At 40.5% G+C, this 53685-nt stretch overlaps 3 protein-coding genes across 7 annotated transcripts; all 3 read right to left on the reverse strand.

Annotated features, from left to right (window-relative positions):
* Positions 1-5817: 5817 nt before the first annotated feature.
* Positions 5818-6869, reverse strand: LOC133545370 (gastrula zinc finger protein XlCGF71.1-like). The gene has a single exon (XM_061890874.1). It carries the CDS (start codon positions 6668-6670, stop codon positions 5936-5938), a length of 735 nt encoding a protein of 244 aa, XP_061746858.1. The 5' UTR covers positions 6671-6869; the 3' UTR covers positions 5818-5935.
* An 11920-nt stretch (positions 6870-18789) lies between these two features.
* On the reverse strand, positions 18790-28390 carry LOC133545345 (oocyte zinc finger protein XlCOF6.1-like). 3 transcript variants are annotated; one of them, XM_061890836.1, is made up of 2 exons: positions 28202-28390; positions 18790-21126 (listed from the first exon to the last, which is right to left on the reverse strand). In XM_061890836.1, exon 2 carries the CDS (start codon positions 21074-21076, stop codon positions 19877-19879), a length of 1200 nt encoding a protein of 399 aa, XP_061746820.1. In that variant the 5' UTR covers positions 21077-21126; positions 28202-28390; the 3' UTR covers positions 18790-19876. The 3 variants fall into 3 exon arrangements, with proteins under 3 accessions (XP_061746820.1, XP_061746821.1, XP_061746819.1); XM_061890837.1 differs by having other exon boundaries at positions 28197-28390; XM_061890835.1 differs by lacking the exon at positions 28202-28390 and adding an exon at positions 26111-26529.
* A 183-nt stretch (positions 28391-28573) lies between these two features.
* LOC133545323 (gastrula zinc finger protein XlCGF57.1-like) lies at positions 28574-51767 on the reverse strand. Of its 3 annotated transcripts, XM_061890788.1 has the most exons (4): positions 46512-46926; positions 45974-46078; positions 38996-39214; positions 28574-29980 (listed from the first exon to the last, which is right to left on the reverse strand). In XM_061890788.1, exons 1-4 carry the CDS (start codon positions 46618-46620, stop codon positions 28827-28829), a joined length of 1587 nt encoding a protein of 528 aa, XP_061746772.1. In that variant the 5' UTR covers positions 46621-46926; the 3' UTR covers positions 28574-28826. The 3 variants fall into 3 exon arrangements, with proteins under 3 accessions (XP_061746772.1, XP_061746775.1, XP_061746774.1); XM_061890791.1 differs by lacking the exons at positions 45974-46078; positions 46512-46926 and adding an exon at positions 51740-51767; XM_061890790.1 differs by lacking the exon at positions 45974-46078 and having other exon boundaries at positions 46512-46923.
* Between the last annotated feature and the right edge of the window lie 1918 nt (positions 51768-53685).

Here is a 53685-nt window from a genome sequence, read left to right on the forward strand (position 1 = left end):
GTACATTTGAGTTGTTTATAATCCGGGGAGATGATATGTGAATGGAGGAGGGTATTAGTAAAGTGTTGAAGTTGCCTGGAGGTGTTGTTTTAGAGCGGTTTTGAAGGAATATAGAGATGCACTTACTTTTATTGGGAGTGCATTCCACATTGATGTGACATAGAAAGAGAATGAGTTAAGACCTTTGTTGGATCGGAATCTGGGTTTAACGTGGTTTGTGGAGCTCCCCCTGGTGTTGTGGTTATGGCGGTCATTTACGTTAAGGAAGTAATTTGACATGTACTTCGGTATAAAGGAGGTGTAGCGGATTTTATAGACTAGGCTCAGTGCAAGTTGTTTTACTCTGTCCTCCACCCTGAGCCAGCCCACTTTGGAGAAGTGGGTTGGATTGAGGTGTGATCTGGGGTGGAGGTCTAAAAGTAACCGGATTAGTTTATTCTGGGATGTTTGGAGTCTAGATTTGAGGGTTTTGGAGGTGCTGGGGTACCAGGAGGTGCAAGCGTAATCGAAGAAGGGTTGAATGAGAGTTCCCGCTAGAATCCTCAAGGTGCTTTTGTTGACCAGAGAGGAGATTCTGTAGAGGAATCTCGTTCTTTGGTTGACCTTTTTGATCACCTTGGTTGCCATTTTATCACAGGAAAGATTAGCCTCTAGAATGGAACCTAGGTAGGTGATCTCATCCTTCCTGGTGATAACAATGTCATCCACTTTTATAGTGAAGTCACTGACCATGGGACAGGACGAAGAAGTCCCGTTAAGAAGCTGTGGAGGACTGAGATGCTCTACTAGTTGTCATGTACTGTTTTGTCATGTCCGAACTACCGTAGCCTGTGTTCGGTTTGTGACGTCACGAGAGCAAGGAAGAGTTTGACTCTCGAGTTTGTTAATAAACCGGAGTGGTCCGAGGCATTGATTTGAAATGTGTTGCCTGATTATTATTAAATTAAGACACCTAAATAAGTATATAGGTGAAACCGAGGACATAACAATGGCGACGAGTGATGCACAGAGCCTGCAAGCCAAGTGAGATAACGCCAGCATACCAAAGTTTAATCTGAAGTGTAACAGAAAGTTGCTGCTAGCGTTAGCCTAGCATTAGCATAGCATTGGCATGGAGAAGACGAGCCTGTCTGTGTTTGATTGCTACTCCGACCCGGCGACGTTGGGACCGCGGTGGACAAGATGGCTAAAGTCATTTGAACTGTTTGCTGATGGAAAAGGTCTGATCATCACAGAAGACACAGATGATTTCGTGAAACAGCGGCAGAGAGCACTTCTTTTGCATCATGCAGGAGCGGACACACTGGACATCTTCTCCATGCTGGATAACACTGGAGGTGCAGCAGACTATAATGACGCTGTTGCTGCTTTGAATGGATACTTTGTGCCACAAGTAAACACCACTTTCGCCCGCCAGACATTTCACAAAATTACACAAAATCCAAGTGAGACTGTACAACAATTTTCCACATATTTAAGACGTGCCGCAAAGGACAGTAGTTTTGGTGCAGGTGCAGACGATCAGATTAGAGATGCTATCATTAGCAAATGCACATCGAGCTATATTCGCCGTAAACTGCTGGAAGAAGGAGATGGGTTGGTGCTCGCTTGCAAATTTGAATTGGCAGCACAATGTGAGCTAATTGAGGGACAAATGGCGTAAATGTCTGGAAAAGGGGAGAGAGCAGAGGCGTCTGTGAACCGCGTCACACAGAAAGGAGGGAAATATCAGAAGAAAGGACAAGGAAAATTTGGCATGGACAGAGAGAAAACAGACAAAACTGGCTACCGGTGCGGACATGCTGATCACTTTAGGGAAGGATCCTGAATGTCCCGCACGCGGTCAAACATGCCCCAAGTGTAACGGTAAAGACCATTTTGCCAAACAATGCAAAACAAAAGGTGCAACGGGAAAAGAAAACGTGCATAACATAGAGATAGAGCAATATGATTATGCTTTTTTGCTAAATGACACTAACAGGTCAGAGAGGCTTAACATGAATGTGGGAGGAGTTAGCTTGAAGATGCTTATTGACTCTGGGGCTACATGTAATGTGATGGATGAAAAGACATGGGAGGGATTAAAAGCAGAGAAAATAAAATGTCTCTCTTATATTCCAAAATCAGAGAGAAAACTATTTTCTTACCCATTTAACCAACCTTTATCTATTAAAGAGGCGTTCACATGCCAAGTAAAAATAGGAGAGCGCAGTGAACAAGCAGAGTTCATAGTAATCAGAGGTCATGGAGAACCTCTACTTGGAAAAGAGTTAGCATGCCTGCACGACATCAAAGCCTGGCTTTCAGCTAACTTCCTTAGTCTAAAGGAAGACAAAACAGAAGTTATGTTGTTCGGTCCAAGTCGCTCTTCCTCCCCTAAAGTTGACCCCCACTCTGACCCTGCATCTCAGCGACTGTGTCACAAACCTGGGGGTAAAGTTCGACTCGGATTTTAAATTCGAAAAACAAATCAGCAAAGTCATTCAAAAAAGCTTTTATTAATTACGCCAAATTGCGAAAGTGAAACCGCTTCTATCAGGACATGATCTCAAGAAATGAATCCACACCTCTATCTGGAATGGTTTAGACTACTGCAATGCCCGGTATGTCCGCATTAGCCAGGCCTGCAGCTCGTGCAGAAGTCTGCTGCTCGTCTGCTAACACAGACCCGCAGATGTGAGCACATCACCCCTACATCAGCGTCCCTTCACTGGCTCCCTGTGCGTTACCGAATCAATTTTAAACTCCTTCTATTTGTTTTTAAATGTCTAAACAACCTCGTGCTAACATATCTCTCCGACCTCCTTCAGCCTTACTGCCCCACCCGATCCCTAAGATCAGCCGATCAGCTGCTACTGACAGCCCCTGACACAAGGCTGAAGCTTAGAGGTGACAGAGCTTTCACCGCTGCTGCTCCCTAGCTCTGGAACGACCTACCTCTGATTGTTAGACAAGCCTCCTCTCTTCCTGTTTTTAAATCCCTCTTAAAAACATCCTTTTATTCCCTGGCTTTTAACACTGATTCTGATCCATCCTGCAACGGCGCCCCATAATACACCTGCTGTGAACCTGTTTTTATGTTTTATTTATTTTTTATCGTGTTCTGTTTGTGTTGTGTTGTGTTTGCTCGGTTCTCGTATGATCTTTTAACCTGCCCATTGTACAGCACTTTGGCTACCCCTGTGGTAAATTTAAATGTGCTTTATAAATAAAGTTGATTTGATTTGATCTTCTGTATTTTCTCCATAAAGTTTAATTTGGAGCTTGTTTTGAACTTTCCTCTTTGTATAGTTCATGACTTTAGTCTTCCCAACAGAGAATCTTAAACCCTAAGCTGTTCCCCATTCTTGAACTTTATTTACTCCTTTTAGAATCTTCTTTTCTATATGATGTAAATTTTTACCTCTCCTCCACATCACTCCATCATCACAAACAGTGCATCCTCCACTAACCCTTCCACTTCACTAAACACTTCACTTATCATTATGGAAAACAGTAGTGGACTTATTATACTGACTTTTAAGGACGAGAAGGAGACTTTTGAAGGACAATGTCGGACTCTATTGTTGGTCAGCAGAACAGGGACTTGAATCCCGGAAACTCAGAATAAAAGTCTGATGTTGTTACGACACAGCAGTTCAGGGTTTCTTCACAACACGTAAAAATACATACAAATGAAGCAAAATGCTTCCGTCAAACAATATTTGACCCCGTTCTTGGAAATACCGGTAGATTTGATTGAAATGTGTTGCTTTCTTGGCACAGAGCCAGTTCAAAGCAGTGTTCTCTAATGTTTAGCAGGGTTAAGGTCGAGTCTCTGGAACAGACATTCTAGAAACCTGCCTGAAACCCTTTGAAAGCAGTTTTTTTTATGTGTGTTTAATATTGTTGTCTTGTTGGAAAACCTGTTTGTGTACAAATATCAGACTTTTCACTGTTGATTGGAGGTGAAGCAAAGTCTCATCTGACCAGTAAACTTTTGTCCCCAAAACTGCTTGAATGTGTGGGTGTCATAATTAAAAGTAAATCCTTCTTAGAGTTGGCAACTTGTGGACAGGGGCGTATTTCTTGGACTGCACCCTCTCAGTCTATGACCGTGTAAAACTGGTTCGGGTACAAGCACCTGGTGGGCTTGAGGTATGACAGTTTCCAGCCTATCACTAAACATCCGTCCATCTGTTTTCTACTGCTTATCCCTTAAAACTGGGAAATTCAAGGCATGAGCCGGCTATAGCAGTGATGAACAAACACTATGAAAGAAGGTTTGAGGTTCTTGGTCACAAGACTAAATCTACTGACCATTTGAAATGTTCTTTATGAGCCAATGAAAAGTACTTTATTGATGGTCCCTTTAACTAAGCGCTTGTCAGCACAGACTGACAGACGTGGCATAATTTTTCAGTGCTGGGGACAAACAGACAGCCTGGCTGGATGTTGAATATCCAATTCGGAACGAATTTGACCTCTTTTCGACATTTGTTGATCACTCCAGCAGCACTGAGAGCAGACTCCGTCAAACTACCTTTAGGTAAATGTTGCAATTGTCAATGCTAACAAAGAAATGTACTTAAAAAATGCTTCAAAGTAGGTAAAGTAAGGCTCCACTTTTCGGAAATGTGTGCGAGCTTGATGCTAATATACTTTGGCTTCGCTATTGACATGTTAATGATTAGCATGAGCAATTTTTCATGACGTTGACACTAAATTACTTAATAAAAACTATAACTAAAACTTGTGAGTTATAATTACAAAATGTACAGTGTTAACACTTTTTTTGAGCGCAACAACACTATGAATTCACACTACCACCATCTAGCGTATTGGAATTGCAATTGTAAATAAACGTACTTGTAAATGATAATATGATAATAAAACAAGATGTAACAAAAGGACACCATTTATCATAACAAGCTCATTTTTAAATATTGCAATAAAAGTGTAGATTAAAAAAATAATTAATATTATTAACACACACAAGAGTACCAGGGAGTGGTATCGTTGAGGATTGGTATCGATTTCAAGGTACCGGAATTTGTGCCGCATCGGGTGAAAGGTGAACAGTACCCATCCCGACAAGCAAGTGTTGTTGTACTGGATACTCATTTACAAACACAACTTCATCACACACAATACTCCACTATGGAATCGTTGTTATATTAAAATAAGAAACAAATCCATCTTTGTACATCAATGGTTTGAAAAAGGCATTTGGTCGCTGAAGCACTTATTGACTGATAAAAGTATTTTATTATTTGAAGATTTCATTAAGTACAACCTGTAAATAAAGATAATTACAATCACAACACAATCATCATATTACAAAAGAGAGTAATAAAGATAGTTAATAAAATGGATTAGAGACCCAACAAATGATTCATAAAGTCTCACATTCAAAAATTGTATAAAAGACAACTGTTCCAATGATGTATAAAGTAAATAATAATATGCTTCCTGAAGTGGTCCAGAAGATGTTTCAGATGTAAACCAGTAAATATGTATATTGTATAAAGGTGCTAATTTATGGGGTTATTAAAAATTTGAAATATAAATGTCACACTTCAATATTTCAAACACCTATAAAAAGCACTGTTAGGAATAAGTCTAGAATTGTATTATGAATATATATACACATTAAATGTTTATTGCATGTAAAATATGTCTTGTCTGTTTACTCTCACCTTTTCAGTCAAGTTGTTCTGTTCAATTTTTAATTAAAGTACACAATGTTGCATATTAATGCATGTACTTGACTGAGAAAAGCAATGATATAAGATATGTATTGTATAAATGTAGAAGAAAATCACTGGTACTTATAAGAGAATCTTTCACCACACACACTGTAACTCAACACTTTCTCTACTTTGTGTCTTCTCATATGTGCTACAAAGTTTGATCGGTTTTGCTTTTGTTGCAGATTGAAAAAGAATGTGATTTTTCAAAAATGTGTGGTCTTGTGTCTTTTCAAATTCTGACTTTGTGTAAAACCTTTACCACAGATTGAACAAGAAAAGGGTTTTTCACCAGTGTGTGTTTTCATGTGTACTTTCAAATATTGACTTTCTGTAAAACCTTTACCACAGATTGAACAGGAAAACGTTTTTTCACCAGTGTGTGTTCTCATGTGTACTTTCAATTTGTTACTTAAAACAAAACCTTTACTACAGATTAAACAGATAAAAGATTTTTCTCCAGTGTGTATTGTTCTGTGTTTTTCCAAACATGAGCTTTGTGCAAAACCTTTACCACAGATTGAACAGATAAAAGGTTTTTCACCAGTGTGTGTTCTCATGTGTACTTTCAAATTACAGCTTTCTACAAAACCTTTACCACAGATTGAACATATAAAAGATTTTTCTCCAGTGTGTAATAATGTGTGTTTTTTTAAACTGGGACTTTGTGTAAAACCTTTACCACATATTGAACGGATAAAAGGTTTTTCTCCAGTGTGTATTCTAATGTGTCTTTTCAGATAACAAGGTAATTTAAAGGTTTTGTCACAGTGAGAACATTTCAAGTGAGTGTTGTCAGTGTGACATGTCTTATCATCTTTAGAGTCTTCATCATCAGTGTCAGGAGAGTGTGACGTTGTGTCCTCACTATCTGATAGTGGAGCTAAGAGCTTGTCTGCTTGTGATCCTCCACAGTGGTCTCCATCAGCTTCTATTGTCATGTGTTGTGTTGAGCTGCTGCTTGGAGGCTCCCCCCCTCCCCTCTCCTCACTTTCACCTTTGACCTCATCATCTTCACTCTTCACATGGACACCAGTCACTGGGAACTCCACCAATCCTTCAATATGCTCTCCCTCCTGACTGATGCTGTGTTCCTCCTCTTCCTCTTTAATGTGGGGGGTCAGAGAGTCTTCCTCTTTTTTTTCAAAGGGAAAGGGTCTGTGTCAAAGAGGAATAGGAGACGCCAGACGGTCTGTGGCACCTCATCTTCCTTTTTGAAGGATCCTCCTTCACCATCCTGAAGCTACACTCCTGTTTTTCAGGCAGAAGTTGTTCTTCAAAGACGTCCGCAGGACACAAAATGACAAATGGTCATGCTGGACATTCAGAAGGTCTTTGACACTGTTAACCACGCTATACTGTTGGATAAGCTCAGAGCAATCGGATTCGATGAAACCTCATGGAGCTGGATGCAATCTTACTTGGAGGGGAGGAAACTGGTGGTAGAGGTGAACGGCACCGTGTCCTCTCCCCTCTCAGTAAGCTGTGGAGTCCCCCAAGGCAGTAAACTAGGACCTTTACTGTTCCTAATAAACATAAATGACATGCCATCAGCATGCCACTGTGAATTGTTCCTGTTTGCGGATGACTCGGCCCTACTGGTATCCGGCAAGGACAAGTCACAGGTGGAACAAATCCTCAGTGCTGAACTCCTTAGAATTTGCACCTGGCTCGCTGACAACAAGCTATCCATACACTTAGGTAAAACAGAATCCATCCTATTTGGGTCCCACATCAACCTTAAGAAAGTCAGTGACTTCACTATAAAAGTGGGTGACATTGTTATCACCAGGAAAGATGAGATCACCTACCTAGGTTTATTTCTAGAGGCCAATCTTTCCTGTGATAAAATGGCAACTAAGGTAATCAAAAAGGTCAACCAAAGAACGAGATTCCTCTCCAGAATCTCTTCTCTGGTCAACAAAAGCACCTTGAAGATTTTAGCGGAAAACTCTCATTCAACACTTTTTCGATTACGCTTGCACTTCCTGATACCCCAGCACCTCCAAAATCCTCAAATCTAGACTCCAAACATCCCAGAACAAGCTAATTCGGTTACTTTTAGACCTCCACCCCAGATCACACCTCACTCCAACCCACTTCTCCAAAGTGGGCTGGCTCAGAGTGGAGGATAGAGTCAAACAACTTGCACTGAGCCTAGTCTATAAAATCCGCTACACCTCCCTGATACCGAAGTACATGTCAAACTACTTCCGTAAAGTAAATGACCGCCATAACCACAACACCAGGGGGAGAGCTCCACAAACCACGTTAAACCCAGATTCCGATCTAACAAAGGTCTTAACTCATTCTCTTTCTATGCCACGTCAATGTGGAATGCACTCCCAACAGGTGTAAAAGTAAGTGCATCTCTATATTCCTTCAAAACCGCTCTAAAACAACACCTCCTCCATTCACATCCCATCTCCCCAGATTGTAAATAACCAAATGTAAATAATCAAATGTATTTCTAATGTATGTACTTGTTCTTATGCTATCTGAACTTTCTATGTTCTCTGCTCGCTGTTCATATCTTACCAAGTCAGACCTACACTGTTTCAATGTCCACATTTCTCTGCAATTGTTGATGACTGAAGTGCTGATACCAACCAAAGCTCCTCACCCGAATTGTAAATAATGTAAATAATTCAATGTATATACTATGATGATTAACTTGTATGGTGACTGTATTATGCTGATAGTATATATTTGTACCATGAATCAATTAACGTGGACCCCGACTTAAACAAGTTGAAAAACTTATTCGGGTGTTACCTTTTAATGGTCAATTGTACGGAATATGTACTGTACTGTGCAATCTACTAATAAAAGTTTCAATCAATCAGTCAATCAATCAAAAACATGCTTGAGAAATCTCCAGATTTGCTCAGTCACATGAGGCAGTCAGTATGTTTACATGAACTTAAAATAACAAGTTATTATATGAATTGGCCTGAATACAAACACACTGCTCTTTACATTATTCACAGGAAAATAAGATACATTTTTACGAGGGGTGGGCAATATGGCCTAAAATCTATATTGCAATAAATACCCTTCACCTGATAGCAGCTGAGATAGACTCCAGCGCCCCCTGTGATTTTAATGTCAGCTACTGATGTATAAACTTGGAGAAAAGATTAGGTTGTTTACAGTGTAAATCTGTATTCTGTATTGTTGTCTCTGCTTTGACGCCATCTTGTGGTTGACTAAGCTCACTGTGAGTGCTGTGGGTTGAAAGTGTATTTCCTTTTGCTTTGTGCCTTCAACTCGAAGTATGGTTTCTTCGTTTATCTCTCCAACCAACGTTTGTAAGTGTAACCGGGGATTTCCCACTGGATGTGGAACGGCAGCCCCACAGTGACAGAATCATTCTGTTTTATTGTTTTCAAGTCAATGTGTCAGTTTCCACCGCCTAGCTTCTATATTTAGTGGTCGACACAACAAGGCGGTTCAATTGAGCTAAAATCTGCTCGTGTGGGACAGGAAGTCATGCATAAACACAAAATAAATGATATAGTTTACTTTCAAAGTAGAATATTCGATTTAAGGCGGATGGCATTCTACACTTTGAAAAGTCCTAATGGACATGAAGTCCACTTGTCAAAAGGTTTTCAGACCTAATTTTACCTCCTTCACACAAATGGACGAAGACATGCTTATTTTAAAAGGCCCAAAATTAAAGAATCATAAAACAGGCATATCCCGGGCAGCTATATGGAGGCCTGTACTTCACTGTTGTATTAAAATGACAAGTTCCATCTCCAACATGAAAGCGAGTGTCGCTTACACTACTGCACACAGAAAAATGTGTTGAGGAGAATTGCAAGTAGCCGAAACAAAGATTGTGAATGACTGACAAGAGTCTCACTTTTTTCATGTAAGTCTAATGTCAAATAAACATGCTCAGGTGCTGAGAGCAATGCACAGAGTGAGACCTTAGTCCAATTTAAAATCCAGAGACCAAGAAGGAAACACATGGACATAGCAAAATATTGATGACGGCAAGAATTAAGTTATTAGGTTCATTTTCATTTACCGTATTTTTCGGATTATAAGGCACACTTAAAATCTTTTCATTTTCTCAAAAATCGACAGTGCGCTTTATAACCCGGTGCGCCTAATGTACGGAATAATTCTGGTTGTGTTTACCGACCTTGAAACAATGTTATTTGGTACAAGGTGTAAAGATAAGTGACCAGTAGACGGCAGTCAAGCGATACCTGTAGGCTGCAATATGACGCAAGTAAACAAAACCAACACTTTAATTGTTTCAGTGAAAATAAAAAACATTGAACATGGCACTTTAAAATCTGTAAAAATGTTTTAGTACGACTTTTAAGCCGCGCCGCTTAACGGATTGTCGGCCCATTACGGCTACCGTAGTCAAACATACAAGTATTACTTTGGTGTGTGTATAAGGACTGCAAAATGGCACCCATTAGCAGACCAGCGCCCCCCGCAGCCCCAAAAGGGAATAAGCGGTAGAAACTGGATCGATGGATGGATGGATTATCTGGTGTTTTGTTTCACAATATTATGCAAAACCAACTTTTCTTTCCTTCTGGTACCTGCTGATGTGTATTTGGGATCTGCATAAGTCCTGAACATTTTTAAACGTCCTACAGTCCGTGCCGTTACCATAGTCTAAGTTTCTTCTTTTTCTCTATATTTTTGTTATGGGACAATCATCCTCTGCTGTTGCCATTTCTAATATAGAGTAGTATAAAGTGCTAACTCTATTGAAGTGCTAAAAACTACCAGTGTAGTGAGTTTACATAATTTAACCAAGGAACTCTAGTTATTAGAGAGTTCCTGTCGGACGGTTTGACTCACCTTCCACTCCCATCCTTGCACGCTACACCACTAAAACAAAGATGATGGGAAGAAGACGCTGTCGAAGGTGAGCCACGAAAATAAGACCGCCCAGAAAACGGCGCTTCCTGAAGCAACTGTCAGAAAGTATTTTATATTTAGGGAAAAAAAAAACAATGGGACATCACGGTGGTACAAGGGTTACTGAATGAGCCTCACAGTACGAAGGTCCTGAGCAATCCTGGGTTTCAATCCTGCGCTCGGGATCTTTCTGTATGGAGTTTGCATGTTCTCCCCGTGACTGCATGGGTTCCCTCCGGGTACTCCGGCTTCCTCCCACCTCCAAAAACATGCACCTGGGGATAGGTTGATTGGCAACACTAAATGGTCCCTAGTGTGTGAATGTGAGTGTGAATGTTCTCTGTCTATCTGTGTTGGCCCTGCGATGAGGTGGCGACTTGTCCAGGGTGTACCCTGCCTTCCGTCCAATTGTAGCTGAGATAGGCACCAGCGCCCCCCGCTACCCCAAAAGAGACAAGCGGTAGAAATTGGATGGATGGATGGATGGATAAATAAGATGACGCCTTTAATGCACCTTATAATCCAGTCAGCGCTATGGTCCAGAAAATATGGTAGATTAAAATTCAGCATTGTATTTTAATGACTAGTTCCATCTCCAACATGAAAGCCAGTGTTGCCAACACTACTGCACACAGCAAAACGTGTTGAGGGGAATTGCAAGTAGCCAGCAAAGATTGTGAATGAGTGACCAGAGGCTCACTTAGTTCATGTCGGTCTACTGTGGAATAAACATGCTCAGGTGCTGAGAGCGATGCACAGAGTGAGACCTCTTAGTCCGGTTCGAAATCCACAGACCAAGAAGGAAACACACAGACATAGCAATTTATTGATGACGGCAATAATTAAGTTATTAGGTTTATTTTCATTTACATCGGTCCTGGCCTACAATTGCATGAATATTTTAATGCCTCTGGATATCGTACTTAATTCTTTTTAATACCCTTTAAGGCCTTAATTCAGGCAAAGTCCATTTAATGACTTTTAATGCTTTTTAATGACCCACAGAAACCCTGTTAAATCTCTTAGAGGTCACCAGACCTATGTAAGCGTCAATACATAACTTGATGTTGCAGAAAAAAGACCATATGTTTTTTTAACCGATTTAAGAACTCTAAAAGGGTGAATTTGGCGATTTAAACGCCTTTCAATTGTTCGCTGTCGGAGCGATGACCTTTCACCTGTGATGTCACAACATGAAGCAATCCGCCATTTTCTCAATCTTATTACACGCACCAAGTCAAATCAGCTCTGTTATTTTCCGTTTTTTCGACTGTTTTCTGTACCTTGGAGACATCATGCCTCGTCGGTATGTTGTCAGAGGGTGTAACAACACGAACATAGACGGATTCAAGTTGCAACAGTGGCCAAAAGATGCGAAAGTCCCTCCTTTGTTCTGCACATTTTCCCGACGACAGCTGTGCTACGACAGAGATGGCAAGAATGTGTGGATATCCTGCGACACTCAAAGCAGATGCATTTCCAACGATTAAGTCAACGAAATCACAAAGGTGAGTTTTGTTGATGTTATTGACTTATGTGGAGTGTGCTAATCAGACACATTTGGTCACGGCATGACTGCAAGCTAATCGATGCTAACGTGCTATTTAGACTAGCTGTATGTACATATTGCATCATTATGCCTCATTTGTAGCTGTATTTGCATCCAGCCTTTCCCTCCACCCACATTTAATGCCAAACAAACACATACCAATCGTTGGTTAGAAGGCGATCGCCGAATTCATACGCGCTTCCTCCCGTGCCGCTGTCTGTCGTGATATGGCTCAATAGCTTCAGTTTCCTCTTCAATTTCGTTTCCGCTATCTGCCTTCACACTCCAACCATCCGTTTCAATACATGCGTAATGTGTCGAATCGCTTTTGCCGCTGAAATCCGAGTCTGAATCCGAGTTACTATGCTATACCTTTCTGTGCTATCCGCCATGTTTGTTTCTGGTGGCTTCACGCAGTGACATCACAGGACAATAGACGGGTGGATATAACGATGGTTAAAATCAGGCACTTTGAAGCCATTTTTCGGGGTGATGCATGATGGGTAAAATTTTGAGAAAAACTTCAAAAAATAAAGTAAGCCACTGGAAACTGATTTTTATTGGTTTTAACCCTTCAGAAATTGTGATAATGTTCCCCTTTAAATTCAAACAAATGTGGACCGATCAATACAAAAATCGACAGTAACAATACAAAGTATAATATCAGTATAAGGTCCATACTGTGGTTTGATCGATAGTTTGTTGAGTTTGTTATTGTTAACGAACTCAGTAAAAAAGGAAAACTTTAAGGGCATAAACCAATTAATTTAATTCAGAGCCATATTTAAATATTCAATTGATATTCTAACACCACCATCCTGTGTTTTTGTCTGATTATGAATGCGAACAAAAATGTAATTATTCAATGATCTTGAAATATGTAAATATCAGTATCCACATTGGTATGACCGATACTGCCCCTGTTACTTAGTACTAAATCTATACCTACATTTGTAGTATCACCCAAAACTAAAGTATCAAACGACAAAACAAGCGCTTATTACAGTTTAACAAAAGAGAAGAATAAGTGATTATTACATTTTAACAGAAGTGTAAATGGAAGCGCGTTACATTAGAAAGTTCTTAAATAAAAATATTGTTTATGGAATTATTGAGACATTTCTAGGATGTTTTTACAATTTTTACGAGATTTTGATAGAATTTAATACATTCTAAAGTCGGCATGGCTCGCTTGGTAGAGCGGCCAAGCCAGCAACTCAACGGTTGCAGGTTCAATCCTAGTCACTGCTGTTGTGTCCTTGAGAAAGGTACTTTACCCACCTGCTCCCAGTGCCACCACACTGGTTTATATGTAACTTAGATAATGGGTTTCACTAGGTAAAGCATCTGAATTACGAGAGAAAAGCGCTAAATGAATATACTTCACTTCACTTAAAAGGGAACCACATTTTTTTTATTGATTTTGCCTATCAAGAACACATATTTTTCTTTTTTATGCATTTTTAATAGTAAATTTATACGATCAAAAATCTGCTTACAATAGAGGCTATTAGAGTCGCACTATTCTGCCTAAAAAGAACTAAAAAAAAAAAACCTCCATTAAGGTTTTATGTACATGCAGTAGGTTTGTATGTCATTTAGTAACAGGTACATTTAAAAAAAAAAAAAATATATATATATATATATATATATATATAATAGTTACGTATTTTTGCTCATAAGCGCAATAATTTCAAAAACACATCACGGCGCTCGCTTTATTTTTTAAACAACATCACTGAATTTTACACACTGCAGACTTCCTGAGAGCCAACAAACATCGTATAACACCACTTACTGTACAAGGTCTGCCGTCACTATGACGCAGACTGATAGACCCTCGAAATATTCATGTTTAGATGAAGAATGACTTATAACCATCGCACGGTATAGGGGGGTGAAGCCAAGCATCTTTTTGGGCCTAAATTGGGTGTCAAAGGGTACCAATTTGTCAGAGTACGTCCTCATCCTTCTACTATCCAGGTTCCAGGTGAGAGGCAGGATTCATAATCTGGAATAATCTTTCACCAGCAACGAGGAGAGAAAGGAGCTCACCAGTCGGTGATGTCAACATAGACACACAAACAATAAATAGTTTGTCTGCGTTAGCACTTATAATAACAATATCACTAATACTTGGTTGGTATTCAAGCCCAAAAATGGAAATGGAGTATTATTGGCGCTTTTTGGGTGGTTAGAGAGGACCTCACATTGGCTCCATTGCAAGTGGTCTTTTATTTACATTTATGAGTTAGAATGTGATTTAAAAAATAAATATATCCATCATCATGTCTTTTATAATGATTGTGAACAATGAAAAAACATTTCCCAAAGAAGTGCAGTTCCCATCTAAATTCAGATGATTTGATTTAAGATTTTAAGTCTACGAGCATGAAGTGATGAAGCCTACTTGGATGAGAGGACAAAGGTCTTGTAAGACAAAGTGAACAGTCCAGTTGTGATGGATTGAATGCCCTGAGAATAAAATGATATGTGGATGTTGTGCTTACTTGGACTGTGATGAAGCTGTGAGGACTCAGCTGGTTTGTCTTCATGCTCTTCAGTCTTCACAGAGACAACAGTCAGTGGAAACTTGCTGAGATCAGCCTCCTCCTGCCCTAGAAGACACTCTTCCTCCTGACTGATCCACACTTCCTCCTCTTCCTCTTTAATGTGAGGGGGCTGCTGGACGTCTGTTGGGTAAATAAGTAAATGAGATAAAGAGCGAATATAAATAGTTTTGGACTGACACTGTTAACACAATTACATTATTTGTGTTCTTTCCTGTGTTGTGTAAAAAGTATGTAGCAAAACAACCAATAAATACACAGGAAATACCTCCTCTTGTCCCAGTCAATACAATTATTTTAAAAGTGAGTACAACAACAGACTTGGAAATTTGATGGGGGGCAATTTGAAAGGCGGATCGGTGCTGCGTCTTCAGTAATGCGGACGTTGTATCGATCCGTTGTGGTGAAGAAGGAGCTGAGCCGGAAGGCAAAGCTCTCAATTTATCGGTCGATCTACGTTCCCATCCTCACCTATGGTAATGAGCTTTGGGTCATGACCGAAAGGATAAGATCACGGGTACAAGCGGCCGAAATGAGTTTCCTCCGCCGTGTGGCGGGTCTCTCCCTTAGAGATAGGGTGAGAAGCTCTGCCATCCGGGAGGAGCTCAACGTAAAGCCGCTGCTCCTCCACATCGAGAGGAGCCAGATGAAGTGGTTCGGGCATCTGGTCAGGATGCCACCCGAACGCCTCCCTAGGGAGGTGTTTAGGGCACGTCCAACTGGTAGGAGGCCACGGGGAAGACCCAGGACACGTTGGGAAGACTATGTCTCCCGGCTGGCCTGGGAACGCCAGCCGGGAGAACTTTTGTTCTGTTGTGTTATGGTGTGAATGTTCTCCCAAAATGTGTCTGTCACTCTTGTTTGGTGTGGGTTCACAGTGTGGCGCATATTTGTAACCGTGTTAAAGTTGTTTATATGGCCACACTCAGTGTGACCTGTCTGGCTGTTGATCAAGTATGCATGGCATTCACTTGTGTGTGTGTGTGTGTGTGTGTGTGTGTGTGTGTGTGTGTCATAACTCCTTCAATCACACATTGTTCCAAACTGAGAGGAACATCAACCTCAAACTGTCTCGTTTTCATGAGGAATCTAAATCAAAACATCTTCTTATTGAAGAAAAGTGTTAATAATGAAATATAAAGTTAGTAAAGATGTGAGAGTAAGAAGTAAACAAACCTGTTCTGTGTAACACAACTTGATGTTTCTTGAAAACAGCGTCCAGTAGTTGATGTTGTCCCTCCTTCTCCTCTTTTGTTAGACAAAGTTCCTCCTCATACTTTGCTATCGTTCTTTCGCACATTTTCACACAATCACAACACTTTACACTCACATTTGATCTCTACTTAGCGATGTGTTGATAACGTCCGCGTCTCTTCGTTAGCAGCTAACAAGCTAAGCTAATTAGCACAAGACGCGATAAAGTGCGCTCAGACTAATGTATCCGGATACAAACAATGACTAACATTGTTTCATCTACTACACAACATATATGCGTACATGTATGCCCTAAATACAAATAGTGAAACAATAATGGCCAGTGGCCACGTTTAGGCCTTCTCTGTCAAACGCCATTTTGCTTTTTACTCCTTCGTCTTCTTTGGATTTCCAGCAGACTAGTAGAGCATCTTCACCACAAGAGCTGAGCCGGAAGGCACAGCTCTCAATTTACCGGTCGATCTACGTTCCCATCCTCACCTATGGTAATGAGCTTTGGGTCATGACCGAAAGGGTAAGATCACGGGTACAAGCGGCCGAAATGAGTTTCCTCCGCCGTGGGGCGGGGCTCTCCCTTAGAGATAGGGTGAGAAGCTCTGCCATCCGGGAGGAACTCAAAGTAAAGCCGCAGCTCCTTCACATTGAGAGGAGCTATATGAGGTGGCTCGGGCATCTGGTCAGGATGCCACCCGAACGCCTCCCTAGGGAGGTGTTTAGGGCACGTCCAACCGGTAGGAGGCCACGGGGAAGACCCAGGACACGTTGGGAAGACTATGTCTCTCGTCTGGCCTGGGAACGCCTCGGGATCCCCCGGGAAGAGCTGGACGAAGTAGTTGGGGAGAGGGAAGTCTGGGTTTCCCTGCTTAGGCTGTTGCCCCCGCGACCCGACCTCGGATAAGCGGAAGGAGATGGATGGATGGATGGATGGATAGTAGAGCATCTTAGGCCTCCACAGCTTCTTATCAGGACTTCTTCGTCCTGTCCTATGGTCCATACTACATTCTACAGTACAGGAGGTCGCACTATCAACCTTTCCATGGACCACTTCCAAGTTGGCTTCGTCGTTCGTCTTTTTTTTGTTTTTCAATGGCGGTTAGGATACCTGGAGGGCACTAGGACCGCTCTTTGTGGCCGCAGGAAGAGCAGCAGAAAATTTCCCTGGAGAAAGAAATAGTTGAGTGGCTAAACTTTGTATTGTATTTTTATTTTAATTGGCATATATATATGTATATATATATATATATATATATATATATATATATATATATATATATATATATATATATATACATATATACATATATATATATATATATATATATATATATATATATAGTTTTTGTTGCTGTTTTGTTTTGTTTGATTGTTTTTTTAATGTATTTATTTATTTTTACAACAGGCTGTGCTTCTAACATACTCCTAATACGTTTTTCCTATTGTTTTTCTTTTCTTTTTTATCAATCAGAAGTGTCACCAGGACGTCCCCTGGCCCTAACACTCCATGAAGGACATTTACGAGCATTGACTTTTGTCCTATATGGACATTCACATGGACATTGTTAACATCCATATTATCAACCTTTCTGGTTGGTCCTTGTGTGCCAGCTGTTTAATGGCAAATGTTTTTGAAGAAACTGCACGTTTTCTGTTTTGCATATTTGACATTGATCAGGATTTATTTTATTTAAGTATGGCGTTTCGACCAAGCGCTCTTTTCCACACTGCTGTGGTGGTGTATGCGGACCTTTCTTTCTTTCTTGTTCTGGTAAGTATTCCTTTTTTTGATCCAGCACCCATCCCAATTGGGTTTTTTGAATACAATGTTCTTGTGATTATAGTATGAATAGGACTTACAGTAAGTGCAACAGTGGTCTAGTGGAGGTGTAAAGTTCATTTTTCTAAGCATGTTGGTGTTTTGAAAGCATTTTCTAAGCATTTTTTCATGACCGGACTGAAATAGGGGACTCCCAAATTTTATAAGGGACACAAAAATGTTCCAACCGCCTGCGAGATGTCCCTTATTTCAAAGTCTGGGTGTTGGCAACCCTAATGGTTTGAAAAAGGCATTTGGTCGCTGATGCACTTATTGAGTGATAAAAGTATTGTAATTTTTAAAGATTTCATTAAGTACGAACTGCAAATAGATGAAAATATTTAAACAAATATTAAAGGCAATCGTTCAAAATATTCTAAATACAGCATATCATTTTTTTCAGAACTCTTTTATATCCTTTCTTGGGATTTTTGTTCGATGGACACAATATTAGAAAACTCTGAAATTAGACAATTCTTTACTTTTTCTTATTTGCTGTATTTTCTTTGGAACAAAACAAACAATACTCATAACTTGAAAGTTTCCATTCTTTCAATGGCAAAAGTGTTCATAAAAAAAAAACACACACAAAAAAAACTGAATTTACCCCTTAAAATAATTTTAGGATGTTGTTTTGCAATTTATGACAACACTTGTTCGTTCTGAGATAGAGAAACAAAATGAAGAGTTTATTTTTTAGGAATGTATGCAGAGTAAATCTCTGTGGGATGATGTGCTATATTGGGTTTGCCTAACACTCCAAACTTGTTTTGTGAAATTGATATTGTTTTGGGGATGTTAAATGAGACAGCGACTTGTCCAGGGTGTACGCCACCTTCCGCCCGATTGTAGCTGAGATAGGCGCCAGCGCCCCCCGCGACCCCAAAAGGGAATAAGCGGTAGAAAATTGATGGATGGATGGATAAACATAAAACCTTTTTAAAACACAATATTGAGGGTTTTGGTTTTATCCACAAAATGTAAGTTTGTAAAAACAAAACCATCCTTCCACAAACATTTCAGCCATTTTCTCTCACTTTTATATTGTATAAAGGTCTGGGGACATACATATAAAACAATCACAACACAATCATCATATTACAAAAGAGAGTAATACAGATAATTAATAAAATGAATTAGAGACCTAACAAATGATTCATAAAGTCACACATTTTAAAATTGTATAAAAGACAATTGTTCAAATGATGTATAAAGTAAATAATAATATGCTTCCTGAAGAGGTCCAGAAGATGTTTCAGATGTGAACCAGTAAATATGTATATCATAAATAGGGGCTAATCTATGGGATGATTAATAACTAGAAATAAAAATATGTCACACTTTAATATTTCAAACACCTATAAAAAACACTCTTATGAATAGGTCTAATATTGTATGACGAATATATATATATATATATATATATATATATACACACTTACATTTTTTTTAATGTATGTAAAATATGCCTTGTACTGTTTACTCTCACCTTTTCAGTGAAATTTTTCAGTTAAATTTTAATAAAAGTACACAATGTTGCATATTAATGCATGTACTTGACTAAAAAAAATCACTAATACAAAATATCTAATCTATAAATGTAAAAGCATATTAAAATAGTGTTACACAAATAACAATGTTACACATACAGTCACACGTTTTAAAAGGAAATTATCCATCCATCCATCCATTGTCTACCGCTTATTCCCTTTCGGGGTCGCGAGGGGTTTGTATAAAATATATGTAGGCACCAGCGCCCCCGTGACCCCAAAGGGAATAAGCGGTAGAAAATGAATGGATAGATGGATGGATGGATAAAATATATGAACACTAAATGTACTTTTCATGTAAAACATGTTTTGTACTGTTTTGGATTTACTGACCTTTTTAGTAAAATTGTTCCTCTTGCAATAATTTATGTCAATATAAAAGTAAAAAATGTTGCATATTAATGCACGCAATGGGCTGAAACAAATGGTGTATAAATATAGAAGCATGTTAACCAGATTGTTACACAAACAACAATGTCACACATGTTATATGTGCTGATGTTGTTAGAAAGTCAAAATGAAACTCTTGACAGTTTATTTCAAATCGTGCAGTTTCATTTGCTGCTGCTGTTCTCACCAGCACACTTGTGTTTCTTACACTGGTACTTATAAGAGAATCTTTCACCACACACACTGCAACTCAACACTTTCTCTCCTGTGTGTCTTCTCATGTGTGCTACAAGGTTTGATCGCTGACAAAAGCTTCTGTTGCAGATTGAACAGGAATGTGATTTTTCACCAGTGTGTGTTCTCTTGTGCTTTTTCAAATATTGACTTTCTGTAAAACCTTTACCACATATTGAACAGGTAAAACATTTTTCTCCAGTGTGTATTAGCATGTGTTTGTTTAACAGGTTTTTTTGTGTAAAACCTTTACCACAGATTGAAAAAGAAATAGGTTTTTCTTTAGTGTGTATTCTCATGTGTACTTTGAAACTCTGACTGTGAGTAAAACATTTACCACATTCTGAGCAGAAAAATGGCTTTTCTCCAGTGTGTGTTCTCATGTGTGCTTTCAAACTCTGACTGCTAGTAAAACTTTTACCACAGGTTGAACAGGTAAAAGCTTTTTCACCAGTGTGCGTTCTCATGTGCACTTTCAAATTCTGACTTTGTGTAAAACCCTTACTACAGAGTGAACAGGAAAAAGGTTTTTCTCCAGTGTGTATTAGCATGTGTTCCTTTAACCCCTTTTTTCGTGAAAAACATTTACCACATTCTGAGCAGGAAAAAGTTTTTTCGCCAGTGTGTGTTCTTATGTGTCTTTTCAGATATGAATGGTAATGAAATGTTTGGTCACAGTGAGAACATTTCAAATTAGTGTTATCAGTGTGACATGTCTTATCTTTAGAGTCTTCATCATCAGTGTCAGGAGAGTGTGACGTTGTGTCCTCACTATCTGATAGTGGAGCTAAGAGCTTGTCTGCTTGTGATCCTCCACAGTGGTCTCCATCAGCTTCTGTTGTCATGTGTTGTGTTGAGCTGCTGCTTGGAGGCTCCGCCTCTCTCTTCTTCTCACTTTCACCTTTGACCTCATCATCTTCACTCTTCACAGGGACACCAGTCACTGGGGACACCAGTCCTTCAATATGCTCTTGACTGATGCTGTGTTCCTCCTCTTCCTTTTTAATGTGGTGGGTCAGTGAGTCTTCCTCTTTCTTTTTACAGGAAAGGGTCTGTGTCAAAGAGGAAAAGAAGACGCCAGAGGGTCCGTGGCGCCTCATCTTGCTCTCTGATGGATCCTCCTTCACCATCCTTAAGCTACACTCCTGTTTTTCAGGCAGAAGTTGTTCTTCACAGACATCTGCAGGACACAAAATGACAAATATGTTTGAGAAATGTCCAGATTTGACCAGTCACATGAGGCATTCAGTATATTTACATGTTCTTAAAAAAATAAGTTATTATATGAATTGGGCTGAAAACAAACACACTGCTCTTTACATTATTCACAGGAAAATAAGACCACTTTTTATGAGGAATTGGCAATATTACCTAAAATCTATATTGCGATAAATTCCCGTATGCCTGAGTGCAGCTGGGATAGGCTCCAGCACCCCCTGTGATTATAATGTCAGTTACTGATGTATAAACTTGAAGAAAAGATTAGGTCGTTTACACCAGGGGTGGACATTACGTCGATCGCGATCGACTGGTCGATCTCGGAGGGTGTGTCAGTCGATCTCAAGCCAGGCATTAAAAAAATATACATAAAAATGAGCAATCATCAATCCTACCAAGACTTCACTTTCGTCAGTTGTTTGACATTCTCGGCACCCGAGGATCTTGTGAGATGACGCTGGCTGCTGCGAGCTCATATTTAAGAAAAAAATCCCTAACAGGGCGGACGCAGAGAAACACATTTTATTTCTAAAGACTCCGTACCTACTGTCAAAACTCTAAAGACCGACTGCACAGTTCCTGTCTTCACCATAAAAGACCTGTTTCATCCTGCCTGTGCTAACAAAATAAGAGTCTCCGAAAGCTAGCGTGCACAAGCTAGCAAGCTACGGAGTTTGATGCCAATGTATTTCTCCCCCGCCCTCAGCGACCGCTTTCTCACTTGCTTGCCCACCCGCACACTCACTGACGTCACTCACCTGCTGCCAGACATTAAAGGGCCCCACACATATGCTACTCTCATAACAAAGTGTTTAAAAAGGAGTATGCAAGTTGGACAAATGAGATGCCAAATCCAACCACTTTCATGTGGTATTGGACAGAAAGGAGGACTTTTTTTTTCCTCCATTTGAAAATGCGGACGTTATCAGCACCACTGTCTAATTCCAATCAAATACACCAACTTATATTATTGTCTTCATGAAAGAAAGGAATCTATGTGTGTTAAACATGCTTGTATTATCATTAAACACCATTAACTTGTTAACAAAAATGTCTCTTTCATAAATAAATAAATATAAATTATAAATAGGAATGAGGTCGATCTCCTCGACTTGGTCAATTGAAAAGTAGCTCGCCTGCAGATAAAGTGAGAGCGCCCCTGGTTTACACTATAAATCTGTACTCTGTATTGTTGTCTCTGGTGGTCGAGTTCGCTCACTGCAAGTCATGTGGGTTGAAAGTGTATTTCCTTTCGAAGTAAGGTTTTCAGACCTAATTTCACTTCCTTGACACAAATGGAGAAAGACTTAGTAATTCTAAAAGGCCCAAATTTAAAGAATCATAACAGGCATATCCCGGGCAGCTATATATGGGCCTGTGTCAATTACCAGCTTATACGACGACTTAAATAACATTTATTCTCTTACGGTTTCAAAGCAATGTGTACATTAAATGTGACCGCTGTATTAAAATGACTAGTTCCATCTCCAACGGGAAAGTGAGCGTCGCCAACACTACTGCACACAAGAAAATGTGTGGAGGAGAATTGCAAGTAGCCGAAACAAAGATTGTGAATGAAAAAACAAGAAGCTCACTTTGTTCATTTACCGTATTTTTCGGATTTTAATGCGCACTTACAATCCATTCAATTTTTCAAAACTCGACAGTGCGCCTTATAGCCCGGTGCGCCTAATGTACGGAGTAATTCTGGTTGTGCTGGCCGACGTCAAAGCAATTCTTTTTAGTACGTGGTGTATTGTTAAGGGAGTCCAGTAGATGGCAGTCACATATAAGAGATATGTGAAGACTGCAATATGACGCCAGTTAACAACACCAAAACTTTGAATGTTCCATTGAAAATAAAGAACATTACACATGGCACTCAAAAATCTGTCCAAATGTTTTAGTATGACTTTGAAGCCACATCAATTGAGGGATTATCGGTCTATTATGGCTCCCGTAGTAGTATTACTATGGTGTGTGTATAAGGACCGCAACATGGCACACATGAGCAGACATATTATCTGGCGTCTTGTTTCACAATACGATGCAAATGTTTTTGATTGATTTTAATTTTTTTATTGGTTGCTGCTCTCAGTATCAGCCCAAAGGTAAGGGCTGTACATTATTGTTTATACATTCAGTAAAAAAGAAAGACATTAAGGGCATAAACCAAATTATTTAATTCAGAGCCATATTTGAATATTCAATTGCTATTATAACACCACCATCCTGTGTTTTTGTCTGATTATGATTGGAACAAAAAATTGACTCATTCAATTATCATGAAAAATTTAAATATAGGTATCAGCATTGGTATGACCCATACCGCCCTTATAACTACTTATAGTATCAGCCAAAACTAAAGAATAAAACAACAAAACAAGTGATTATTACATTTGAACTAAACAGAAGAATAAGTGATTTTACATTTTAGCAGAAGTGTAGATAGAAACACGTTATATTAGAAAATTCCTAAATAAAAACATTGTTAATGGAATTATTGTAACAGTTCTTGGATGTATTTAGGATTTCTACTAGATTTTGACAGAATATAAAACATTCGAAGGCTGGCGAGGCTCGGTTGGAAGAGGGGCCGTGACAGCAACTCGACAGTTCCAGGTTTGAGCATAGTCACTGCTGTTGTTTCCTTGAGCAAGGTACTTTAACCACCTGCTCCCAGTGCCACCCACACTGGTTTAAATGTAACTTAGATCATGGGTTTCACTATGTAAAGCGCTCTGAGTCACTAGAGAAAAGCGCTAAATAAATATACTTCACTTCACTTAAAAGGAAACCACACTTTTTTTTTTGCCTATCAAGAACACACATTTTTTCTTACTTATGCATTCTAAATAGTAAATAGATGCGATCAAAAGTCTGCTAACAATAGAGGCTATTAGAGTCAATATATTCTGACAACAAAGAACTTAAAAAACATCCAAACACCTCCATTAAGGTTTTATGTACATGCAGTAGGTATATATTGGTAGGTTGGTAATGCATGGCATCCTGCCAGCTGCTATGCTGACAGTTATTTTAGTACCTGTCATTAAAGAAAAGGCCGGTGAGGTAGGGACTATGGACAATTATCAACCTATCGCCCGAGCCAGCATGCTATCTAAAGTACTGGAAAGTGTGATAACATACAGAGTTGGGGATCTTATTTGCACCGCAGACAACCAATTTGGCTTTAAAAGCAAGTACAGCACTGACTTGTGTATTTATGTTTTAAAAGAAGCAGTAGAAAAATACAGAGCGCAGGGCCCTACAATGTTGGTAGGGTTTATTGATGCATCTAAGGCATTTGACGGCGTCAACCATCTCAAACTCTTCACCAATCTGAAGCACAGGGGTGTTCTGGGTATATTCTGACATATTGGTACGACAGGCAGACAAAGCAAGTAAAATGGGGGAGTAGTTTATCCTCTCCCTTTAGAGTTGGCAATGGGGTACGGCAGGGCGGGCTTCTATCACCAGGCCTATTTAGCCTGTCTATGGATGACCTGTCAAGGCAGTGGGAGAATGCAGAACAGGATGCATCATGGGGAACACCTCAATCAACCACTTTATGTACGCTGATGATTTGGCCATTATATCTCCCAGTAGTGCAGGGTTCCACCAGCTTCTTAACATATGCTCAGACTATGGAGTCAAGTTTGACATTAAGTATAATGCCACAAAGAGTATGGTAATGATATGTAGGACCAAGGAGGATCACCATCTTAATTTCACAGTTTTCTATTTGTCTGGTCAAACCCTGTCTGTGTGCAACAATGTCAAAAACTTAGGCCACATCATCAATGACAAGATGGAGGATGATGCTGACATGCTTAAACAGAGAAGAAAGCCAATATACTGGTGAGAACATGTCATGACAGCTTGGATGAAGCAAAGGTGCAATGTTAATATTTGGTTACATCTCCCCTGGCAAGTTTCCCTGCAATAAAGCACTTTTGGTAGCCATCCACAAGATTCTGGTTGAATTTTTGACCACTCCTCTTGACAAAATTGGTTCAAGTCAGCTAAATTTATGACATGGACTTGTTTCTTCAGCATTGTCCACATGTTTAAGTCAGGACTTTGGGAGGGCCATTCTAAAACTTTAATTCTAGCCTGATTCAGCCATTCCTTTACCACTTTTGACGTGTGTTTGGGCTCATTGTCTTGTTGGAACACCCAACTGCGCCCAAGACCTAACCTCCGGGCTTGGGATTTTAGGTTGTCCTGAAGAATTTGGAGGTAATCCTTCTTTTTCATTGTCACATTAAAAGCACCAGTTCCATTGGTAGCAAAACAGACCCAGAGCATAATACTACCACCACCATCCTTGACGGTGGTAATGGTGTTCCTGGGATTAAATACCTCGCCTTGTCTCCTCCAAACATATTGCTGGGTATTGTGGCCAAACAGCTAAATTTTTGTTTCATCTGACCACAGAACGTTGCTCCAGAAGGTCTTATCTTTGTCCATGTTATGTCAGATGAAACCAAAATGAGCTTTTTGGTCACAATACCCAGCAATATGTTTGGAGGAGAAAATGTGAGGCCTTTAATTCCAGGAACACCATCCTACTGTCATTACTGTATATATTATAGACTGAATATAACATTGTATGTATACTTCTGATTCAGCAGATTTGGTCACATTTTCAGTAGACTCATAATAAATTCATAAAACAACCAAACTTCAAAAGTGTTTTTTGTGACCAACAAGTATGTGCTCCAATCACTATATCACAAAAAAATAAAAGTTGTAGAAATTATTGGAAACTCAAGACAGCCATGACATTATGTTCTTTACAAGTGTATGTAAACTTTTGACCACGACTGTATGTACATCATCCTCACAAGACAACCAAACTTCTTATACGCATCACATTTCAGAATAATGTTAATCATCAAATATAAAGTCAGTAAAGATGTGAGAGTAAGAAGTAAACAAACCTGTTCTGTGTAACACAACTTGATGATGTTTCTTATAATAAACATCCAGTAGTTGTGGTCGCTCGTCCTCCTCTTTTCTTGGCCAAAGTTCCTCCTCATACTTTTCCGTCGTTCTTTCGCACATTTTCACACAATCACAACACTTTACACTCACATTAGTTCCCTACTTAGCGATGTTTAAATAACTTCCGCGTCTCTTTGTTAGCAGCTAACAAGCTAAGCTAACTAGCCAGCTAAACTAGCTGCAAGCTACCTTGAATGAAGCTATCAAACAGGAGAAGTGTCAAAGTGCGCTCAGACTAATGTAACAATTATTAACCGTGTGTACTCTATTAAACAACATATATGTAAGAATACAGAAATATAATGCCCGCGTTTAGGACTTCTCCGTCAGACGCCATCTTGCTTTATCATCCGATCGGTCCACGCATGCGTGTATCTGACGTCACTTCCGACAACTTGTTTTGCCACACTTACTTACCATGGTTCTTTTGTGTCATCTGTATTTCAATAACAATGTCATCATAAACCATTACATACAAAAATATCTACATTTAAAAAATAAATTTAACTATGGAAGTTAGTGGCGCCCCCGTGTGTCATTCATTACAATGACAGAAGCGTAAAAGTGGTTAAAATTGTTTCGACGCAACTTGTACATGTTCATATTTCTTGTTCAATTTTACTCCGAGATATATCATGTTTCTTTACAAACATTACTAAAACATAAAAGTATTTAATCAAGATGGCGCCGCTGTAGTGGCTGCTGGTGACAGGAGCTCTGTGCTCTTGTGTCATCCTTTTGTGTTCCTGCTGTTTCCCTCTTGTTTTCATGTGTTTTTTTTTTTTTTTTGCTTTTTGGTTGGGGACCCTCTGGGACTGTGTGACAAGGGGTGGTTCTTTCGTGACTTCTGCAGTGCTTTTTTGTGAACTTCTGGATCTGCCTACCAGATGCTGGGTCTCTGCTACACCAGAATCCATTTGGAGAGACTGGAGGAGATGCGGATGAAGAGACAGGACTGTGGAGCTGGCGCTTAGCGTATGACGGACAACCTTCACAGTGTCTTGGCTGAATGAGCAGGTATCGGACACTTCAGTCTCCTTGCCCGCATCCTCGCTCATCCATGCGGACTGGACACTGGCGAGAGTTAATGGGCGGTTCGCTTCGTTGCTTTGTTTGGTCTACTCTTGTCTCTGGCCATGCTCCTCCCACCCCAGCAGATGATAGCGTGGAACACTGCAGAGGCCACCACATGTGTATATGGGTGTTGAAATTATGTTTTTGTTTGGTTTCTTGTCTATGCAGGTTGCTATCGTGTGTGCGCAATATATATTATTGGTTAATTATTCGTTGTTGTTTTTGTTATTTTACTTTTGTAGCAGTACTTAGCAATAGCACTGCTGGAGAGTCAGCTGGTTGCATCAGCTCTGCTCTTTTGATGTCCTTTGTGTTATTTGATGTTTCTCTCTTACACACATGTTTATGTGTGCTATGGGTATGAGGTTTTTCTCTTTTTTCCCTCGGCCTCAGACTGAACCACCTCTCCAGGGGCCCAAGCTTCGACTAAATATTTTTTTCATTTTACTCACCCCCCTCCCTAGCGTTTACCCGTTTCTCACCTTTTTTGTAAGGGGCGCCGGAAGTTGTCAGACCCGTCAGCTATCCTGTTCTGTCTCCCTGTAATGTTTGTCTGCTCTTGAATGGGATTGTCACAGCTAAACAGTGTGTGCAAACAATACAAAACTGCATACTGATACCCCAGATATGCACTGGATGTGGCGAGGACTTTTTACATTTCAATTCAAGTCAATGTGTCGATTTCCACTGCTGCCGAACCCTTTGTCGGTGCCGTACCACAACCCTGCGCTAAATATAAGCAGAGCTTCTATATTTGTCAGATGGCACAATGCTGCAGGTCAATGGAGCTAAGATCGGCTTCTGTGGGACAGGAAGTCACGCTCAAACATAATAAATTATCCGGTTTACTTTCTAAAACAGTACTGAAAAACAGTTTTGTTCAATGAAAATCTTCCCCAACATTTACTAAGATTAAACACAAATAATGCAACAATTGAAGTTTCCAACCTTACTCTTTTCTAAATGAAATGTGTGCAGCCGAGTCTGTCTCTCAGCAGTAAATGTGCTGCTGCTTGAATAGATGCTGCAGTGTAAAACACAAAAGGCACATATGTCATCTTTGTATGCAATGCAACTCTAAATTACTTTTTCTACATCCCAATTATACTTATTGATGAATAAAACAAACAACCAACCCCACTTGCGATGGCTCTAAAGTTCAGTGATGTGTTGCTAACTTCAGACTTTTTCTTCTTTGTGGATATTTTGCAGTAGTTAACTTCTATGATGTTAACTACTGCTGCTGATCTACCAGAGTCCACATTTTGTTAATAATTTTATTCATTCATACTTATTAACGAATAATAACATCAATGAAAGGAATGGAAATTTGTTTTGATTTTAAAAGACACAAAAACAAATGAAAATAATAAGATGTCCTCTCTTCAAAGATGAGAAAAAAATAAAAAAGTAGCTACATATATAATATTCAATATATGCACCCAACTTAAAAAGTAAGTACAGGACAACATATTGCACTAGAAGATGAGGAGCACTACATACAACATCAAATATACATTAATATTAAACATGCTGTGTTTTTAAAGTGTATTTAGCACAATCCTTGTTTAAGTGTTTTTAAATACCTGCATCTTCCAGGACTGTTACACACTTGTGTTTACTGACCTGATACTTATACCCAAACATCTTAGCACACACGGTGCAACTAAATGGTTTCTCTCCAGTGTGCGTTCTCATGTGACTGGTCATGGGTTGCTTTCTTGAGAAACTCTTCTTACAAACAGGGCAAGTAAAAGGTTTCTCTCCAGTATGTGTTCTCATGTGCGTGGACATGTCAGGCTTTCTGGAAAAACTCTTCTTACAAACAGAACAAGTAAAAGGTTTCTCTCCAGTGTGTGTTCTCATGTGTCTGGTCATGACAAGCTTTGAGGAGAAACTCTTCTTACAAACAGAGCAAAGAAAAGGTTTCTCTCCAGTGTGAATCCTCACGTGTGTGGTCAAGTCAAGTTTCCTGGAGAAACTCTTCTTACAAACAGAGCAAGTAAAAGGTTTCTCTCCAATATGTGTTCTCTTGTGTGTGGTCATGACACGCTTTGTGGAGAAACTCTTCTTGCATACAGAGCAAGGAAAAGGTTTCTCCCCAGTGTGTGTCCTCATGTGTCCGGTCATTTGTTGCTTTGAGGAGAAACTCTTCTTACAAACAGAGCAAGTAAAGGGTTTCACTCCAGTATGTGTTCTCATGTGTGTGGTCAAGTCAGGCTTTCTGGAGAAACTCTTCTTACAAACAGAGCATGTAAAAGGTTTCTCTCCGGTATGTGTTCTCCTGTGTACTGTAAAATTACTCTTCCATCTAAATGATTTCCCACATTCAGGGCAGTCAAAGTGTTTGTTGTTAGTGTGATGTCTCGTATCACCTTTAGAGTCATTTTTACTCTCCAAAGGTTTTTGGATGTGGTCACTGTGATCAGAAGAGTCTGACATCATGTGGTCCATGTCTGACAGTGGAGCAAAGATGCTGTCTGGTTCTGACTTTATATCTTCACAATGCTCTCCATCAGCTTCTGTGATGTGTTGACTTACAAGCTCCGCCACTCTGTTCTCCTCACTTTGACTGTGATGAAGCTGTAAGGACTGAGCTCCATCTTCATCATGAAGCTGCTCCTCTTTAATGTGGGAGGGGGCCTGTAGCTCCTTCTGTCCCACACTGGAGCTCCATTCCTGCTGCTTGGAGGGAATTTCTTCACGACTCTCTGCTGACACCTGCTGGACGTCTGCAGAACATAGAACACAAATGAGGTGTTACTGTATTGAAGTTTGCAGAATTCAAACCATTCACATGTGAGCTAGGCCAAATAGATAGTGATGTGCAAGCGACCTGGAAAATGCAGTAAGCTAAGCTACAAGTTACTCTCAATTAAATGTAGCTAAGCTATCCTCAGAGAATTGAAGCAAGCTACACTACACGCTACACTGCAAAAGTAGCTTGCCACATCAAAGCTACATTTAACAGCATTTCTATCTATTGGCCCACATGTATAATCCATCCATCCATCCATCATCTTCCGCTTATCCGAGGTCGGGTCGCGGGGGCAGCAGCCTAAGCAGGGAAGCCCAGACTTCCCTCTCCCCAGCCACTTCGTTCAGCTCTTCCCGGGGAATCCCGAGGCGTTCCCAGGCCAGCCGGGAGACATAGTCTTCCCAACGTGTCCTTGGTCTTCCCCGTGGCCTCCTACCGGTTGGACGTGCCCTAAACACCTCCCTAGGGAGGCGTTCGGGTGGCATCCTGACCAGATGCCCGAGCCACCTAATCTGGCTCCTCTCGATGTGGAGCAGCAGCGGCTTTACTTTGAGTTCCTCCCGGATGGCAGAGCTTCTCACCCTATCTCTAAGGGAGAGCCCCGCCACACGGCGGAGGAAACTCATTTCGGCCGCTTGTACCCGTGATCTTATCCTTTCGGTCATGGCCCAAAGCTCTTGACCATAGGTGAGGATGGGAACGTAGATCGACCGGTAAATTGAGAGCTTTGCCTTCCGGCTCAGCTCCTTCTTCACCACAACGGATCGATACAACGTCCGCATTACTGAAGACGCCGCACCGATCCGCCTGTCGATCTCACGATCCACTCTTCCATCACTCGTGAACAAGACTCCTAGGTACTTGAACTCCTCCACTTGGGGCAGTGTCTCCTCCCCAACCTGGAGATGGCACTCCACCCTCTTCCGGGCGAGAACCATGGACTCTGACTTGGAGGTACTGATTCTCATTCCGGTCGCTTCACACTCTGCTGCGAACCGATCCAGGGAGAGCTGAAGATCCTGGCCAGAAGAAGCCATCAGGACCACATCATCTGCAAAAAGCAGAGACTTAATCCTGCGGCCACCAAACCGGAACCCCTCAACGCCTTGACTGCGCCTAGAAATTCTGTCCATAAAAGTTATGAACAGAATCGGTGACAAAGGACAGCCTTGGCGGAGTCCAACCCTCATTGGAAACGAGTCCGACTTACTGCCAGCAATGCGGACCAAGCTTTGACACCGATCATACAGGGAGCGGACCGCCATAATAAGACAGTCCGGTACCCCATACTCTCTGAGCACTCCCCACAGGACTTCCCGAGGGACACGGTCGAATGCCTTCTCCAAGTCCACAAAGCACATGTAGACTGGTTGGGGCAAACTCCCATGCACCCTCAAGAACTCTGCCGAGAGTATGGAGCTGGTCCACAGTTCCACGACCAGGACGAAAACCACACTGTTCCTCCTGAATCCGAGGTTTGACTATCCGGCGTGGCCTCCTCTCCAGTACACCTGAATAAACCTTACCGGGAAGGCTGAGGAGTGTGATCCCACGATAGTTGGAACACACCCTCCGGTCCCCATTCTTAAAGAGAGGGACCACCACCCCGGTCTGCCAATCCAGAGGTACCGCCCCCGATGTCCACGCGATGCTGCAGAGTCTTGTCAACCAAGACAGACCCACAGCATCCAGAGCCTTAAGGAACTCCGGGCGGGTCTCATCTACCCGCGGGGCCTTGCTGCCGAGGAGCTTTTTAACTACCTCAGCAACCTCAGCCCCAGAAATAGGAGAGCCCACTACAGATTCCCCAGGCACCGCTTCAGCAAAGGAAGACCAGGCACCGCTTCAGCAAAGGAAGACGTGTTGGTGGGATTGAGGAGGTCTTCGAAGTATTCCCTCAACCAATCCACAACATCCGCAGTCGAAGTCAGCAGAACACCATCCACACCATACACGGTGTTGATAGTGCACTGCTTCCCCTTCCTGAGGCGGCGTATGGTGGTCCAGAATCGCTTCGAAGCCGTCCGGAAGTCGTTTTCCATGGCTTCCCCGAACTCTTCCCATGTCCGAGTTTTTGCCTCAGCAACCGCTAAAGCTGCACACCGCTTGGCCCGTCGGTACACGTCCACTGCCTCCGGAGTCCTATGAGCCAAAAGAACCCGATAGGACTCCTTCTTCAGCTTGACGGCATCTCTCACTGCTGGTGTCCACCAACGGGTTCTGGGATTACCGCCACGACAGGCACCAACAACCTTGCGGCCACAGCTCCAATCAGCCGCCTCGACAATAGAGGTTCGGAACATGGTCCACTCGGACTCAATGTCTCGCACCTCCCTCGTGACATGTTCAAAGTTCTTCCGGAGGTGGGAATTGAAACTCTCTCTGACAGGAGACTCTGCCAGACGTTCCCAGCAGACCCTCACAATGCGTTTGGGCCACCCAGGTCTGTCCGGCATCCTCCCCCACCATCGCAGCCAACTCACCACTAGGTGGTGATCGGTAGAAAGCTCCGCCCCTCTCTTTCCCCGAGTGTCCAAAACATGAGGCCGCAAATCCGATGACACAACTACAAAGTCGATCATGGAACTGCGGCCTAGGGTGTCCCGGTGCCATGTGCACATATGGACACCCTTATGTTTGAACATGGTGTTCGTTATGGACAATCCGTGACGAGCACAAAAGTCCAATAACAAAACACCACTCGGGTTTAGATCCATTCTTCCCAATCACGCCTCTCCAGGTTTCACTGTAGTTGCCAACATGAGCGTTGAAGTCTCCCAGTAGGACAAGGGAATCACCCAGCGGAGCACTTTCCAGTACTCCCTCGAGTGTACCCAAAAAGGGTGGGTACTCTGAACTGCTGTTTGGTGCAAAAGCACAAACAACAGTCAGGACCCGTCCCGCCACCCGAAGGCGGAGGGAAGCTACCCTCTCGTCCACCGGGTTGAACTCCAACGTGCAGGTTTTGAGCCGGGGGGCAACGAGAATTTCCACCCCAGCCCGTTGCCTCTCACTGCCGGCAACGCCAGAGTGGAAAAGGGTCCAGTCCCTCTCGAGAGAACTGGTTCCAGAGCCCTTGCTGTGCGTCGAGGTGAGTCCGACTATATCCAGCCCGAACTTCTCTACCTCGCGCACTAGCTCAGGCTCCTTCCCCCCCAGTGAGGTGACGTTCCACGTCCCAAGAGCTAGCTTCTGTAGCCGAGGATCGGACCGCCAAGTGCCCTGCCTTCGGCTGTCGCCCAGCTCACAATGCACCCGACCTCTATGGCCCCTCCTATGAGTGGTGAGCCCATTGGAGGGATGACCCACGTTGCCTCTTCGGGCTGTGCCCGGCCAGGCCCCATGGGGGCAGGCCCGGCCACCAGGCGCTCGCCATCGTGCCCCAACTCCAGGCCTGGCTCCAGAGCAGGGCCCCGGTGACCCGCGTCCGGGCAAGGGAAATCTGAGTCCATTTTGTTGTAATTCCATAGAAGTTTTGAGCTGCTCTTTGTCTGATCACTCAAGTAGGACCTGTTTGTCTTGGGAGACCCTACCAGGGGGCATGAAAGCCCCCAGACAACATAGCTCCTAGGATCACTGGGACACGCAAACTCCTCTACCACGGTAAGGTAGCAGCTCAATGTTAATGTAACTGAGAGTGTACACATGGACCCAGTGAGAGAACTACATGTCTTCAACTCATCACTGAGCGTGTTCCACCATTTAACTCCTAAAATTAAAATACATTTGCATTTTAAATTCCTTCTTACTTTACCTATTTCAAAAATCAATATTCCCCGTAAATGATAGTTTTCTCCTCTTAATTGAAATAACCTAAGAATACAAGCTGGAAGACTGTTTTTCTTAATCGAAACATAATTTCCAAGGTTTTTAAAAACACAATTTCTGAAAATTTTAACACATAAGAACTTATAAATAATGGATTGGTATGTTCATAGTAGCACATTTTTTGCATTAATCTAATGACCGTTTTTTGAAGTTGAATTGTTGGTTCTATATTTGTTTTGTAAACATTTCCCCAAACTTCAACACAATATGTTAGATAATGAAAAATGAAAGAATAATACAAAAATATACAGACATGTCTTATTCAGCATGTGTCTTACCTTATGAAGAATTGCAACGAATTTGGATATTTTTCCCTTTATATATTCAATATGCGGTTCCCAACATTATTTATGATCAATTATTATTCCCAATAATTTAGTTTCATATACTCTATCAATTGTCACGTGATTTTTGATTTTAGTTTTGCTTCACAATTTGTCCTTGCACCACTAAACACCATAAATTTAGTTTTCTTATCATTTAATGATAACTTATTAATATCAAACCATTTTTTAGCTGAATTAACTCAACCTCTATTACTTCAAGTCTTCTCCTGAACAATATACATTTGTATCATCTGCAAACATAATACATTTCAATGTATTAGATACTGAACAAATGTCATTTAAATAAAGTATAAATAACTTACAGTAGGTCCCAATACCGAGCCTTGTGGAACCCCACAAGTTACTGTTCTTGGCTGGGATTTAGTCTTATTAATTTTTACATATTGAGCTCTATTACTTAAATAACTACTTAACCACTGTTGTGAAACACCTATTATGCCATAGTTTTACCATTTTTGCAGAAGTGAGAAATGATGGATTGTGTCAAAAACTGTATGTGAGTCAATAAATACTCTAAAGGTGTGTTGCTTTTTTTTCTATTCCTGTAGCTATGTTTTCTACAAAGTCCATCACCACTAGGGACGTTGATCGATTACTCCTGAAGCCATACTGATGCTCATTCAATGTCATGATCTGTGGTCTGGATTATGTTTTTTATTTTAAATCTAAGACTCCTTCGGTTCCTGTTTTTTGTGCACCCTTGTTTGTTTTAGTTACCATGGTTACTTATTATTTTCACCTGCTTATGATTAGTGTTCACCCACTCACCTGCTGCCTGAGCACTAATCAGATACATTATTTAAACCTGCCTTGCCCTCCAGTGAGTGCTGGAGTATTGTTTGTCGTTTGCTGTTTGCTCTGTGCTCTGGACTGCCTTTTTTTGGAAGCTGAGAGCTATTCCCTGGATCCGACTCCTGTCACTGTTTGCTGGTTTCTGGTTCGTGTTTTCCTTGCCTTATTTTTGAACATTAAAACCATGTTTTCATTTTCCAAGCCTGTCATCTCTGCATCTTGGGGTTCGTCACCAACACCATGTGACATTTAATAGCTCATGTTTGTCAATGAACTTATCAAGTCTATTTACAAATAATTTCTCAAGAATCTTTGCAAATTGAGGTAGTAGAGAGACAGATCTATAACTTGAGACCATATGCTTATCACCATTTCTATAAATCGGAATAACTTAAAAAATGTTCATATTGTCAGGAAAAGTTCCAGTTGAAAAAGATTTATTGCATATATAAGTAGATGGCTTCAGGACACAATCCATCACTTCTTTAAAAAGTGACATATCCACGTTGTTACCATCGGCACATGTTTTGTTTTTATACTTTCTGACCAATTCTAACACATCACTTTCACAAACTCGGCCAAGAAACATAGAATTTTTAATGTTAGATACACGCTTTAACTTTTTGTCATCATTCATATCAAAATGTATATTTTAGCCAAATTTGGGCCAACATTCACAAAAAACTTATTGAATTCCTCAGCTTTTTCTACTGTATTTTCAATAATTGAGTTGTCATCTTTTACCAGATATGCTGTAAAATCCTCATTTCTAGGTTTTTTAATCATAGTATTAAGCACATTCCAACTTTCAATGATATTATTTTTATGTTTATGCAGCAATTGTTCATAATAGTTTTTGTTGCAGCCTCATTATACATGTCCATCTGTTTTTCATACTTTTTATATTTGTCCTCAATTTCTTTTGTTTGATGTTTAATACATTGCTTGTAAAGCCTATTTTTCTTTTTACAGGCTTTTACTAAACCTTTTGTTATCCATGGTTTCTTCCTCGTTTTAGTATTTTGCTTATATTATCTCAATGGACAATGACGGTCATAAAGTGTCAGAAATATATCCAGGAATGTATCGTATGCTTCATTAGTATCCTCCACAAAATTATTTTGCCAATCCTGATTTAAAAGATCAGCCTTGAATGCCTTCACTGCTTCTGGGGATTTTATTCTAACAAAGTTATTTATTTGTTTTTTTGTTAGTAAGTATCGCTTCTTATTCATTTGGATCACTGTATAGACAGGCAAGTGATCACTTGCATCACTTATTCTAACACCACCATCCGGTGTTTTTGTCTGATTATAATTGCCAACAAAAATGGACTCATACAATGATCTTGAAAGATTTAAATATCAGTATCCACATTGGTATGACCGATACTGACCCTGGCTGTAATTACTTCGTACTGGATCGATTGAATTAACATGCTCAGGTGCTGCGAGCGATGCACAGAGTGAGACCTCTTAGTCCAGTTTAAAATCCACAGACCAAGAAGAAAACACAAAGACATAGCAATGTATTGATGACAACAAGAACTAAGTTGCTAGGTTTATTTTCATTTATATCGATCCCGGCCTACGATTGCATGAATATATTAATGCCTCTGTCATGCCTATGGATCATGTTTTGTTTTGTTTTTTGGACTCTCAGTTCTGTTTTGCACTTTTCGTCTCCATGCCAACTCTTAGATTTTTCACCTTGGCCTCAAGTCACGCCCTTGTCCTCAGCCCTCACATCTGTTTCTAATTATCATAGTCATTATATAAGCCATTCTTTTTCTGTCTTCATCCTGGCAACTTCACCTACCTTCAGATCCCGCATATCCCTCATCTATCTTCCTGCCATGCTATTCGGTTTACTATGCTGTCCATACCACGTAAGTTTTTGTTGTTTATGCTGCAGTGCAAGTTTTGTTTTTTCATGCCACAGTGCAAGTGTTTTTTTTCAGGTTTATAGTTTACAGCCTTTGTTCGAGTCCTTTGTTTTTGTAGTTTAGTTTGTTCTCCGCCATTTGTGTGCGCCCTTTGTTTACCTTTTTTTTCAATAATAGTGTTAAATAAACATGTACTCACGTTCACGCCTGGCTCGTTCCAAATTCCCTCTGTGTCGAAGAAACAACCCAAAACTCTGGACATCGTATTTAATGCTTTTTAATACCATTTAAGGCCATAATTTAGGCAATGTCCATTGAATGACTTTTAATGATTTTTAATGATCCACAGAAATCCTGCGAAAGCTCTTAAATTTAAAGTATCAAACAACAAAACAAGTGCTTATTACATTTTAAGAAAAGAGAAGAATAAGGGACTGTTAGATTTTAACAGAAGTGTAGATAGAAACACGTTACATTATAAAGTTCTCAAATAAAAATTTTGTTAAAGGAATTATTAGAACATTTCTAGGATGCATTTACGATTTTGATAGAATTTAATACATTCTAAGGCCAGCGTGGGTCGGTTGGTAAAGAGGCCGTGCCAGCAACTAGACGGTTCCAGGTTTGATCCTAGTCATTGCCGTTGTGTCCTTGGGCAAGGTACTTTACCCACCTGATCCCAGTGCCACCCACACTGGTTTAAATGTAACTTAGATCATGGTTTTCACTCTGTAAAGCGCTCTGGGTCACTAGAGAAAAGCACTAAATAAATATACTTAATTTCACTTAAAAGGAATTCACTTTGTTTTTTGCCTATCAGGAACACATATGTTTATTCCTTTTAATCCATTCTAAATAGTAAATAAATGCGATCAAAAGTCTGCTTACTATAGAGGCTATTAGAGTTGCACTATTCTGCCTACAAAGGACTTAAAAAAGCATCCAAAAACCTCTATTATGGTTTTATGTACATGCAGTAGGTATATATGTCATTTAGTAACAGGTGCATTTTTAAAAAGATGTAATATATACCTATTTTTGCTCATTAGGGAATCAATTAAAAAATGCATCACATTTGCTTTTTTTTTTAACAACATCACTGAATATTAAACACTGCAGACTTCCTGAGAGCCAACAAACATAATAAAACATCACATACTGTAACAAAGTCTGCTGTCACTATGACACAGACTGATAAAATTGAGTTATCTTCCCGTTTGGATGAAGAATGACTCATAATCGTCGCACGGAAAAGGCGGGTGAAGCTAAGCATCTTTTTGTGTCGTTCGCCATTGCCGGTTCTAAATTGGCTGTCAAAGGGTACCAACTTGTCAGAGTACGTCCTCATCCTCCTACTATCCAGGTGAGAGGCAGGATTCATGATCTGGAATAATCTTTCAGCACCGAGGTGAGGAAGGAGCTCCCCAGCCGGTGATGTCAACATAGACACACAAGCTATAAATAGTTTGTCTGCGTTAGCACTTATAATAACAATATAAATGATAAATGGGTTGTACTTGTATAGCGCTTTTCTACCTTCAAGGTACTCAAAGCGCTTTGACACTACTTCCACATTTACCCATTCACACACTGATGGAGGGAGCTGCCATGCAAGGCGCCAACCAGCATCCATCAGGAGCAAGGGTGAAGTGTCTTGCTCAGGACACAACGGACGTGACGAAGTTGGTACTAGGTGGGATTTGAACCAGGGACCCTCGGGTTGCGCACGGCCATTCTCCCACTGCACCACGCCGTCCCTAATATCACTAATACTTGGTTGGTATTCAAGCCACGAAATGCAAATGGAGTATTGTTGGCGCTTTTTGGATGGTTATAGATGACCTCCCACTGGCTCCATTGCAAGTGGACTTTTATTTACATTTATGAGTTAGAATGTGATTTAAAAAAAATATATATATACATCCTCATGTCTTGTGAACGAAATACAAAAGTTCCCCACATAGTGCAGTTTCCCTCTAAATTCCAATGATTGGATTTAAGATTTTAAGTCTATGAGCATGAAGTAATGAAGCCTACTTGGATGAGAGGACAAAAGTCTTGTAAGACAAAGTGAGGAGTCCAGTTGTGATGGATTGAATGCCCTGAGAATAAAATGATATGTGGATGTTGTGCTTACTTGGACTGTGATGAAGCTGTGAGGACTCAGGTGGTTTGTCTTCATGCTCTTCAGTCTTCACAGAGACAACAGTCAGTGGAAACTTGCTGAGATCAGCCTCCTCCTGCCCTAGAAGACACTCTTCCTCCTGAGTGATCCACACTTCCTCCTCTTCCTCTTTAATGTGGGGGGGCTGTGGATCCTCCTCTTCCTCTTTAATATGAGTGGGCTGATGGACATCTGTTGGGTAAATAAGTAAATAAGATAAAGAGAGAATAGAAATAATTTTGGACTGACACTGTTAAGGGCTTCACGGTGGCAGAGGGGTTAGTGCGTCTGCCTCACAATACGAAGTTCCTGCAGTCCTGGGTTCAAATCCAGGCTCGGGATCTTTCTGTGTGGAGTTTGCATGTTCTCCCCGTGAATGCGTGGGTTCCCTCCGGGTACTCCGGCTTCCTCCCACTTCCAAAGACATGCACCTGGGGATAGGTTGATTGGCAACACTAAAATTGGCCCTAGTGTGTGAATGTGAGTGTGAATGTTGTCTGTCTATCTGTGTTGGCCCTGCGGTGAGGTAGCGACTTGTCCAGGGTGTACCCCGCCTTCCGCCCGATTGTAGCTGAGATAGGCGCCAGCGCCCCCCGCGACCCCAAAAGGGAATAAGCGGTAGAAAATGGATGGATGGATGGACACTGTTAACACAATGACATTATGTGTGTTCTTTTTTGTGTGTTGTGTTAAAAGTGTGTGGCAAAACAACCAATAAATACCCAGGAAATACTTCCTCCTATCCCAGTCACTACAATTAATTCAAAAGAGAGAACAAAAACAGACTTGGAAAGGCAGCATTGATTGTGGGATTCTTAACTTTACACTCACTGGTGTAAAGTATATAAATATTTTATTGTGTATATGGTCTATTACACCTAAACTTTATCTCTAAACTTAACTATAATATTGTAATGATAAATTCATTACCATAACTTCAATATCATGAAAATAAAAATATTAAATTCCAAAATAGCTTCAAAAGACATTCATGTTTTTGTCATCATGCAGAATATTTTTTTGTGGTCATTTTGTTGGCTGGGAGTGAAATTATAACTTTATTTAGATTTGATTACAGAATAAAACATATTTGGTGAGTGTGTGAGTTTTGTGTAAACATGTTGATACAGGTTTACATCTTCTTGGGGACTGGAACATAGATATGTCCCGAAAGGATGCACCCATTTTTAAAACATTCACTAGGCTGTGCCACCAACATTTTCTCACTTAGCTCATTAACTGGTGCAACCTGGTGAGACGCAGGAGGAGCCAGGCCCGGAGTCACCCCATAGTGCCCGGAACCTCCAAGTGTTGGAAACTAATCCCTTGAGCATCAAATCTGACAGGAGGCGGATCAAATGGCCAGCAGCTAGCATGACCTCATTGTGGAAGCAGTTCGATGACGATGTCGACCAAATTCTGGAGGCGACGGTAAAGGGAGAGGCTGACGGGAAGCTCCAAGCTATGACAACAATCATTGTCAGTATCGCTGCTGAACGATTCGGCGAGGAGGAGAAGAAAAGCTCCGGAACAACGTACTCAAAGAATCAAAGAGCTGTGAGGATCCACAACATCAGGCAGGAGATGAAAGCACTGAAGTCCCAATACAAGAAGGCCGGAGATAAGGAACGTATTGGCCTGGCCCAGCTAATGTGCATCCTGCGGAATAAGATCAGGGTTCTTCGCCGGGCTGAGTGGCATCGGAGGCGACGCCGTGAGAGGGCACGCAAGCGTGCTGCCTTTATCTCCAACCCCTTCAAGTTCACTAAGGATTTGTTGGGGCAGAAGCGCAGTGGTAAACTTGCCTCCTCGCAGGAAGACATAGACCAACATCTGAAGCAGACGTACAGCGACCCCGCAAGAGAGCAGGAGTTGGGAGAGTGTAACATCCTCATAGACCCCCCTGAACCGGAGGTGCAGTTTGACATGTCAGAACTGCAGCTAAAGGAAGTCAGGGAGGTTGTCCGCAGAGCAAGGGCACGCTCTGCTTCAGGACCAAGTGGCACTTCATACAAAGTGTATAAGAACTGTCCCAAAATCCTGCTGCGTCTGTGGAAAATCCTGCGAGTCTTCTGGAGAAGAGGGAGGATCCCAGAACAATGGAGAGTAGCTGAAGGGGTGTGGATCCCGAAGGAGGAAAACTCCACCCAGCTAGACCAGTTCCGCATCATCTCCCTGCTGTGCGTCAAGGCAAAGATATTCTTCAGCACTGTTTCCAAACGGCTGTGTACCTACCTGGGTCAGAACACCTACATCGACACATCTGTCCAGACCCTTTAAGCAAACTCCCAGGGTGAGTGAGTCCTTTTAAACCTTCATAGACCTCGTTGTTACTTCTGACCAGTCTAAGATCACCACAAGTGGAACTACTGTATGCGGCTTAAGTGATCATTCCATCGTTTTCTGTACCTATAAAGAACATAGAACCGAGGCTGACGGCCACAAAACAAGCAAATTTACAATCCTTAACACCTACACTAGCAAGGCTTTCAATGACAAACTGGCAAATTAAGACTCGTCTTGGGGCTTGCAAGTACACATGTGTTTGGGTCAAATCCTAATCTCAGAAAAGTAAATAACTTCACAATCTAAGTGGGTGAAAATATTATAACAAACAAAAATGAGATAACCTATTTTGGCTGCATCATAGAGACTAATCTCTCCAGTGAAAAATGACTACTAAGGTAGTCAAAGAATCAACCGTCAAATTCGGTTCTTACTAGTGTTGTCCCGATACCAAAATTTTGGTACCAAAATGTATTTTGATACTTTTCAATTCCACAAAAAAGTGCATTATTGGCTTTATTTTAACAAAAAAATCTAGGGTACATTAAGCATATGTTTATTATTGCAAGCTTGTCCTTAAAGGCCTACTGAAAAGAGATTTTCTTATTTAAACGGGGATAGCAGGTCCATTCTATGTGTCATACTTGATCATTTCGCCATATTTTTGCTGAAAGGATTTAGTAGAGAACATCCACGATAAAGTTCGCAACTTTCGGCCGCTAACAGAAAAGCCCTGCCTTTACAGGAAGTCACAGACGATGACGTCACATGTTGATGGCTCCTCACATCTTCACATTGTTTTTAATGGGAGCCTACAACAAAAAGAGCTATTCGGACCGAGAAAACGACAATTTCCCCATTAATTTGAGCGAGGATGAAAGATTCGCGTGTGAGGATATTTAAAGCGACGGACTAGAAAAAACAAACAAAAACAAGCTAAAAAAAAAAACGCGATTGCATTGGGACGGATTCAGATGTTTTTAGAGACATTTACTAGGATCATTCTGGGAAATCCCTTATCTTTCCATTGTGTTGCTAGTGTTTTAGTGAGTTTAACAGTACCTGATAGTCGGAGGGGTGTGTCCACGGGTGTCTTGACGCCAATGTCTCAGGGAAGTCGACGGCAGCTTTATTGACGGGGCAAGCTCAGCTGATCTCCGGTAAGAAGCGACTTTTTACCACAATTTTCTCACCGAAACCGGCTTGTTGACATTTGGTCGGGATGCATGTTCCCTTGACCGCTGTGATCCATGGTAAAGTTTCACCTCCGGGAATTTTAAACAAGGAATCACCGTGTGTTTGTGTGGTTAAAGGCTAAAGCTTCCCAACTTCATCTTTCTACTGTAACTTCTCCAATATTAATTGAACAAATTGCAAAAGATTCAGCAACACAGATCTCCAAAATACTGTGTAATTATGCCGTTAAAGCAGACGACTTTTAGCTGTGTGTGTGTGTGTGTGCAGCGCTCATATTTCCTAACAGCCCGTAACGTCACGCGTACACGTCATCATTACGCGACGTTTTCAAGAAGAAAATCCCGGGAAATTTAAAATTGCAATTTAGTCAACCAAAAAGGCCGTATTGGCATGTGTTGCAATGTTAATATTTCATCATTGATATATAAACTATCAGACTGCATGGTGGGTAGTAGTGGCTTTCAGTAGGCCTTTAAATAAAATAGTGAACATACAAGACAACTTGTCTTTTAGTAGTAAGTAAACAAACAAAAGCTCCCTAATTTAGTCTGTTGACATATGCAGTAACATATTGTGTCATTTATATTGTATTATTAGGTCAAAATTATTAAGGACAAGTGGTAAAATATTGATTATTAATCTACTTGTTCATGGACTGTAAATATCTGCTTATTTTCTGTTAAAGGGGAACATTATCACCAGACCTATGTAAGCATCAATATATACCTTGATGTTGCAGAAAAAAGACCATATGTTTTTTAACCGATTTCTGAACTCTAAAAGGGTGAATTTGGCGATTTAAACGCCTTTCAAATGTTGGCTGTTGGAGCGATGACCTTTCACCCGTGACGTTACAATGGGAAGCAATCCGCCATTACACACACAAGTCAAATCAGCTCTGTTATTTTCCGTTTCGACTGTTTTCCGTACCTTGGAGACATCATGCCTCGTCGGTGTGTTGTCGGAAGGTCTAACAACACGATCAGGGACGGATTCAAGTTGTCTTACGTGGAGTATGCATCGATTAGCACGGCATGCTAATCCATGCTAACATGGCAGAAATGGCAAGAATGTGTAGATATCCTGCGACAATCAAAGCAGATGCATTTCCAACGATAAAGTCAACGAAATCACAAAAGTGAGTTTTGTTGATGTTATTGACTTATGTGCTAATCAGACATATTTGGTAATGGCATGACTGCCAGCTAATCGATGCTAACATGCTATTTAGGCTAGCTGTATGTACGTTTGTAGTTATATTTGCATCCAGTCTTTCCCTCCACCCACATTTAATGCCAAACAAACACTCACCAATGGACAGATTTAAGTTGCTCCAGTGGTCAAAAGATGCAATCGTTGGTTAGAAGGCGATCGCCGAATAGCTTCAATAGTTCGCTCAATAGCTTAAATTTCTTCTTCAATTTCGTTTTCACTATCTGCCTCCACACTCCAACCATCCGTTTCATTACATGCGTAATCTGTTGAATCGCTTAAGCTGCTGAAATCCGAGTCTGAATCCAAACTAATGTCACCATATTTTGCTGTTCTATCCGCCATGTTTGTTTGTATTGGCGTCACGATGTGACGTCTCAGGAAAATGGACGGTGGATTTACAGATAACGAAAATCAGGCACTTTAAAGCCTTTTTTCGGGATATTCCATGATGGGTAAAACATTTTTAAAAACTGAAAAATAAAATAAGTCACTGGGAACTGATTTTTATTGGTTTTAACCCTTCTGAAATTGTGATACTGTTCCCCTTTAAAACATGTTCGATCTACACTTCTGTTAAAATGTAATAATCACTATTTTTTCTGTTGTTTGGATACTTTACATTAGTTTTGGATGATACCACAAATTTGGGTATCAATCTGATACCAAGTAGTTACAGGTTCATATAATGGTCCTATTCAAAGTCCTCATGTGTCCAGTGACACATGAACAAAGAACTCAGGAAATATGTCACTGGACATGTTTCTTGAGTTTATAAACATAATATAAATAAATAAAAATAAAAAAACCAAAGAAGATGTGATGGCAAAACATTTTGATGTAAACATAGAAGTAGTACTTTTTAGAGGCGGTATAGTACCGAATATGATTAATGCAGTTGAGATAGGCTCCAACAACCCCCGCAACCCCAAAAGTGACAAGCAGTAGAAAATGGATGGATGGATAGTATCACGGTACTTTACCAATACAGGTAAATCGTACAACCTTACTTCTTATATCGTAGGATCACCCCACTAGTGGGTAGAAATACATTTAAGTCTCTAACACGAGCGCTCATTTAACCCCACTTTGACTACGGAGTTCATGTTTGGCACAGTGACGCGTTACTAGCCCTGAAAAACAAACTCCAGACAGCCCAAAACCAAATGATTGGGCTTCTACTCAACCGTCCATCTCAGGCTCACATTTCCGCCAACCATTTCTTTAACATGGGGAGGCTCTTGGTAGGTGACAGAGTACATCTTCTTGCAGTTGGTCTAGTGCAGGAGCGCTCACACTGTTTCTGCAGGCGAGCTACTTTTCAATTGACCAAGTCGAGGAGATCTACCTCATTCCTATTTATAATTTATATTTATTTATTTATGAAAGAGACATTTTTGTTAACAAGTTAATGGTGTTTAATGATAATACAAGCATGTTTAACACACATAGATTCCTTTCTTTCATGAAGACAAGAATATAAGTTGGTGTATTTGATTCTGATGACTTGCATTCATTGAAATTAGACAGTGGTGCTGATAACGTCCGCATTTTCAAATGGAGGAAAAAAAAAGTCCTCCTTTCTGTCTAATACCACATGAAAGTGGTTGGATTTGGCATCTCATTTGTCCAACTTGCATACTCCTTTTTAAACACTTTGTTATGAGAGTAGCATATGTGTGTGGCCCTTTAATGTCTGGCAGCAGGTGAGTGACGTCAGTGAGTGTGCGGGTGGGCAAGCAAGTGAGAAAGCGGTCGCTGAGGGCGGGGGAGAAATACATTGGCATCAAACTCCGTAGCTTGCTAGCTTGTGCACGCTAGCTTTCTGAGACTCTTATTTTGTTAGCACAGGCAGGATGAAACAGGTCTTTTATGGTGAAGACAGGAACTGTGCAGTCGGTCTTTAGAGTTTTGACAGTAGGTACGGAGTCTCTAGAAATAAAATGTGTTTCTCTGCGTCCGCCCTGTTAGTGATTTTTTTCTTAAATATGAGCTCGCAGCAGCTAGCGTCATCTCACAAGATCCTCGGGTGACGAGAATGTCAAACAACTGACAAAAGTGAAGTCTTGGTATGATTGATGATTGCTCATTTTTATGTCTATTTTTTAATGCCTGGCTTGAGATCGACTGAAACACCCTCCGAGATCGACCAGTCGATCGCAATCGACGTAATGGGCAACCCTGGTCTAGTGTACAAGATACACCATACTACTAAAATACCCATGTACCTGTCCAGATACTTCAAAATATATTCACCATTATAACACCAGAGGTAGTTGTACACATCACATTCAACCCAGATTTCACTCCAAAAAAGGTTTGAATTTGTTTGCCTGCAATACCACCAAAATGAGGAACTCCCTATCAAAAAGAAAGCACATTACAGGTTACGGGTACTCGTAACTGGAAATATACATAGCCTTTTACCTATTTGAAATTATATTTCCATTTACTTTCTTGCAGTATTTGTGTATACTTTCTACATAGTACTGTGTTATGTGTAAGTTAAAAAAAATAATTCAACAAAACCAAGGTCAGGCTTCCTTGTAGCAGTGAATGTGTACCGTGATGAAAGTGTACCCTCCCCCAGCAAACTTCTCATAACTCCTTCAATCAATCAATCACACATTGTTCCAAACAGAGGAACATCAACCTCAAACTGTCTCGTTTTCATGAAAAATCTAAATCAAAGCATTGCATCATCCTCACAAGACAAAGCATCTTCCTATTGAAGAAAAGTGTTAAAAATGAAATATAAAGTTAGTAAAGATGTGTGAGTAAGAAGTAAACAAACCTGGTCTGTGTAACACAACTTGATGTTTCTTGAAAACTTGATGTCGCTCCTTCTCCTCTTTTGTTGGGCAAAGTTCCTCCTCATACTTTGCTATTGTTCTTTCGCACATTTTCACACAATCACAAGACTTTACACTCACATTCGATCTCTACTTAGCGATGTGTTGATAACGTCTGCGTCTCTTTGTTAGCAGCTAACAAGCTAAGCTAACTAGCCAGCTAAGCTAACTAACAAGCAAAGATAGCACGAGAAGCGGCACAGTGCTTCTAGCGCATCAAGACGACTTTATCCTGAAAAAAAGAATCAAATGTGTATTTTTTACGACGTAAATATTTCAAACTGGATAACAAATAATAAGACTGACTTATTAGCGTCTTGCTCGCGTCTTGCTCGCGTCTTGCTCCGTCCAGCTTGACGTTACAAGGCAGTACTCCTATTCTGCTTTGTTTCCGTTTACCCCGGAAGCTGGAAATGACGTCATAATCGAGTGGACGACAAAGGAAGCGCTATATAAGATATTGCCTGCTGTCATTGTTACCATGCTTTTCTTTGCTGTAATATTTATTTGAATAACAATGTGATATAAAACAGTGTATTGTTTCTCAAAAATACATTTCAGGGTATATCAAACAAAGCTTTAATGATGGGGTTCAGTGGCGCCCCCGTGCGACATTCATTGCAATGACAAGAGTGAAAGTGGTAGAAATTGTAGCGATACTACTGTCTGCTTTATTTAAACTTACCCATCCAAATGTTTTTAATGTTGTTCCCTTTTACTCCTAGATAATGTATTTTTATGCAAAACATTAATAAAACATTCAGCTATCACAAAACGTGATGTCACAGGAGCTCTGTCATAAAATAAATTGTAAGTCCAGGAAGTGACCTAGTCTTCGCGCATGCGTGGATCGTGTCGTGAATTAATTTCAATTTTTATAAAGTGTGAAACATTTGCTCTCATAAACAAAATACTCTTTCTTAAAGTGAAATCCAAATTCTCACATTGTGTTAATGATTTCAATTTAGTAATTTAATATTGGAGGATAGTACAAAATTTGAAAAAACACTTGAATTATTACATTTATTGGAATAATTTAAGTGGTTTTAAATAAGCATGTTCAAGCACAAGTTTATTTATTAATATTTATTTTAATTTGAATCTTATTCGAATGGTCTGTCATATTTACTTCTACTCTCTTTAAAGGCCTACCGAAATGAGATTTTCTTATTCAAACGGGGATAGCAGGTCCATTCTATGTGTCATACTTGATCATTTCGCGATATTGCCATATTTTTTGCTGAAAGGATTTAGTAGAGAACATCCACGATAAAGTTCACAACTTTTGGTCGCTAATAGAAAAGCCCTGCCTTTACCGGAAGTATGTGCGCGTGATTTCACGAGTTGCAGGGCTCCACACATAATCACATTGTTTATAATTGGAGCCACCAGCAGTAAGAGCAATTCGGACCGAGAAAGCGACAAATTCCCCATTAATTTGAGCGAGGATGAAAGATTTGTGAATTAGGATATTGATAGTGAAGGACTAGAAAAAAAAAAAAAAAAAGAAAAAAAAAGCGACGGCTCCGGGCTGGGGCAGTGTGAGCATTTCAGATGTAATTGTAACATTTACTAGGATAGAAGATCCCTTATCTGCTTATTGTTTTAACAGTGTTTTAGTGAGATTTTAAAGATTGTAAAGAAATACCTCGAGGTCGGATGGCCGCGGTGAAGATGCAGTGTCTCAGAGAGAAGCCAAACTCACAGCTGCCTTTTAAACAGCAACTGCAGGACGACGAATAATCCACTGATGTCTCCGGTAAGATATATATCACAATTTCCCCATCCATAAACATGCTGGTTGACGTAAAGAAATCATGTTCGCTTGACCGCTCTGCTTCAAAACAATCAAAGAAACACCGGCTGTGTATCGGTGCTAAAGACAGCTGGAATCCACCGCTTTCCACAAACAGCATTGTTCTTTATAGTCTCCATTATTAAATGAACAAATTGCAAAAGATTCAGCAACACAAATGTCCAAAATATTGTGTAATTATGCGGTTAAAGCAGATGACTTTTAGCCGCTAGTGGTGCAGCGCTAATATTTCCTGACATTCCGTGACGTCACGCGTACGCGTCATCATTCCGTGACGTTTTCAACAAGAAACTCGCGGGAAATTTAAAATTGCAATTTAGTAAACTAAAAAGGCCGTATTGGCATGTGTTGCAATGTTAATATTTCATCATTGATATATAAACTGTCAGACTGAGTGGTCGGTAGTAGTGGCTTTCAGTAGGCCTTTAACCGGTTTTGTTTGTACAAGGATTGATAAATGATAAACGGGTTGTACTTGTATAGCGCTTTTCTACCTTCAAGGTACTCAAAGCGCTTTGACACTACTTCCACATTTACCCATTCACACACACATTCACACACTGATGGAGGGAGCTGCCATGCAAGGTGCCAACCAGCACCCATCAGGAGCAAGGGTGAAGTGTCTTGCTTAGGACACAACGGACGTGACGAGGTTGGTTCTAGGTGGGATTTGAACCAGTGACCCTCGGGTTGCGCTCAGCCACTCTTCCACTGCGCCACGCCGTCCCTATTGGATTTAATGTGATGTGTTTTATATTGCTGAGTAAAATAATAAAATAACACTGACTCATATTGTATTGAAAGTACCTTAATGTGTCTATACATTGTTCATGTATGTTTAATTGTTGAATAAAAATACAATAAATACACAGAAGTAGAACTGGTTAGCAAATACATTTTTATTTTAACATAAATAATTTTGAAGTCCTATTACATGACATTATATCCGTCGGAGCCATTTAAAGGCCTACTGAAATGAGATTTTCTTATTTAAAAGGGGATAGCAGGTCCATCATATGTGTCATACTTGATCATTTCGCGATATTGGCATATTTTTGCTGAAAGGATTTAGTAGAGAACATCCACGATAAATTTCGCAACTTTTGGTCGCTAATAAAAAAGCCTTGCCTGTACCTGAAGTAGCAGGCGATGTGCGCGTGACGTCACGGGTTGTAGGGCTCCTCACATCCATCCATCCATCCATCCATTTTCTACCGCTTATTCCCTTGCATCATAGCATCCAGCAGCATGAGCTATTCGGACCGAGAAAGCGACGATTTCCCCATTAATTTGAGCGAGGATGAAAGATTTGTGGATAAGGAAAGTTAGAGTAAAGCACTAAAAAAAAAAAAAAAAAAAAGGTGACGGCTCCAGGCGGCGGCAGTGGGAGCGTTTCAGATATAATTAGACACATTTACTAGGATAATTCTAGGAAAATCCCTTATCTGCTTATTGTGTTAATAGTGTTTTAGTGAGATTATAAAGTCATACCTGAAAGTCGGAGGGCTGCGGTGAACGCCAGTGTCTTTGAGAGAACCCGAGGAGCCAAGATCACAGCTGCCTTTTTGAGCTGCAGGATGAGGTCCCATAATCCACTGAAGCCTCCGGTAAGAGCGGACTTAATATCACAAATTTCCCATCCAAAAACTGGCTGGTTGACGTAGAGAAACATGTTCGCTTGACTGCTCTGTGTTAAAGCTTCACAACAAACAAAGAAACAACGGCTGTGTTTGTGTTGCTAAAGGCAGCTGCAATCCACCGCTTTCCACCAACAGAATTATTCTTTATAATCTCCATTATTAATTGGACAAATTGCAAAAGATTACGCAACATAGATATCCAAGTTACTGTGTAATTATGCGATGAAAAGACACGACTTTTAGCCATAAGTGGAGCTGGGCTAATATGTCCGCTACAACAGGTGACGTCACAAACACGCGTCATCATTCGCGTCATCATTACGCGACGTTTTCAACAACAAACTCAGCGGGATATTTAAAATTGTAATTTAGTAATTAGTAATATAGACGTCACGGGCTGTTATGAATGTGAGCGCTGCACATACACACAGCTAAAAATAGTCTGCTTTAACGGCATAATTACACAGTATTTTGGAGATCTGTGTTGCTGATATTTTGCAATTTGTTCAATTAATATTGGAGAAGTCAAAGTAGAAAGACAGAGTTGGGAAGCTTTAGCCTTTAGCCACACAAACACACGGTGATTCCTTGTTTAAAATTCACAGACGTGAAACTTTAGTATGGATCACAGCGGACATGGATCCTAACCGAATGTCAACCAGCAAGTTCCGGTGAGAAAATTGTGGTTAAAAAGTCGCTTCTTACCGGATATCAGCTGAGCTTGTGCCTCCCGTACAGCTGCCGTCGACTTCCCTGAGACACTGCGCGTCAACACCCGGCCGTGGACGTACACTTCCGACTATCAGGTACTGTTAAACTCACTAAAACACTAGCAACACAATAGAAAGATCAGGGATTTCCCAGAATGATCCTAGTAATCCATCCATCCATCCATTTTCTACCGCTTATTCCCTTTCGGGGTCGCGGGATGATCCTAGTAAATGTCTCTAAAAACATATAAATAAATAAATGGGTTGAACTTGTATAGCGCTTTTCTACCTTCAAGGTACTCAAAGCGCTTTGACACTACTTCCACATTTACCCATTCACACACACATTTACACACTGATGGAGGGAGCTGCCATGCAAGGCGCTAACCAGCACCCATCAGGAGCAAGGGTTAAGTGTCTTGCTCAGGACACAACGGACGTGACGAGGTTGGTACTAGGTGGGATTTGAACCAGTGACCCTCGGGTTGCGCACGGCCACTCTCCCACTGCGCCATATGAATCAGTCTCAATGCAACGCGATTGCGATTGTTTGTTTTTTTTCCTAGTTCGTCGCTATCAATATCCTCAAACACAAATCTTTCATCCTCGCTCAAATTAATGGGGAAATTGTCATTTTCTCGGTTGGAATAGCTGTTTTTGTTGGAGGCTCCCATTAAAATCAATGTGAATATATAAGGAGCAATCTACATGTGACGTCATCGTCTGCGACTTCCAGTAGAGGCAGGGCTTTTTTATTAGCGACCAAAAGTTGTGAACTTTATCGTGGATGTTCTCTACTAAATCCTTTCAGCAAAAATATGGCAATATCGCAAAATGATCAAGTATGACACATAAAATGGACCTGCTATCGCCGTTTAAATAAGATGTGACAGTTTGACCCCACACTGTCACTGTTTGAACTTTGGCTTCCTCTCAAACCATGCACATTTTTTTTTAGTCAGTGGAAAGCATGCTCAACAAACAAATTGTAAGCTGTCACTCACCATGGCTCTGCATGTCTGGATAAAAGAGTCAGGGTGGGGCTGAAGGCTTTATGTAGGTGAGCACACCTGCTTTGACCAATTAGGCCTAATTTGGGCCAAACCATGATTGTCAGGAGCTGGGTGTTGCTGAGGGACACTGGACATTTGAAAGTTGTGTTGTCTAAACCTGAATACACTGTGGAAAAAAGTGACTGCTTTAAAAATGCAAACGTACTATGTGAATACTTTTTAGACATCTGATGGTTATTTATGGTTAAATTTACAAAATAACCAAAATTTCCCCTGTCAAATTGGTCCCAGCTAGTGGGCGGGGCTATGGGCTATTTAAGTGGGGGAAATGCCATTTTTCTGCAGTCTGCTGCCTGTCACTGCCAAAGGAGGTTCTCTGTCCTGACCAAGAGTTCCTGTCGTCATACATCAAACCAGGGGCGTCGCTAGACCTAATACTGTACTGGGGCACAGCTGGGGCACAAATAATTAATTTGAGCTTGCAAAGCGCGCAAGCAAAAACATTTTTAGCACTTATTTATCATAAAAAATACATAAATAGTGCTTTAAACTATGAAATCATATCAGATTATGTTGTATGGATCTTTGATTAACCACCTGAAATTAACTAATGCATTTGACCTACTTGTGCACTTTTTTACTCCGGACTTCTAAACTGCTACTGGTAAAAGCAAAAAGGAAGAGCAATGAATCTTTTTTAAATATATATTGCAGTAATCATCTGCAAATTTAACATCTACAAAAGTAAAACAAAAAATAAAGCACCCCTACATCTCTGGGTTCTTTTATATTATTTAATTTCCATTTATGGCAATGTGGCTAATCCTATTTCAGATACACAAAACTATCAAATATACACAAAACAATAAAGCCACAGTAGTAGAATAAATGAACAACTGTTGTGTGTCTGTTTAGGGAATCATTTTCTGAGAAGTAAACTGTGTCTCCTTTTCATTTTTACAAAGTGGTCAATCACTCTGGACAGACATGGAAATATTACAGTAACTGTTATACAGTTGACCAGTGGTTCCCAACTGCTGGCTCCTGACATAAAAGTGGATTGTGTGTCATTTTCAGTGAGTCGCAGTCAGATGTGTGCATGAAAAAAAAACAAAGTTTAGGGAGAAAAAACTCAAATTGTGGCAACGAAACCAGATATTTTTAGCCTTTTTTCTAGTGACTATTAGTGAGTATTTTAGCAAAAGGCAAACCGACTAACAAGTTGGAGCAGGACTCAGGACAGATATGGAAATATATTTGAAAAAAATCTAAATGGGGCAACAAAACCCGATATTTTCAGCCATCTTTCTGAAAACAAATACAGAAATGTTACTTTTTTTTCTGGAAACAAAACCAGATGCTTTAGCTGTAGCCATTTTTCTGGTGAAAAAACAAGATTATTTTAGTCAGTCACACCGATTAACAAGACATGTCTACTGTGCTATTTTTCTGTGAAATAAACTTGAATGATTTAAAAATTTGATGATATGGAAAAATGTTTTTCTTCCTGAAGATAAACCATTTGAGAAGCACTCAACTCACACAAATTCTTACTCCAAATCATCATTGATGCAGAACCAGCAGACAATAACCAACATTATGTTTCATGTTCATTGGAAATTGCCCCGACAGCTCGTACAGAAAATGAATATGTTTGTCTTGATACAAGGAATAACGTTAGCTAACTTAGCAGCATCAACTCAAGACAATGATGTTGCCTTGCTATCTAGGATTTCACTTACATCTCTCATTCCTGCTGCTTCTTTTCTACTGCGGGCGAATAACTTTCTGATATCCATCTAGGAGTTACAGTTTGAGTCAAATCAAAATCAAAATAATGTAATTAACAAATTGTTGTTGGCTAACGTTCCCTACCTCACACAGTGATTCGCATGGTCTCTCTCTCTCTCTCTCTCTCTCTCTCTCTCTCTCTCTCT

This window comes from Nerophis ophidion, linkage group LG28 (assembly GCF_033978795.1).
Source record: "Nerophis ophidion isolate RoL-2023_Sa linkage group LG28, RoL_Noph_v1.0, whole genome shotgun sequence".
Classification (NCBI taxonomy): Eukaryota; Metazoa; Chordata; class Actinopteri; order Syngnathiformes; family Syngnathidae; genus Nerophis; species Nerophis ophidion.

Coding starts and splice junctions, on each gene's coding strand:
- LOC133545370 (XM_061890874.1), bottom strand. CDS start 6,670: ATGACAATAGAAGCTGATGGAGACCACTGTGGAGGATCACAAGCAGAC.
- LOC133545345 (XM_061890835.1), bottom strand. CDS start 26,234: ATGTGCGAAAGAACGACGGAAAAGTATGAGGAGGAACTTTGGCCAAGA. Junction 21,127..26,110: donor AGTTGTGTTACACAGAACAG/GTTTGTTTACTT, acceptor TGTGTCCTGCAG/ATGTCTGTGAAGAACAACTT.
- LOC133545323 (XM_061890788.1), bottom strand. CDS start 46,620: ATGTGCGAAAGAACAATAGCAAAGTATGAGGAGGAACTTTGCCCAACA. Junction 46,079..46,511: donor AGTTGTGTTACACAGACCAG/GTTTGTTTACTT, acceptor TCTTTTTGATAG/GGAGTTCCTCATTTTGGTGG. Junction 39,215..45,973: donor CTACCTCTGGTGTTATAATG/GTGAATATATTT, acceptor TTTACCCAACAG/ATGTCCATCAGCCCACTCAT.